At 62.5% G+C, this 68,069-nt stretch overlaps 1 protein-coding gene across 2 annotated transcripts; it reads right to left on the bottom strand.

Annotated features, from left to right (window-relative positions):
- Positions 1-9,298: 9,298 nt before the first annotated feature.
- Positions 9,299-58,858, bottom strand: WNT7B (Wnt family member 7B). 2 transcript variants are annotated; one of them, XM_055329078.1, is made up of 4 exons: positions 58,403-58,858; positions 32,954-33,180; positions 17,611-17,882; positions 9,299-11,731 (listed from the first exon to the last, which is right to left on the bottom strand). In XM_055329078.1, the coding sequence occupies exons 1-4, from the start codon at positions 58,471-58,473 to the stop codon at positions 11,252-11,254; spliced, it is 1,050 nt and encodes a 349-aa protein (XP_055185053.1). In that variant the 5' UTR covers positions 58,474-58,858; the 3' UTR covers positions 9,299-11,251. The 2 variants fall into 2 exon arrangements, with proteins under 2 accessions (XP_055185053.1, XP_055185051.1); XM_055329076.1 differs by lacking the exon at positions 58,403-58,858 and adding an exon at positions 54,159-54,430.
- Positions 58,859-68,069: the final 9,211 nt, after the last annotated feature.

The raw sequence follows: 68,069 nt of genomic DNA, 5'->3' as shown, positions 1-68,069 counted from the left end.
AACCCCGACTGGCAAAACCAGCCACAGCAGAAGCGCTCAGTGGAGGTGGTCAAGGGCCAGAGCCCCTGCCCCTAGCAGCCCCTGGACACCTGCTCGGAGCCCTAGGCTCCCGAAGCACATGAGAACAGCCGCCTGAGGCACACCCCCATGTGCCAACGTCCCCGAAAAGATGGGCGAGCCCCAAAGAGCTGCTGGTGATTCAGGCCTCGGACTCCTCTTCCCTCCAAACACACGTCCTGTGAGGTGAAGAACACTCCTCGGAGGCCCACCTGGCTGTGTGCCCAAGGATGGCGACACCCCTGCTTCAGTTGTCCTGCCTGGCCTGGTGCAGAGGTCCCTGAGCCCGACAGCACGCCCAGCTCCAGGAGAGGACCTCGGGAAGATGTCCAGCCTCCCGTTCTTCTCCAGAACGACCTCCTGGACCCGGAGGGTGGGCTTAGGGCCTGGTGCAGCCCCCAACCCAGGAGCGTCCCTGGATCTGGCACTTGGTACACACGGTTCACTGGACAGTCTTGGCATACAGTGGGTGCTTAATAAATGCACTCATTGGACCAAGGCTCTACCCAATCTCCTGATCTTGTAACCTGAGTCCAGCCAGGGCCTCAGGCCCAACCCACCCTCCCAGCCCTGCCCCCCAGCACGGAGGGATTGGTGGGGGTGCCTCACTGGGCCCGCCAGGCAGTCTGGTGGCTCCTGCATTCATTCTGCCAGGCTCCACGGTTTCATCTTTACATTGTTTTGTGTACTGGTGGCATTTTCTTGTCGTCGAACCAATGTTGGGGACGTTTCCATCCATTGGGTCAACAAAACATGGCTGTGCTTCTGCTGCACCCCAGGCCCTGTCACTGGGACACGATGGTGAAAAGCCAGCAGCAGTCCCATCCAAGGGCACATGTGCTGATGGAACGTACCGGAAGCCCGGGCCATGAGCTCTGTGAGAGGCCTGGGGGACAGACCGCTTCTAGGTTTGGAGACTAGAGAGGTCTCTGAGTCGGTGACCACCAAGCTGAGGCCTGAGGAGCAGGAAGGTGGCCACACAGGGGCCTTTAAAAAGAGCACCCCAGCCGGAGGACACCCCACCTACCCCACAGACAGGTCGGGAGACAGGAGGAATTCCAAGGGTCCTGGGCAGGCCCTAACCATGTAGGAGGTGAACCAGACAGTCCCGGGCGGGAGGGATGGGTGGGGACTTACCATGGGGATGGTAAGAGCCACTGCTCCCTGAATATTTACCAGGACAACATCTGGAGAGGGGGTCCTCGGAGCCACGGACCGTGGTGCCCCCACCGGCTTCTTGCGGGACTGTGAGCGGCGCTAACCCAGGATGCGCCACCCCGGAGGGACCTCATGTGCCGGGCAGTCTGGGATGCAGCCAGGAGCTTGCGTTTCTCCCCAAACCCAAATTCTGGATGCAGCAGCTTCTGGTCTGCCATCTGCCTTGGTGGATCCTGCCCTGCTCTGCCCTTTTCTCCTCTGGGAGAGTCTGTCCTCACGGACACTTCACGGGGCCTATCGGCCTCAGGGACATCCAGGTCCCAATCCCACAGTCTGTAAACATTTCTCTCTATGGTCCACGCAATTTTTTTTAAATATTTTATTTATTTATTCATGAGAGACACAGAGAGAGGTAGAGACATAGGCAGAGGGAGAGGCAGGCTCCCTGGGGGGAACGTGATGCAGGACTCGATCCCAGGACCCTAGGATCACGCCCTGGGCTGAAGGCAGATGCTCAACTGCTGAGCCACCCAGGCGTCCCTGGTCCATGTGATTAAGGAAGGGTCTTGAGAGGGAGGATTACCCTGATTGTCCTAGCCCCCAAGTGTGATCCCAGGGGGGACCTTCTGAAAAGGGAGCTCTGATGTCCGCGGAGGAGCAGGCCACCAAAGAGGAGCACAGAGACATGGGCAGATGCTGGCCTTGGAGGGCTCCCGAGTGACACGGCCACAAGCCAAGGAAGCTGGCAGCCACCAAGAGCTGCACCAGTCCTCCCCTCTAGTCTCAGAGGGAGGCGCACCTGACTTTGGACTCTGGTTTCAGAACCACGAAGAAGTAAGTGTCTGAGGTTCAAAGCTGCCTGGGTTGCTGTCATTCGTCGAGGCGGCACTGGGAAGGCCCCCAGCACCCAGGGGAGCAAGTTGCCATCCTCATAGGGCATCTCAAATATCCCCATGCCTCTCCCTGAGGCGGGGAGCACCTTGGGGATGGCTGCCTATGGCTGCTCTCCTGGGATCCGGCTCGGAAGGTGACATGGAGCAGTGACAATGGTGCCCCTGCATAGGACCATCTGTCCCCCCACTCCCACCCCGCTCCGAGGTGGCTAACGAAGGGCCAATCGGAGACTACGGGGAGTCCAGAGCAGGGGAAGGCTTCCACAGAGCAGGACTTTCTAGAAGGCCGGACTTCCATGCTGGCCGCCCCATACGGAGGGGCAGGCTGTCAGGGCAGGAGGGACACCAGGCTGAGTAAGGTGGGAAGCGGGAAGTTGCCTGGCTAGTTCGGTGAAGGACAGCCAGGGTGGGTGGGGCCCCGGGGAGGCTCCTGGAGCCTCTGGGTGGGGTCTCGGGGAGGGAGCGCAGGGTGGGGCGCGTGGGGCAGGCCAGGCTTCCTCCCAGCCAGCGTGGCTCAACCAAGCGTGTGCTGCAGGCCCCAAACCCGCCACCCGAGCCCTGTTAAGAATAAAAACAAATATTTGTGTTGCACGTTGTGTGTGTTGGGGTTTAGTTTTCTTCTGGAGGCTAAAAATAGGTTCATCTCTGCGTCCCTGCGGGGATTCCACCCGCTGCCCCCACCGGCGCCCCACCCCGTGCCGTGCAAGGCCTGGCCTGGCGCTCTGGGGCTCGTGCCAAGTTTTGACTTAACTGCCGGTGACGGGGTATACAGGTATCAGAAGATGATTATGGGATGAAGGTGCCCATTACGGCTGCGCAGGAGGCACGTCCTCGCTGGCCGGCCGCACCCAGGTGGGCAGGCAGCGGGGCCGGGGGCACCCAGTCGTCACCCGACAGTAAGAGTAATAACCCACTCGCATTTCAGAGTAAAGGAAACAACAGCACAGGCTGAGGAGGGTAGCACGGAGCACCTGGTGCACCCCAGGGCACCCCAGGAGAAGTGATGTCAGGGTGTCCAGGAGGGAGGCTGCAGGGTCCCCGGGAGGGATCCGTGGAAAATCTGCAGGCCCGTGGGGGCTAGGGGGGAATGCAGAGCGCGATCGGCCCGTTCAAGGGCTCTGAGCGGGTTGGGGGCGCGCCTCAGGCCTCGGGGACCCAGCTACATGAGGCAGCGTTCCAGGGCTGCAGTTGGGACCTGGGATCCTCGCGTTGGGGGTTGTGGGGTCTGCCAAGGAGGAGTCCAGGGCAACCCAGGGAGCCCCAGAGGGACAGACGCAGCTAGGAGATGTGCCGGGTGCCGACGGGGACAGGAGGGGGGGCCTGGGGTCCCTGAGGCCCAGCCTCAGGGAGGGGCAGCCGCTGGACGGAAACCTTATAGACCAGGGACAGGCTGGGGCCTGGGGCTCCCAGGCTCTGAGCCAGGAGATAGTCCTAGGGAAATCTGTAAACTGTAAAGGGCAGTGAACACAGGAGGGCAGGGGGCTGCCCCGGATCTCTCAGCAGCCCCAAGGCTGACTCCAGTGCCTGCCCCTGCAAGGCGTCTGTCCACAGGCCGACCTCCCCAGTCGGACAGCCCGGCTTTCCGGTCAGGGAAGGACAGGAGGGGCTGCGGGTCCCTACACCCCCCTCCACTTGTGAGCCTGAGCAAGGGAGGGGACATGGAGCAGGGGCTGGTAGAGGGCTTCCCGGCACTAATGCTGGCCTGCCGGCTCGGGGGGCACGTGTGCCCTCGGCTCCTCAGTTTGGCCTGGATGGTGAGGAGAGGGTGCTGGGTGAGGGGACGGCTGTCGACTTCTGCTCCTCATCACTGGTCATTCCCCGGACCCTCCTCACAGTCCCTAGGCAAGCACTCCCATCCTATCTTACAGAGGGGAAACTGAGGCAGAGTGGGGCCCAAGGTCACCTGGGCAGGAAGTAGGGGACCCCGAGCCCCAGCAGGCTCCCGGGCCCAGCTGTCCTGGCCACTCCTTTTATCCACAGGCTACACAGGCGAAGAAGGGGCTGGTGCTCCTCCAACCTCCCCGTGAGCAGCAGGCTGGCCTGAGTCCTGGTTCCTCCGGGTGCCCTGTGTGTCCCGGGGTAAGTGATCCCACCACTGTTCTCGAGGGACAGCTGGGATGTCCAGCCCGGGCTCAGCATGCCACTGGCCTTCCCTGGCCTTCCCCTTTCTGGGGATTCCCGCCAAGGCCTGAGCTCCCCTCAGGCCATGCCGCTGCTCTGCCTGCAAAATGCCCCCAGAATCCCCTGCTTCTCCCTTGGCATATGCCACCTGGGCTGCCTCAGCTGCCCCCTCACCCTGTCTTCTGGCTTCTGGCTGCAGGGAGGAGCCCCTCAGACTTTCCCAGCAGAGGATCCCCTTGGAGCTACAGGTAGACCACAGCCCCGCCTGCTGAAAACCTTCGGGGAGGAAAAGCTCAAGACCTCACGTGCGCCATGGCCCGGTGCTGCTACTTCTGTGCTCTCCCCTCCCTTACTCTGTTCCAGCCACTGGCGCCCCCAGATCCCACGCCCCGTGCCTCGTTGTCTCTCCTCCACACCTCTGGCCTGGCTGCCCCCTCCACCTGGGCCTCCCTTCACGTCCTCCCTCCTCCCGCCTGGCCCATCCACGTGGACCACTCTGACCCCACGCATCCTGCCTAACCTGCCCTGGCTTTTTCCTCCTGCCGTGCTGAATACTTCATGGCTCATGATGCTTCTCCCATTCTTCATAGACGCTTATTGTTGCGTGCCCCCTCCAGACTGTTGGCTCTCCTTGGCGGCTTCCCCAGCACCTGGCATAGGAGGGGCGTACAGTATTTGGGGAATGAATGCACAAAGGTGAGGCAAAGAGATGCTCACCTCCAGAGGGAACTCCAGTGTCAGGACAGGAGGGGAGGGCAGCCTTCCCTGAACCTGCCACAGGCCGCCCTCCGCCCCCCGCCCAGGACTGTGACACCTCCCAACCACAGAACCCAGAGTCCACAAACCCCAGCTATCATGGCACAGACTCTCCGCATCTAAGAATCATGTAATCAGAACAGCATAGAGCAGCACACCCCGCTCCCTCTTCCATGGGGATCAAACCATGCTTGCATTCCTCTAGTCACTGCCATGAACTCCTTATAGCTCTGGCCACGAGAAAGTTCTCATCTGGCCTGAGGCCCGCCCTCTGCTGGGCCTCCTAGGGCTGCCCCAAAGTCTCCTCAATGAGGCTCTGGAAGCCCCCAATGCCGCACCAAGCTCTGGGCACCGAGGAGCTCAGCCAGGATGGACGAGTGGACAAAAGAATGTGTGAGTGAATGGATGCCACATCCTGTCATGTTTGGTGGAAGAGCCAGGAGTTCAGGAACCAGAAGTGAGGGTTTGAGCCGGAAACCAGGGGACCCACCTGGGGCAAAGCCTCTCCCCAATGTGAGCCCATATAGGAGCACGGGGTGGGGTGCACAGGCCAAGCCAGCAGAATGGCCCCAGCTGTGGCCCAGCCCCAGCAGCTCAGGCAAAGGACTTCTGGAGCTGCAGACCCCTGGAAAGGTGTCCCCAGGTGTCCTGCTCACAAGTGCCAGCCCTGGCCCCCCACTGGCTCAGTCCTGGAAGGACTACTCTCAGGCCTTGAGGTGGATGGGCTGGCCACCCACAGGACACCAGAAGCCCCAGGAAGGCCACCTGTGTCCAGCATCTGGAGGGTCCCAGTCCTGCCCCGCCAGCCACTGGCCTCTGCCTGCAGGCAAGTAAGCAGACCCCTGATGCTGGACCTCCTCAGCCAGCATCTGGGCTGCTTCCCTGCAAGGCCGTGAGGGCTTTCTTTTCTACATCGTCCCAGATGGCTGTAGCATTCCAGCTACGTCCAGAAAGGCGCAAGGCCCAGATCATAAGGCGAAGGGCCAGGCGGGGGAGCTGGCCAGGCAGCTTGGGCCGGGGTGCGGCTCATCCCTGGGATCCTGGGAGCAGTGCTTGCCTGGGGCAGGCCATCCATGAGCCCTGGGCCCCGGTGACTTCGCCAACCACCTGCCCACCCCCCAGGCCTCTGCTGGGCACTGTGATGACTGCCAAGCCTGCAGCCCTCTCGGGCGTCCTGGACCCACAAGGGCCTGGGACTCACAGGCCAGACTGCTGAGTCCCTGGGCCCTGCAAGGCCAAGGACATGATGGGTGGGCAGGTGGCATCCCGAGAAGGAAGGTGGGCGCTGCTCAGACCCAGAGGAGGGAAAGGGGCCAGGCCAGCAGTAGGCGAGCTCCAGGCTGCCATCCAGCTGAACTTCCTGGCTCCTGGCAGCCCTGTTCCAGGCTGCTGCTCCACTCCAGGGAACTCACACTTGTCCGGTTTGCCCAAGCGCAAGGAGCTCCAGCCTCCACTCGCTTCCCTTCCCCAGCCCCCCCCCCCGCCTCCCTGCTGTGGGATTTGTGAAGTTCACCCAGATGTCTAACCCAGACCTGCCTGCTGCCTTCAACCTGCCCTTTCCTGTTCCCTCCTCGGTGAAGAGAGCATTGCTATTGCCTCCTCCCCAGGACTTGCCTCAACCATTCCCTTCCCGTTTGCCTCTATACACCCTCGGGCGAGATCTCAGGGCCTCAGTTTCCCCTCGTGGGAGGAGGTATGTGAGTAGGGTAGAAGGAAGACCCTAGAGGACAGGAGTTCAAATCCTGATTCTGACTCTGGGCTGTGTGACCTTGGGCAGACCACTTTGTTCTCTATGCCTGGGTTTTCCCATCTGCAAAGTAGAGCCAGCGCTGACCCATGTAGGGAAGGGGTGTTATGAATACTTGTGAACCAGACCCTGTGTCTACAATGACAGGTGGTGGTGGGGTGTTCTGTGTTCCATGGAACCTCTCACCTTTCAGGCCCCTGGGCCGGCCAGGGTGCAAGGACAATCAGCAGTGACACCCATCTCTGTCAAGGTAAAAGCTGGTGTGTGTGTGTGTGGTGGGGGGCAGGGGAAGGGGGTGAAGGAGAGAGCAGGACCCCAGCAAGCTTGCTGGGAAGGTGAGTACTATGGGCAGGAGGGGTGTGGGCAAGGGAGATGGTAGCAGAAAGGCCTTCCTGCCTGAGGGCACTGCTGGAGCAGACGCTGGGCGGGGCAGGGGCCGGGTGAGCAGGGTGGGGGCTCAGGGCAGGGTCCAGGTGAGCAGGGTGCAGATGGGCTGCAGGAAATGAAGAGGATGAGGAGGGACTCTGAAGGCCACACCAAGGAATGAACTTCTAGCTTCCGGGGCCACAGGACCCCGTGAGCTCTGACCACAGACAGCAGCACTGGGTTTACAACCAGGGCAGCCTTGGGGAGGGGGCGGCAGGTTGGGGGAGATGGTCCTGGTGCTAAAGCTCAGCTCGTGAGCAAAGTGTGGGCAGGCCACGCAGAAAGAGGGAGGCAGGCCTGGCGGGCGCCGCTTGCTCCCCTAGACCCGCTCCAGAGAGGAAGCACCTGCCCAAAGCCACCTCTGGGCTGTCAGGCTGTCTCAGGGCAGGAGAGCCAAGTGCAGAGCCAGGGCCCTGGAGGTCAAGGCCAGGCGTGAGCCACCAGGGCCCAGCTCAGAGGAGGCCTAGCCTCCAGCGCCGCGGAACAAGCAGGCGAGCGAGAAGCGGACGGATGGGTGGTCGTCTCCCACAGGCGGCCCCTGCCCGCTGCCTGCCTCCTGGAGCACCGCGGGCAGGCGAGTCTGGAGAAGGAGCATCCCTGGCAAAGGTGGAAAGGCAGGGCGGCGCCTGGCATGCCGGGGGCGGGGGAGCAGCTCGGGGCAGGGCGGCCAGAGCCGAGGGGGGTGGGTGCCCGGGTGGGAATGAGCCACTTGGGGGGTGGAGGCTCCCGGGGATGCTCCTGAAATCTTAGCCTCAGAGGCGGAGCCCAGGGCGGGGGGTCAGGTGGGCCCCCAGGCAGGCTGGGCGGTGTGGGCTCCACGCCTCGGGCAGGGCCCCTCGGAGGATGTGCCGGGCGGCCCTGGGAGGCCGGGGCCGGGGTTGAACCATGGCCAAGAGGTAAGTACAGTCTGGGCACCGGGGCCATGGCATTCTTGGAGCTCCTTCCTCATTCCTGGCCCGTGGGAGTAGCTGGACCCCGGCGTCCCGCTGCAGCCACCACCGCGGATTTGCTTACCGTCTCGCAGGGAACCGGGGCCTCCTGCCAAATGGCCCAACCCAGGCCTGGGCCCCACAGGCCCCACTAACCACCAAGTGCTGGCCCAGGCCACCTCCTGCTCTCAGAGAGGGAAACTGAGGCCAGATATTTGGTAGGGCCACCCCAGATTTTGTCCAGGCCTGAGTGTAAGACGGGATGGGCCTGGACTCCAACGTCAGGACTTTTTGCATCCGTCTCCCCATCTCCACACCCTACAGGGACACATCCTCCTCCAAAAGCCCACCTGGTGGCCCCTCCAGCAGGATCTGGGTCCGGGGCCAGGCTCCGTGGGTGCCCCGGCGGGCACAGTGTGGACAGGGGCTTGTTTGATCAGCACCCGATGCCAGGCTGCCGGGACAGCGGGCAGTGGCCAAACCGGCCCCGCCACATGCCTTCCGGCCCTCAGCAGGAATGCCATTCATCCTCCTGTGCTCACACGGTTACCACAAGTGCGGAGGGCTGGTGGCACCCGGGCCTCTAGGGAGAAGCAGCAAGGCCTGATGGACAGCCGGAGGCTGCCCGGCTCCCAGGGGCCTCGGGCTGCCTTCCCACGCCTGGAGAGGGCCAGGGGCACCCCAAGGGGGGCACCTGGGCAAAAGCCCACCAGACCCACAGGGATCTGGAGACCAGCTGGGGTCAGAAGCAGAAGAGAGACACAGAAGGTGACGGATGGGACCAGAGCCTCCTGGCTGCGGGTCCTCCCCGCCAAGGCCCTGTTCTCCTAAGAACAGGCCCCACCCAGCCCCATGAGCTGGCTCTGGCACCACAGCCATGGCCTCCTGTCCCCATGCCCTGAGCCCAGCCTGTCCAGAGAGCCCTCAGGGTGTGCGTCCAGCCACCACCAGTGGCCCTTGCTGGGTGTGGTGGCCCTAAAGGTGCCTGGACACTTGTATGACTCAAGGCATCACTTGGGACCTGGGCGAGGTGTGAGGACGGAGGTCCATGCGCATGGTGCCTGCATAGCCTGCAGGAGGTAGGGAAGGCAGGGGGCTGGGGGGCCAAGGGGGCTTGGGGCTCAGGGCTCGTCCTCACTGCACAGCACCAACATCCCCACCCCCAGAGGGAAGAACCGCAGGGGCGTCGCGCAGGCTCCACACACACTCGCTTCTGATTCCAGCTTTATTGGAGCCGGGCACTCCCCTCCAGGGAAGGCGGGACACAGCGCATCGGAAACCCCCCAGCTCTCCCGGGGTGGGAGCGCTCCAGGGACACGCAGTGTCCCGACCGCCGCCGGCCCACCCGGGCAGCGCTGACCCCCCCTTCGCCCAAGGGAAGAAGGAGGAGGGTCTCGGCGGAGGCGCCTGGACAGTGCGCTTGATTCGATGGCATCAGGGGCCCCAAGAGTCCGTTTCAAGCAGAAGGAGGAGCCTGGCTCGGGGGACCGCACGGGGCTGTCCCCTCCCTCCAGTACCCAGTGTAGGTCACAATAATTTAAAAGACACGATAGACACTTCAACGCTATATAACAATATAAGTTAACCAGGTTCCTTAGCAGAGGGTACCGGGCCTGTGGACTCGGGAGTGTCCGGGGACCCGGGGACGCGGGGCCGGGGGCGGGACCTTCACGGTGGCCTGGAAGTGCCTGGAACAGCAGCTGGTGGAGCATCCTGGCATCATCGGGGGCACGCGGGGTAGATGCCAGGGCCAGGGCCCAGATGGTATCACTCACCCCAGGCTAAAGTCTAGCCCACCTGGCTTGTCAGCTGCCTGAGGACACATTTCCACAGGTTTCTGCAAGAAAATACCCGAAATGCAGGGCGGGGTGGGAGGGGCCCACAAGCAGTGGAAGGCACACCAGAAGCCGGTGGCACATCATCCTTGCTGGCAAGTCACCTCCTTATGCCTCAGACTCCCCAAGGGAGGGTGGGGATGTTCTCAGGGGGGTGGTGTTCACCTGGGGGAGGTGCCTGGGGGGCAGACACCTGCTGGGACAGCAGGCGGGGCCCTGGCCGAGTGACACCCTGGATCCAGCCTTCTCAGCACTAGAGTCAGGGCCAAAGGAACAGGCCTGGACAGGGAGGCCACTAGAGAAACCCCGGCAGGCGCCTCTGGGGGTGCAGGCTCCCCGTGCAGCTGGCAGCAGGGGAGGAGGGGCACAGCCAGATTCTTCAAAACATGGGCACAGTCTCACACCACCATGGGTGTCCCCAGAGCATGTCTTCCAGGGTCAGGAGCCCTGGCCAGGAGGTCAGGATGTCTGAGCCAAGGCAGGAGCCTCTGCTCATAACTTCGGGGTCTCTGGCTGAATCTCGAGCCATCCCAGGCCTTGGTGCGGGTGGACACCCACCCCTGAGCCGCCCCCACTGACAGCCCACTGTCAGCACAGAGCTGTCCTAGGGCTCTGGCTGGCTCCGGGCTGGGAGTGGGCTCTGTAAACTGAGGGCACCAGGCTGGCGGGGGTGCGGGGAGGGTGACAGCCTTAGGAGACAGGGCACTCCTGGAACCTGACGTGGGTGACATTTGGATTTGATAGGGTTTTCAGAAAGAAGAGTCCCTGTCCATGGCTCTCCTCGGAGGCCCTCTCAGGGGCAGGGCCAGAGGGTGCTGTGCACAGGGCTGCTCCCTCGGGTCAGACGCAGGGACAGGAAGCAGAGGACCACGGGGTGCACTAACACGGAGTACAGTCAGGACTGGCTATGCCTTAGTGCTAAGAATTATTTTCCGATACTAAGAGAACATAAATAAACCTTGTCAACATCCTCCCAGACCACCCGAGTCCCGGCGGCTGCCACGGCCGGAGAAACAGTCCCGCGTGGGGTCGGCTGGCTTGGCATTTCCAGGTCCCTCGGGCCGTTGGTGCCACCAGGTGGGGGATGGGGATGCTCGGAGTCTCGCCACTTGGCTTTCCAGGAGGGTTCACTTCCCCGGAGAAAAGAACAGAACTCACTGGGCCCCAAAGGACAGCAGTGCCATCGGCGTCGCCCTCTCGGCTGGCCGGGTCTCGGGGACAGCTCTGCCTGGGGAAGCGACGATGAGAAAGAAGGGTGGGAGGGAGCCCCGGGGGGCGGGGGGCCAGCGAGGGGGCACCCTGAGCGGTGTGCCGAGCCGAGCAGGGCGCTCACTTGCAGGTGAAGACCTCGGTGCGCTCGCTGCAGGTGTTACACTTGACGAAGCAGCACCAGTGGAACTTGCAGTTGCACTGCCACACCTTGGTGTACTGGTGCGTGTTGTAGCCTCGGCCGCAGCACATGGTGTCACAGCCATCCGCGCCCGGCGACGTGCGGTTGCACAGGCGGCCCTGCGTGCCCACGCTGCCCGTGGCCGCGTCCTCCTCGCAGTAGTTGGGCGACTTCTCGATGTACACCAGGTCCGTCTCCATGGGCTTCTGGTAGCTGCGCAGCTGCTTGATGCGCAGGAAGGTGGGCTGCCGCAGGCGGCTGGCCCGCACCACCTCCACCTGCACCGCCGCGTTGTACTTCTCCTTGAGCATGTGGCCCACCTCGCGGAACTTGGGCAGCGTGGTCCAGCACGTCTTGGTGGTGCACGAGCCTGACACGCCATGGCACTTGCACTCCAGCTTCATGCGCTCCTCCAGGACCTGCGGGCGGCAGGGTTCAGGGTGTGCAGACCCCCATCTCCCACCTGGATGCCCCACTCCCATCCCTCCAGGACCTGCGGGCAGCAGGGTTCAGGGTGTGCAGACCCCCCATCTGGGTGCCCCACCCCTACCTCTCCAGGACCTGCAGGGACAGGGCAGGAGCTCAGGGTGCCTGGGCGGCCCCCACCTGCCCTAGCCTCCACCTGGCCCGGAGCTGGCTCCCCGACTTCCAGCTGCCAGGCCACACTGAGTGCCTCCCCTTCCTGAGCCTCCGTCTCCTCCGTGTAACAAGGCTGCTGACCACAGGTCCCTACTGCAGAGGACCCTGTGAGGGTCCGGTGAGAATGTCCAGAACTTGGCAGATCACAGCACATGTTTACCAAACCTGGTTCACTAAATTCTCAGAACCCTTCCCGTCGATGCACTGAAGGGGAGGCTGAGGCTGGGGAGCCCCGGCGTGCTGCAGCTCACAGGGCAGCACATGGCGAAGCTGGTGCTGCACCAGCCAGGTGGGGAGGAGGGGCCGGACGGTGATCCAGGCCTGGCAACAGTGGGTGCTTACTAATTGCAGATCTCCTCCTCTCCATATCTGTACCCCCTGCCCTCGTGCCTGGGGTGGGGCCTGGCATGTAGCTGGTGCTTAATAAATGGCTCTTCAGTGAAACCCTGGGGTTTGCACGGAGCTCTGTGCGTGTCTGCAGAAGGACAGAGGGGGTGGACGAGCAGGGGCTGAGGGCACGGGTCAGCGAGGCCCAGGTGTGCCACCTGCTGGGAAGCCGGCCCCCGACACTGTTGTTCTTTCTCCCCAGCTCCCCGAGGGCCCGCCATGGGTGCAGCCGAGTGTTTTCCTTGGGCCTCCCTCCATGCTCCCGGAAGGCCGATTCCCAGAGCCAGCCCTGACCCCAGGTACTCATTTACCTGGATCGAAAGAGCCCTGCCAGCCAGTCTGATTAAAGATGGGGAATCATTAGCTGCCGCCCCACGGCTGCGGAAGGGCCATTTGTCAGCTGTCCGGGCTCCGCTGGCCTCACTTGGGGTGTCCAGCCCTGGGGGATCTCGGCCACCCCCTGCCCCCTGGGCCAGAACCCCAGCTCAGCCCGGACTAGCAGCCCCACAATGAATGAATGGATGAAGAGTGAATGAATGAAAGGAACCTCCCCCTGGCCGCGTGGGGCTCTGGTCCTCAGCAAGGACCTCGGGGACCCACAGCCTAGCACGGGGAACAGAAGGGGAAGCCCATGCACACCAGCAAGTGTGGGGGCCCTGGGGGTCGCCCCTGCCATGGGATGGGGGCTTCCTGGAAGAGGGGTGCCTGCATGGGGTGTGGATGGAGAAGGTGGAGTTCATGAGGCAGAGAGGAGGGTGTTCCCGGAGGGTCCAGGGCAAGCAAGGTCTGCAGAGGACAGGTGCAGCCCACCTGAGCATCATGTGGGTGCTGGTGGGCTCAGTCGGGTGTCCTGGATGTGGGGGCTGGCTGGGATTCTCTGCTCCAGCGTCCTGTAGGTGATGTCCTGGGGCAGGTGGGGAGACCCGGGAGGCTGGGATGGGGATGGGGAGGAGGAGGGGGAGGCTGGTGGCCCACCAGGGGAGGGCCGAGCTGGGGAGGGCCCCAGCACCCCTAGGAAGGAACATTCCGAGCTGGAATTACAGGGGTGTCTGGGTGGGGAGCATGGACCAGAAGCCCACTCTGGGGTGGGGGGGTCTAGGTGAAGGGTGGGGCCTCCCTCCAAGGGAAAGCCTCCTGCCGCTCTCCCCGCAGTCCTGTCCATCAGGGTCAGACCTCTCTTGCTCCTCCCTCCCCCGTACCCCACGTTCATTTTGCTTCACCCTCCCCCATCGCCAGCAAGACCCTCCCCCACCAACAGCCCCTTCAGGAAGCTTCTCTCGCCCCGGCCACACTGCCTGCCTTGCCCACCCCTCAGGCCGAGAGCTAACCAGAGGGATGCCCCTCTCAGAGTCCCCACGTGGGGACAGAGCACCCTACCCCAGGCTGCTGGCTCAGACGGGCCATGATGGCCTGAGACCCGCCTGGGCTGTCCAGGCCGGGTGGTCCCCGCGCCCCCACCACCTGCCTCCTGCCCACCCACCCAGGCACAACCAGACCCCGCACAGCCAGGCCCGGGACAGCCGGCAGGTGAAGCCGATTGGGCAGCTGTCTGCAGAGCAAGGAGCCGCATCCTCGCTTGGCTGGGTCCCCCTGGGCCTGAGCCTCTCCTGGGAAGTGATCACAGGATTCAAGAATGTGCCGTTTCCGTCTCCAGCGCCCTCGAGATAAGAGTGACAGCAATGGTGGCGCCAGCCCTGCTGCCCCAGGAGACCACCTGGGAGGGTGCAGAGTGACCCGGCCTCGCCCAGAGGAGTGGGGCCTTCGTTTCCCCCCGACCCAGGTCGTGTGGGGGTGGGATGGGGCCTCCAGGGAAAGGCCAACCTGGCGTTCTTTCTGGAATAAGAACGTGGTCCGTGCCCTGAGAACAGTGCTCAGTTGCCGGCCAGGCTGGGGGGTCACGGCATCCTGGCACCCACAGAGGGCACTTCACACCCCACTCGGGCAGCAGCCTCGGGCCACGGAGGGTGGTGGTGCACACCCTGTGCCATGGCCCGCCTCACACCCTTATTTCTGGGTGGTAGCCTGGCCCTCCATGGGTGTGTGGGGCCCTGGGGGGTGAGGCCCACGCTGGCTCAACCCTCTCACCCCGGCCGCAGTGTGAGATGGGAGTGGGCATCAGGTGAAGCACCCGGGCCGTGGGGGCCCAGGGGGCCAGCGGCTTCTTAGCTGAGGACTTTGCACAAGTGACCCCTCCTCGGACCCTGGGTGCTCACTGGGACAATGGGGATGATGTGCTCCCTAGGGCAGGACCAGGCTGGAGACTAGATATCAGGTGGGGCCTGTGCCCACCTGACGGGGGTCCTGCCCTAGCTCCCGATGCTCGGGGCCCACATCAGCGACGGTTTGAGACCTCCATCCCCCGCAAGAGGAGCCCAGAGCCATGTCAACCACAGCCCAGGCCTTCCCAGCTGGGCAGGCTCCTGCCTTACGGGGTTGGTCCATAGGAAGATCTGCTCAGACGTCGTCTCCTTCCGTGCCTGCTGCTCTCGCCCCTCCACTCAGGCCCACACAGCAGGACAGCAGCTCCGTAAAGGCCACGCTGCCCACAGCAGGGCTGGCCAGCAAGGCCAAGGCCTCGATCTCTCAGAAGCCGGTGTGAGCGGGTCTCCTGCTCAGCCCATCTGACCCTGGCCCACCGGGCATGTGGTGGGCTGAACAGTGTCTCCCCATTCGGAACCTCAGGATGTGACCTCATCTGAAAATAGGTCTTTGCAGGAGTATCTGAGGCTCGAGATGAGGTCATCCTGGGCCCCAGGGTGTCCTAACCCCAAGGACACATGTCCTTGTGAGGAACAGAGGAGAAATCACTCAGAAGTGGAGACCTTGTACAGGTGGAGGCAGACAGGATGCTGAGGCCACACACAAGCCGGGGAGCCCCTGGAGCCCCCATGAGGCCGGCAGGGTGCTTCCCTGGAGCATCAGAGGGAGCCCGGCCCTGCTGACACCTGGATCTAGGGCTTCTGGCCCCAGAGCTATGAGAATAAATCTCTGGGGCTTTGAGCCATCCAGGCTGTGAGACTTCCTGTGGCACCAGGGGGCTGGCTTCCCACTCAACTTACTGAACTCTGGGATCCTGGAGGGGCAGGGGGGCCTGGACCAACTATGATAGGGACCAGGGCTCCCAGCACCCAGGTGCCTGGTGAGGATCTGGACTCAGTTCTTCCAGAAACCTCAAAAGCCGGGCCCTCCAGCCCACACCAACCACCATGATCAGTGCCTTTGGGGGCAGAAGGACCCCTGCCCCCCAGGGTCACTGCTGCCACCACCAGTGGTCCCTGCCAAGGCCTCAGGCCACATGTGTGCCCCAGGACTCTGGGGGGACAGCGGGGGGCTGTTGGAGGACAGGGGGTGGGGGGGTGCAAGGTACATCACTATGCACATGAGCGAGGAGGCTCGGAATGGGCCTCGCAGACAGGGGCAGTGCCAGCACCAGAATCCCATCCTCAGACCCGGGTACAGCCCTTCCCTACAGCCCCCTGCCCTGATGGGCCCTGACCCCCTCCCCGGCTGCTCCCCTACTCGCTATCTCACTTTACAGCGTCTCGGTTCAAAACTTGACGTGCTACACTGTATGTTGGCAAATCGAACTTAAATAAAAACAAATGTAAAAAATAAATTAATTTTTAAAAAAAGAAACGCCCACGTGCTGATCCTGCTACACTCAGGCCCCCCAGCCCTCAAGCCGCTAGCGAGCGTCACTGCCTCGGGGACCTGCCATGACACCTGTCGCCCAGAGGCCCATCCAGCGCGCCAGCCTCCCCGCCTGCCCACCCACCCTGAGCTGGGCCAGAGGCCTCCCTGCACGACACATGTGACCTGAGGCCCTGCCCACAGCCCTGCCCCTGCTGCGCTGGTCCCCCCGCCGCTCACAGGGTCCCTCCCCACATCTCTGTTGCCCACGGGACGCTCCCCCACCAATGCCTCCAGGAGCTCAGGCCTCTGGGGGCCTCTCCTGTGAAAGGGAGACCGTGAGCCCCACCCCCCCGGGACCTCAGCCGCCACAGAGGCTCAAAGGCAGTGGTTCCGTCCAGGGCCTCGGCGCACCTCCTCCTCCAGGGAGCCTTCCCCACACCTCTGGGGAAATGAGCCTCGCCTACACGCGGTGTGTGAGCCCCTTGGAGGCTGCGTCAGGCCTTCCTTTACTCGTCCGCCATCCACTCCTTCCTTCGGCAAGAGTTTAATAACCACTGACTGCTCTGCATCCAGAGGATGAAGTCGATGCCCTGGCCTGGCGTTCAAGGCCCGCTCAGGGCCAGCCTGTGCGGACCCCTTAAGCAGCCCGCCCCGGCTCCAAGGGCCGACTCCCTCGGCCTGTGCTCCTGTCGGCGCCCGCTCATCCTTCGAGGCTCTGCGCCGACAGCAGCACCCCAGAACCCCTGCTCCCTCCCTGGGGTCTCCAGCCCCCGCCCATCATGGGTGCGGCCCAGCAGGTGCTCCCACCGGGGCTCCCAGCCCAGCCAACACCTGGTACAACCCGGGCCCCAGGAGCATTTGTCGAGTGACCGAGTGAGCATCTGGTGGCCTCGGCTTGGGTCCCCGGGGCAGAGGGCAGGCAGGAGTGTCCCCCGCCTGCAGAGACCCACAGGCCCTGGGGTCGTGGGCGCGGCCCCCGGGCTGGGGAGCCAGGCCCGGAGAGGCGTTCCGCTCGGCTGGCGCCCTATCTCGGGCCATCTTGCCGCCACGGCGGCCGCGCCTCCCCGCCCAGTATCTGGGGCCCTCATCTCCCCGAGGCGGGGCTGGGCTCGCCCCGACATCTGCCCCAGTGCGGCGCTGCCCCACCCCCCAGGGGACGCTGGCTGCTCCTTGGGAACCCCCCGGCCGGCACTTCCCACCCCACTGAGAATACCCCTTCCTCCAGTCCATCAGCGCACTCGGAGCCAGAGGCCGCCTCCTCCAGGAAGCTTTCCGGGCCTGCTGGTACAACCCGTCTGCTCCCAGGGCGGGGACACGTGGCCCCGGGGGCCTTCCCCACACCCCACACCCGCTCTTGGTCTCAGCCCTGCGGCCCAGCTTCTGGGGGCCGCGTGCGTGTCACCTCCCTGCTCCCAGCCTCTGGAGTGGGAAGGGTCAGGCCAGGTCCTAGGGCTGCCGGGAGCGTCAGAGGGACACCGTGCCCAGCGCCCCCACACATCTCTGGGGTCCAGGCCCCCAGGGAGCCCTGGGAGAGGCTCCAGGCGGGGAGAGAGCCCAGGCCAGGCCACCCCCCCACCACGCCCTGCGCCCCGCGTCCTGCGGCCCGCATCCCGCGCCCCGCGCCCCGCGCCCACCCTACCTTCCTGCCGGCCTCGTTGTTGTGCAGGTTCATGAGGCGCCGCGCGTTCTTCTTGATCTCACGGGCGTCCACGAAGCGCCGGGAGAAGTCGATGCCGTAGCGCACGTCGGCGGAGCAGCCACCCCACTTCCAGCCCTCGGCCTGGTTGTAGTAGCCTTGCTTCTCGCGGTCACAGCCGCAGTTGCTCAGGTTACCCTGGCTGCAAGCGGCCGTCACGGCGTGGGCCACCCCGGCCGCGGTGATGGCATAGGTGAAGGCCGCCTCGCGGCTCCCTGCGGGGCAGAGGGGGCGCCGTCAGGCCCTGTGGTGGGACCCCGGCCTCGCCGCTGGCCCTCCCTGAGCCGCTGGCGCCCCAACGCGGGGCCCACGGATGCGGATGCTGGCCGATGGGCAGCGGTGAGGACGCTGCCTGCTGTGTACAGAGGGCGCTCACCGCACACGGCTGGAGAGGCGCAGTGCCCCCAACCCTGGGAGGGGGCAGGTGGGTGTGTGCCCTGTTCCTCCCACCCCTTGCCCCTCTGCCCTCTGCTCCCCTGCCCCTTACTTTACTCCCCCCGCCCTCTGCCCCCAGCCCCCAGCCCCCTGCTCCTCTGCCCCCTGCCCCCCTGTCCTCTGCCCCCCTGACTCCTGCTCCCTTGCCCCTGCCAGCCTCCGGGCACTGCCCCGCGGGAACAGCCTCTTGTGCTCATCTCCGCAGGGCACTCACCCACCTGCCCTGAATCAGCAGAACCAGCAGAACCCACGCCGCTCAGAACACCCCAACTCCAGGCTCTTTGCTGCGGCCTCCCAGTGTCTGACCACCACCCACTGTCACCCTGTCATCACCAGGCCCCAGCTGTCACGGAAGGTGACATTAGGCCTTAGGAGAGGGGGTTTCACGGTCCCTGCACTCTGCACACACACCTCATGTCCTCCTCTCCTCCAGCACCCCTGCCCAGTGCAGAGGCCCCCCCGCCAGCTGCCTAGAGACTTGGGCACTAGTCCTCCCCGGCTCCCTCATGCTCCATCCCCAGCCAGGGGGTGCAGAGCACAGGTGGGCACCTGAGCTGGGGAGGGAAGGCCCTCAGTCCCCCGCCCAGCTGCCTTTCCCTCCCTCTCTTCCCATCCTCTGCTCCCAACAGCCACCCTTCCCTTCTGGTGCTGCTCCTGCGCTCCTGGGGGGTCTCGTGGTCTTCATAATGGAACTTCCTTCCCTTCCCAAATCCTACGAGCTTCCAAGTCTGGTTCAATGCCTCCTCTTCCAGGCAGGCTTTGCAGACTGCCAACCCTGGCTGGCCCCCTCCCTCAGTCACAGATCTGACTCTTGCTGCGAGTGATGCTGCCCACCCCAATACCCCGCTGCTCAGCCCTCCTGGCTCCATGGGGGCCCCTGGCCTCCTAGGTGGATGGGTCCAGGGCTGATTCTCCTGGGCACCCCCTCACCCCAGCCTGGCCTCTCTTGCCCACAATCCCCGAGGTTCCTGGCAGGCCACAGTCAGGTCTGAGTGGTCCTCAGCAGGTGGCACTGTGGGCATGGAGCTCAGTGATGTCCCTGTGATGGGACAGACCCCACACCTGTGACCTGGAGGCCCCAACACGCCGCCCAGTGTGGCTGGCTGCTGTCCCTGTTACTGGGGCTAGAGTGATCGCCCCAGACTGAGAGAGGGCTGAAGGTCAAACCATATCCCTTCCATGAGCATCCATGAGGCACCACCTGCATGCCTGCTGGGAGTGGCCTTAGTGTATGCTCTGGGGTCCACTTGCTCACCTGCCAGTCTGCTGGGGGAACTCACCCACAACCTCCCGTTCCACTGGGGGGCTCTCCCTCTGTCCCTGGGGGGCTCTCCCTCCTGGACTGAGGACCAGGGTAGGACTTGCTGGTCTCGGAGGCCAGTGTAGAGGAGGCTTTGGTTGACCTCCGCCGCCAGGAAAGGCCCCAGCCTCCTGGAAACGTCCCTCCTCTGACAAGAGCTCAGGGAGTCTGGTGTCAGGCGTTCCTTCTGCCCCAGCAAGACCGGGCTCTGCAAAGGACACAGGCCGCCATGGCCTCCTGCCCAGCCTCGCCTCCTCTCTGGGCCCTGCCCGCACCTGCCCCCTGCCCCGCCTGGGGTCAGTGCACAGCCACCCGGCACCTGCCAGCCGATGGCCTGGGGCTCAGCTCTGGGAGAAACCTCTCAGGTACAGTTGCCCCTTGGGGAGGGGGCACCAACCTCTGCACGGTCGGGCCGGTTGGGGGCTTCCAGGCAGACATAGGGTTAAAGACAGGGACAATCTGGGGCTCGTCCTCCCCAGCTCTAGATTAGGCCAAGGCGATCTGAAGGGAAGGGCTTCGGGCTATAGAGCTCCCTGCTGTTGGTGTTGCTCAAGCCCAGCGGGGCCTGCCAACACGGGCGCATGAGGCATACAGGCCAGGAGGGCATGCGGTCAACTATGTCGGGGGATCCAGGAAAGGAGGTGACCACAGGGCTCTGCGAGAAGGGGCGCAGGGGCCATGGAACCTCAAAGGATGTCCCCAGCTGCCTCTAGGAGGGGGCTAGTCAGGGAAGGCTTTCTGGAAGGGATGACACCTTAAGTAAAGTGAGTCTTCACAGGAAGTTAGAGTTAACTCCCTGGGAGTGTGTATGAGTGCGTGTGTGGTGTATGTGAGCATGTGTGCATGTGGCATGTGTATGGGGACTGTCCACATGGCGTGTGGCTGTGGGCAGTGGGTGCGTGCCCTCCTGGCGGTGGGCATGGCAGGAGCAAAGGTGCAGGTGTGAAACAGTTTGCTGATCTGGTTCCAGAGCGATGAGCTCGAGAGTAATAAGGAAAGAGGCCGCCGAGATCTGGGGGTCAGGGTCAGTGTCGTGGGCGGCCAGAGACATCCCCTGAAGGAGATGGTACTTTCTGTCCAGCGTGGCCTCTCTGCAGCGAAGCGACTTTGGGCAGAAGAGACAGGAGAAGAGAGGCGAACAGGCGCCCCTGGGGAGGAGATGCGCATTTGGACAACCTGTGGACCTTGGGGCTCAGCGACCCGCTGGCAGGTGGATGCGGGCCTCACAGAGGGCAGGTCACAAGCTTGGGGCCCAAGAGGTGGGGTGGAAACCTCAAAGGTTGTGCAATCACACCAAGAGGCCTGGCCAATGGAGCCACAAGTCCTAAGACCCACAGCTAGGACGCTGTGGGCGTTCCCTCCGAGGCGCTGGACCTGCCACCCAACCTGCCTCTGCCCCAAACTCCCACGTCCTGCTGTCCCGAAGCCCCCGGGCAGGCAGGCAGGGAGGCACAGTGCCCCCGCCCGTGCGCTAGGAGGATGTTTCTCGAAAGCCGCCCTTGCACCCTCTGTGCGAGTTCCTGGCGTCCCCCGGCTTGTACGCATGCCCGGCACAGACTCCGGGTTACTCATCAGTTACTCACAGGGCTGCCACTCCTACTAATTCCTTTTTTATTTGGTTTTAATGAGCCAAACCCTCTCTCTCGCCGTGAAGACAAAGGCGGAGGTGATCGGGGAGCCAGGGGTAGTTTGCCGAGAATCACGGAAGGTGACGTTAGGCCTTAGGACAGGGGGTTTCACGGTCCCTGCACTCTCCACACACACCTCATGTCCTTCACACGACAGCCCCCTGGGGTGGGGGCCACTGAGCCCTTCTGCAGACCTGGATGCAGGCTCGCAGCCTGTGCCGGTTTGGGGGCCTGGGGACCGTCCCCTCCCACAGTCCTGCCTGGGGCCTCCTGGCCAGCCCCAGGGGCGCCGCCTGGCATCCTCCTCCAGAGGAGAACAAGTGGGCGCTGGGTTTAGGAAAAGCCCCTCCAACCTGTGGTCCTTGCTCAGCGACCGCTGGTGGTTCCAAGCCTCTGAGGTGACCTCAAGCCCCCTGAAGCCTGGCCCCACCCATCCCCACTTACCCCACCCCCTGCAGCCTAGCTGGGCCAGGCCCCCCCAGGGGGCAGATACAGCTGCCCACAGCACACGCCACTGTGCCTGAGTGCAGGAGGCCCCCCTGAGGTGGACGCTGGCCCGCCGCTACCCGGAACACCTGCCCAGGTCCACGTGTCTACACCACCCCGCGCTCTGGACGCAGCAGGGACGCACCTGCTCCCGGGAGCCCCGTCAGCGTGAGGCACCCTCCTCTGGCCGCTTGCCAGGCCCTTGCCCTCAGGCTGTAGGTGTGGTGGGCAGGACCCATGTCTGATTACTTTGCGTGCCCCCCACATTGTCCGCAAGTCCCGCACTCAGACAGGTCAGGGGCTGGGCGCTTTACACGCTTTGCCTCCTTTATCTCCACAGCCATCCTCTGAAATCAGTCCAGTCGCTCAGACCATCTCAAGGAGGGGAACACGGAGCCAGCCTCAAGGCGGGAAGTGCTTTGCTCCAGGTGACAGGGGCAGCGGCCATCAGAGCTCAGCAGCTGCTTCAGGTGTGTCTGGTGATGGGGAGCCGGGTAGAGGCTGCACGGGTGGTCTCTGGGTCCAGCAGGTGTCCTGGAGGGGTGCCCCTTAGTCCCGGGAGGCCCAGAGGCCCCTCCTGAGATCCAGAGCCCACGTCTGCATGGATCTGCACCCTCGGACACTGGAGCCAGCAGCAGTATCCAGCAGGATCCCTGGAAAATTCTAGGAGCAAGCAGGCCTCACATTGGCTACCCCCCACCCCTTGCCTCGTAGCCTCATGAGTCCCGGGCGGGGGGGCGGGGGAGGCGGGTCTCTGCACACGCCGGCCCTGAGACAGGCTGCTTTTCTTTCCATTTCCTTGCTCGGCAGGTCAAGGCGAGAACCAGAAGCCCTGCGAGGCCCAAAGTTCCAACAAAGCAGAGAGAATAGCGGGACACCCAGGGTGAGACAGGCAGGAGAGCCGTACCTGCTGTGTGGCTCCGGGCAAGTCACACACCCTCTCTGAGCCTGTGTCCCCCTCTGTAAAGCCCAGGGCTTCCAGGACAGGCCTGGACATCACTCCACTCCGTCCCAGAGCCTGTCAGCCCTGCCCAGCTTCCCCCTCCATGCATATTCTAGAAAAATCCAAAATATCTAGAGCAGTAGAACCTTCAGAAACCACTGCCTTGTGGGTAAACTGAGGCACCGGGCCACCACCACCCCCTCGGGGACCACCCAGCACTATTCTTTCTTTTGTATGGGTTGTTCAAAGTCAGGCCCCCATGGACCCTGCTGGGGACCAGGCTCAGAGAGGGGGGAGATGCAGCTCCCCACCCGCTTCATGCCCTCACAATGCCAGCCATGCCTTGACGCCCAGGGTGAGGGGCCTGCCCAGGACAGCAGGACTTAGACCACCCTGTCAGCCCCTCGCCTGACCCACGGGAGGACACTCGGGGCCAGGCGGATCTCTAGGAGCAGCTCCTGGAGGGGACAGACGTGCCTCCTGAGCAGAGCGGGGCAGACCTGAGCTCCGGCGCCCTCCCGAGGCAGAGCTGAGGGCCGAGCCACCCCCGCCCCCAGGCCGCAGATGTTCCCCTCTGTCCACTCAAAGCTGCTGCCACTTCGGGGTGTGGCGTTCCATGTTTAGAAGGCCGTAACTGAGCTCAGGGTGACCTGATTAACTGCAGGTCTGGGAGGGAGGGTGTGGACGGCACTGGGATCACTCTTGGAACGCGAGCCGAGACTCTGGGCCCCCCCCCAAGCTGAGGACCATCCAGCGCCGTCCTCTCTGTCCCCACCTGGGAGCAGCTCACACTCCCAGAGAAGAGGTCAGAGCCTGACACCTCAAGTTCACGTCTAGACCCCCAAACAGGCCAGTTGGGAGACCTCGGATCAGTCAAGGGGCCCTTCGTGCCTCGGTCTCCCGACCTGCCAAATGAAGATAATGCTCAGATACAGCCAAGTGGCCGTGCCAGAGGGCTCCGGGGACAGGCCTGCCCCCCACAAGTGATACGCCACACCAGGATCTCCATGGGTGTACCTCTGCCCACCTGCACACATGTGTGGCCCCGGGCGTACACCTGGGCTTGCACACCACCATAGCTCCCGTGAGTGTGAGCGAGTGCGTGCCTCCGCGCATGTCCCGTGCTTGTGGCCAACACCGCTCAGTTCCCTCCCCTTGCCCCTCTGCCAACCTGTACCGGCCCCCCCTTAAATACGGCATTCTCTATAACTCAATAATAAAAAGGCAAATAACCGATGAAAAATGGGCCGAGGATGCAAAAAGACGTTCCTCCGGACGGTAAACAAACACCAGTAAGCTCACGGAAGATGCTCAACATCACGAGCCATCAAGGACCCACAGTGAGATGTCACTCCACCCCCAACTGGGGTGGGGATGAAATAAGACAGACGACAATAGTGTCAGCGCGGACACAGGGACACCTGAACCCTCATGCGCTGCCGGGGTCGGGGCCCCGGGGGGTGACAGATGACAAATGCCATAGCCCCTGTGGAAACACATAGGCAGCTCCTCAAAGGGTTAATCATAGAATCACTACAGGACTCAGAAACCCCCCACAGGGTGCAGCCCTGAGGGAAATGAACAGGTGTGTCCACGCAGAAACTTCTACGTAACTACGCTCCAGCGTCCATCAGCAACGAACAGATAACCAAGAGGTGGGCTGACCCCCAAACGGAGGAACCCCCAGCCATGGAAGGGACTCAAACACGGACACACGCTGTAGCACGGAGTGAAAGACGCCAGTCGCCAAAGGCCATCTGGTGTAGGATCCCACTGGCGTGAAGTTTCCAGAACAGGTCCATCCCTCGGGGACAGGAAGCAGATTAGTGTTGCCAAAGGCTGGGGGCTTGGAAGATGATAGCCGAGGGGCGCAGGGTTTCTTTTTGGGGTGATGAAAACGTTCTAAAACTGAAGGCGACGATGGGTATGCAATTCCATCAAGAGACTAGAAACCACGGAATCGGACACTGACACTGATGAATTGTGGGGTACATGGATTGTGGTCCCACAAGCTGTCAGGAAGACACACAGCCCTTAGTGGTTTTTAGGGGTTGCACATGACCTGTCCTCTATTTAGACACTCACAGTTAGGATGCTGGGCTCAGAGGAGGCAGGTGACTGGCCCAAGGTCACACTGCAGGCCAGCCATGGAGCTGGGATCTGAGCCAGGACCCCAGAGTCACACTCAGACTGTTCCCCACCAGCCAGACGGGGAAGGCGCACTGTCCTGCCTCCCATCCCGGCTGGCCGGCGTCAGCCCCTGCCCTCCTCTGTGTTACCGTCTGGCCCCAACACCGAGCACAGCCTGCCCTCCTGGCCAAACCCCCAGAGCCCCAGGGGTGAGGCCCCAGCTCAGGGCTGAGCACCCAGCCGGGGCACCAGCGGCTGGGAGGGGGTCCCCCCGAGAGCATAGGCAGCAGGCCGCAGTCAAAACCAGGGAGGGTCAGCAGGACAGGTGACTGAAGCGGGCCAGGGAGGGGGAGACCCCTCATGATGAGAGACACGAGCCATGCACAGGTGCAGGGAACGGTGTGTGGGCAGAGGGCACTGCCATGCTAAGGCCTCCAGGAGGGAACGGGATGGGCATGAGCGGTCGGACCCCCCAGACAGGGTCAAACATGAAGTGGGCCCCACTGCATTGACTTGGGGAGCCCATGGGAGGGGGCTGGACTTTAAGAAGAGGAGGACAGGGGACATTGAAAAGTCCCCTCCTCTGACTGTGGGTGGCACAGTGAGCACAGGGCACCAGGATCTGGGTAAGAAACACAGGTGGCCTGCCAGGTGGAGGTGAGGACGGCTGGGCTTGGGACGCAGTCTTGAGGCTGGAAGCAACGAGATCAACAGTTGGGCTGGGTTAGGGGTTCAGGGAAAGACGTGTCCGGAAGTCTCCCGACGTGGGGCCTGGGCAGCTGGCGGGTCGTCACTGGGAGAGTGGGGCAGAGGACCAGGTTTGGGGGAACTCGGGAGCTGCCTCAGAACCACAGGCTGGGGGGCCCCAGGGTACAGGAGAAGGGAGGCCGGGGAAGCTGGGCGCCCAAGGGGGATGTTCATCACCATCACAGGGGCCAACCCAGATGGAACCAGGGCTCCTGGGTGACCCTCCCTGGCCCCTCACTCCCCTGAGCCTCAGTGTCCCCCATAACATGTGAGGCCAGTGCAGTGGGTTCCAAACATCTTTAGCAGGGAGCTTTGGATCTCCCTGAGAAGCAGGTCAGAACAGGGGCGCCGGGCTGAGGTCCAGCAGGGACATGGGATGAAGGCCTGAGGCCTGGCCAGTGGGACGCTGCCGGCTGGTGAGTGCATCTGAGCCCCCACTCCTGCCCCATGCAGCCCCCAGCCCCTCCCAAGCTCAGAAGTAGGTGCGAGAGTACCACCCCCCACACTCAGCACTGAGTGGAGAGACTGAGGTGAGGGAGGCCAGGAGACACCCCAGGCCACGCAGGTGTCACCCAGGCAAGCAGGTGCAGTGCCCACATCTGGGTTTTAGGGGGCACGGGAGCTGGGGGCAGAGGCTCAGGGACCCAGGGTGGGGCCAGCAAGCCGCCAGGGGCATGTAACTCCCCGCCTGAGCTGTACCCCAGCACACACGCGGCTCAGGCTTGGGGGCTCCAGCGCCAGGAGGGACGACAGGGGCCAGGCAGCCTCAGAGACGCTGCTAAGCCGGGCAAGGTCCCAAATCCCTATTTGTGGTGATGAGGAGTCAGAAGCCCAGAGTCCCGGCCCGCCAGCCCCCTCCCCCTGCTCCAGCCTGGCCTGTGGTTCCCCTGGGGGCCTGGCCTGGACCACTGGGGTCCGATGCAGGTTCTGCCCTGTGACAGGTGGGCAGGCTGCCCCCCAACACACCTGTGTCTGCACCTGTCTGGGGTGGGGGGTAGTGAAGTGCCCTCCTCGCAGGGGCCCATGCACATGAGTGAGTTAGCACAGGGGGGCAGCTCGCAGCAGGGGCTCCAAGCACGTGGGCGGCTCTCACCCCCCATCTCAGAACCGGCTGAGACCCTGGGCTTGGCACAGGTGCACGTGGGTGCGCCAAGGCTGACTGGGTGCTCTGGGCGTGCCTGTGTGTGTGTGTGTGTGTGTGTGTTGTCCTCTGTCCCTCTGTCTGTCCCTCTTTCTTGAGTTCTCTGCCTCCCTTTCCCGCTGTCCCCATCTGTCTCTCTGCCTCTCCTCCGCCCGCCCTGCCCCAGCCCCCACCCCAGCTCACCTGTGGCTGAGTCAGTGTCTCCACACTAAGCTCTTTCCTGCTCTTGTCATAAACACAGCACTAGAAAAAGCCACGCCAGGTCCGAACACGCCGGCACCCCCGAACGCCTGAGGCCTTTGTTCTGACCCAGTGAGGCCCTCACAGGCCACGCAGCGGGGCTCCCGGTGGGCCGTGCTCCCCTGGGGCACAGGGTCACCAGGCCCAGAGTGCGCAGAGCCTGGCTTAGGGCCACACGGTGAGGGGCAGCATGAGCCTGAGCCTCAGGCTCTGTGTCCCCAGCTGGGATGGACTTCCAGGAGCTTTCCCCCGTCCCCGGAACTCTGGGGAGCCTGGAAAAGCCTCTCCTGCAGCCCTGGCTTCTGGCAGCCCCTCTTGTTGGGGAGGTCAGTCTCCCACAGCCCGCCCTCGTGAATGTGCCCTTGTCCTGGCTCGTGGCAAATCAGCAACTGCTTGTGTGGGAACCTGGTGGCATCAGAACCCTTCATCCCCCAGATGATCCTATGGCCTCCAGGCACCGGAGTCCTGCCGGGACACAGTGCTGGACTGCTGGGTTCAAATCCCTAGGCCCTAGCAGTCTGTGACCTTGGGGGGGTCATCAGCCCCCCACACCCACCCCCGAGCCTCTGTCTCCCACCTATGGTGCACGGACAGCAGAACCTGGATGAGCTCTATGGAAGGGTGCGCCCGCAGCTGGCCTTCCGGGGGGCTGCAGCCACAGCAGAAAGGAACGATCCAGGGATCCCTGGGTGGCTCAGTGGTTTGGCGCCTGCCTTTGGCTCAGGCCGTGATCCTGGAGACCGGGGATAGAGTCCCACATTGGGCTCCCTGCATGGAGCCTGCTTCTCACTCTGCCTCTCTCTCTGTGTCTTTCATATGAATAAATAAATAAAATCTTTAAAATAAAAAAAAGAAAGAAAGAAAGGAACAATCCTCTCAGCAGGGAAGCAGGAGGAGTGGGGCTTGGAGACCAGCTGAGGTCGGCCAGGCATTGGCTCTCAGAGGCCAAGGGTGAAGGCCCACCCACACTCAGAGGCCCAGAGCCCAGAGCCCTGGAACCCTTGGGCAGAATCCCAGTGTGGGCGCTGAGGAAGTGGAGGATTTTCCTGCCCCCCATCCCCAGGAGAGACCCCACGTCCCGGCAGAGCCCTGGCCCCAGCCTCAGCCCCCGGTGCGGGAGGGCACGAGCCGGTGTCCAGGTCCCGTGTGCGACCAGGACACCCTGCGCACGAGGTTCCAAGAGCAGGGCTGGTGGCCTTCACTCCACCCGCCGGCGCCCGGCCCTCAGGACCCACATACAGCGGGCACTCAGTGCATGCAGGCCGAACACCAGGGAGCGCCAGGGCAGTCGCCCGTACACTCCAGCAGCTGCCCCAGGAAGCAGCCAGCGAAGGACCCTCTGCCCTCACCCTGCGCCGTCCCGCCAGAGCCAGAGTCAGATCTGGGTTCAAGGGTCCGCGCCCGGCCTGCCCAGGCTGACTCAAGAAGTCTCACGGGCGCCACGTGTGTCACTGAAGGGAACCAAGAATAACCAGGTGGACTTCATCTTCACGACATGGTTTATTTGCCCAATATGTCCAAACGGGACCCCTGCAGCATGTGCTCGTTGCGAAGATGATTTAAGAGAGATTTTGCTTGGACAAAAGACTTTGCCTTTGGACGGCTCCAGAGCCTGTTGCGTGTCTTACACTCACGGCGCATGTCAGCTTGCCCTCCTTCCCCCCGGGCACCAATGTCACATGTCACCTGAGCCTGGCTGGCAAAACCCCGGGCAAGGCGCCTCGGCACACGGCCGTCACGGAAGACCCCGGAGTCAGGCCTCCCCTCTGAGGTTCCTGCCTGAAGCCCCAAGACCTTCCCTCCTGTCTCAGACACTCGGAGGTAAGTCACTCTGCGCCCTCGGATTGTCCCAGAGCCCAGGGCCTTGGCCGAGCCCCTACCGCAAAGCAAGCCGCCAGCCCCAGGCAGCCACATGAGCCGGGATTAGGGGCGGCCCCTATGCCTGGTCATGTCTGAGGCTGCACATGATGGGCGGGACTCGGTGTTCCATGGCAGCTTAGGGAGGGTGGGGGGTGCTGGCGTGCACAGAGCTGTACCCCCTGTGCCCGTGCCAGTGGGTCCCACAGGGCTCAGGGCCCGGGCAGGGGGTGGGGCAGCAGCTGGAGGGTGCCAGCGTTCTAGGGAAGTCCCTCTCCTGCTCAGAACCTTCCCCATCTTCCGCGGGGCCCTCGGGGTCGCTGCACCCCAGCTCCGCCCCTGCTCTGGGCCCAGATCTCCCGGCCCTCTGGTGCAGCCTCCTGCAGTTCCTGGAAAGTACCATCCGCTTTCTGGCCTCTGGGACTTGGCCTTGCTGTTCCCTCTGTCTGGAACCCCCTTCCCTGTGCTCACCCCAGGCTGGTCTGGGTCACTCTGATTCTCTCTCGGGTCTCAGCTTACATATATCACCCTGTCAGGGGAGCCCTTCCCACAGTCCCGACTCGAATACGGTGCCTGTAAGAAACGCTCTGCTTTGCTTGGGGTCATGGGGGAACCAGGCTTTTAACAAGTATCCCTGGAATACAACTGCACCACCCAACTCTCATGTCGTGCCCCTGCCCGCCCCAGGGCAGAAGACAGCTGAGCTGGGGACACATTCACCCTCCCTCCCCAAGCTCACTGCCAGCTAACAGGAGAGACGGGCCAGGAGGAACCTGGCTCCAAGCAGCCCTCGCTAAATGAGGAAATAGGCTCCAGGGTGGGCTCCAGAGGATGGAGGCCACCAGACATGAGGTGACACTGTGTGGGGGGTCCTGACTCCCCGAAGGGAGCTGGACAACTAGCACCTGGAGGGGGTGGCGCCTCAGAGCAAAGCCAGTGCAGCAGCATCATAAGAAAGATCTAGCTCATCTGGAGTAGTGAGCTCCTCGTCCCTGGAGGTATGCAAGCAACAGCACCAGGTGCTGGAAAAGGGGATGGAACTTTGCACGGGGGTTCGTTTGCCCATTGAAAGGTTTTCCCGTCAGTTCTCAAGATTTAGGCATGGCCCAAGGTCACAGGCAAGGCCTAAAGGGGGCCGTCCCCACCTACCCAGGCCATCCCCCCACTTGGGGCCAATCATTAATTGGCACCGCTTGAGTGGCCGCTCCCACGAGTGCCCCCGGCTGCTTGCCAGCTCATGGCCCATCTCCCGTCTCGTGCCCGGGGCAGCCGCATGCCTCTGCCACGGCCTGGCTTTGCCACTTGGCCCCACTTCCTGCTCACGATTCCCAGCGCCGAGTTCTAGGAGGAGCAGGTGCCCGCTGAGACCACCCTCCTGGCTCAAATGGGGGCCAGGCCGGGGCCAGGGAGGGCAGGAGGCCTCAGCCAGGTGGCAGGAAGCCCCCCGGGGGCAAAGCAGAGGCAGGTGCCCAGCTGGCCTGGGGCTGAGAGACCCTGAGGACGGAGCACCAGGACGAGCCCGGCCGCGGTGGGCAGGAGGAGCCAGCGAGGGCGCAGGGGCTCAGGGGGTCTTCTCCAGGGAAATCAGACGCGAATAAGCAGAGCCGAGGGGAGGGCCTCCCAGGGCTACAGGCGGCGGGGACAAAGTCCCGGAGGAGAAAAGGGGCAGCTTGCTCTGGGAAGAGGGTGTCAGCCAGGCAGAAGCCCTGGTTCCCAGAAGGGATGAAGAGGGGCCGGGGTGATGTACGGCAGGGATTACTCAGGCTCCAGGCTGAGGAGCTCCCTTTATCCTGGAGCAATAGGGGAGCTGCTGCAGGTCCTGGAGGGAGGGAGGGAGTGACACGGCCTGGCCAAGGCTGGAGGGGAGGCAGCTGCCAGGGAAGGGCCAGAGAGGCAGGTCCTGCGTGGCCGTGGGGCAGGGTGGAGGGAGGGACGGGAACATCGACACCAGGCTTCTGCTGAGATGACAGGTGCTCAGGTCTGGGGGGGAAGGTCAGGGATGGCAGATTCCAGCAACAAGATGCTGAGCATGTTGAGTCAGAGGTTCCCACGGGCCAACCTCACTGAGCGTCCCCGGGGAGCGGCCACACTGGGTGTGGCCCCATGGAGAGCAGACTGGGGCTAGGGCTCAGGGCTCAGAGGAGCAGCTAGGCAGATAAGAGGAAGAGGGGATGGGTCGGCCATATGAGGGTCACTGACGGCCGGGTCAGGGGCTGTGGGAGCAGGAAGGTGAGGGGTGGGGATGTTGGGTGCCGACGGTTCCGCTAGAAGGTTTGCCTCTGAAATGTTCGTGGAGGTGAGAGGAGGCGCCTTGGGTGGGCTCCCAGGAAGCGGAGCCTGAAAGCAGTGCAGAGCACCCCCCAGCCTCACCCCTGCATCAGTGCCTCCTTGGTCGTGGCTGACCCTCCCCGTGGGCCAAGTTGCAGACTCCCCAGGCCCCTCCCTGCTGGGCTAATGTCCAGAAGGAACAGCGGTGAGCTGTTATCTGGGACCCAGGGGCTCCCCAACGGTCAGTGCAGGTAATCTGGGTGGGCCCTGATAGGGTCCACTACAGGGGGGGCAGGTCATCGGCGGGACCAATGCCACTCCTCTCAGGCTCTTTATTGGCATTTATTGTGCACCACTGGTGACCCCCTGCCTGGGACCTGACCCTGAGAAGAGGCTCAGAGTGGCCATGTCTCCCTCACTGCCTGTGTCTTGTGGTCCCGAAGCCATGGGACCCTCTGTCAAGCCACGGGACCATCTCCACTGCCCGTCTCTCTACACAGGGAGGAAGCAAGGACTAACAGACATGATGGCAGATGGGGATCTGGATCTGAACCCAAGCTCCACCGTGTGCAAACCCTGTGGCCGCAGGTGACCTTGCAATGCAGCTGCACCGTGGGGGTGCTCACTGCTGCCCCCAGAGCCCAGAGTCTCGGGGGTGAGAGGCCAGGCAGGCAAGCGGACACCTGGCACGAAGCAGGCCCCGGTGCCGACGCCCTCCCGACTGCGGAGGACGGAGGACGGGGCGGGCAGCCCCACCCTCTCCAGCTGGCACCTGCAGGGAGGGAGCTGCACTTGGGTGGTGGGGCCCCAGGGAGGGGGCGGTGCCACCCTCCCGCCTGTGCCAGGTGCCACCCACAGCCTGCTCACCGCAAAGGGGCCCTGGGGGCTTTCCCCTGCGCCACCCCCAGCCTTATGCCAGACGTTCCAAACCTCTCAGAGCTTGGCTCTGGCCTGGGTCCCGGCAGCTGTGGCTCCTCAGCCCACTGGAATCGGAAGGACGTGTTGTGCCTACAGGCTGGGGTCTGAAGTAACAGGGCACCCCCTGCACACCTGGCGCTGTGCCCTCAAGTTATCGCTCCCCCATCTGACCCTCCTGGAAGGGCAGGTTGCATCACCTCCCCACCGTCACCGGTTCAGCGGCAGTTTAGTGAGTACCTACTGCGTGCAGGCCCAAGAGAGGCTCAAGGAACCCAGATGAGGGCCCCCGATGCTCAGAGCTCTTCAGGACCGAGGACAGAAAGGCCTGGGCAGCCCCAAGTGCCGTGCCCCAGGGACACGCAGCCAGATTCCAAGATCCCAACCTAGATGGGGCTCTGGAAGCCCCACTTCTCCCTTCAAGCTCCCCACCCCTGTAAAATGGGCACCACGGGGCCTCCCTCGGGGCTGGGAAGACGCAGAGATGGAGGATGTGGCCTGGGGACTGTGCACGGCCATGCAGGGGGGCTTGGCCAGCAGACACCTGGCCACCTCTGCTTGCCAGACCTCGGGAGCTTCCACTGCTCACAGAATTGGAGCCCCAGCCCCTTCCCCGGCCAGAGTCCACCTGCACACCCGTCCCCCACCACCCTGCCCTCCAGCCCGTCAGGCTCCTCGGTGCTCCCACACACGTGTGCACAGCATCCCATTCGTCTCTGCTTGCACCTGCCCTCGGCCTGGAATTCCTTCCACATCAACGGCACCATCCGCCTCGAGCCCCGCCCCAGAACCCCATGCAGGAGCTCCTGCTCTCATCCCATTTCCAGCTAGAGAACTAAGGCAGGAGAGACGAAGTGGCGCACCAAGGTCCATGCAGCCGCCGAGCAGGGCGTGCCTCTAGCCACTGCACCTTGCTGCCCACCACCTGCTCGGGCCTCACAACCTCGCCCGAGCGACGTCCTCCAGCCCCATGGCCCGGCGAGATGCCCCTCATCCACTCACACGGTTGGGTCTCCCTGGGGTGCCGGGCCCCCAGCAGGCCAGGCCCGGAGTTGGGCGCAGGGCAAGCCGCTCTGGCGGAGGCACTGGGGACGGTGCGGCCCTGGAGCGGGGGGGGTGGTGGGGGGGTGGGCGGGGGGTGGCCTGGCCCCTGAAGCCACGGTGGTGGGTCCCTGCGAGCCCGGAGGCGCCCTTACCTACTCGGAGCTCTTGCCCGAAGACAGTCTTCTCGCCAAGGGCGGAGCAGTTCCAGCGTCCGAAGCGGAACTGGTACTGGCACTCGTTGATGCCCATCTGCGCCCCCTCCCCGATCACGATGATGGCATCGGGCCGGCTCTGGCAGATGGCACGCTGCCGCGGGGCCAAGCCAGGAATCTTGTTGCAGATGATGTTGGCTCCCAGGGCCACGACGGATGACAGCGCTCTGTGGAGAGGCGAGGGGACACGGGGAGGTGAGTGGCTGCGCCCGAGACCCCTGCCCTCCGCCTGCCACCCTGCCCAGGCCCCCAGTCCACCAGGGGCTTCCGAGCGCCCCCGACCTGCCGAGCTCTGCTGCCGCTGGACCACCAAACAGCTTCCGCCTTCGAGAATCCATTTCCCGTTGGCCAAGAGGCACGATCCTAGCTTGAAAAGGCACAGGCGCCCGTGCCTCCTCGGCCCGGGGAGGCAAGAACCATGGGTCATGCATCCCGGGAATCAACCGCCGTCCCATGGGATGCGAGAACCACAGCCCCCCATGCCTCTGAGTCAGACACACAGACCCGTCGGGTCACCCAACCTCACTCCTGGGATTCAACCATCAGCTCCAAACTGTCCACAGCCAGCCCCCAAATCCTGACCACTGGGCTTCCCCATCTCTTGTAGCTCCCGGGCTCCGCTGGGGGTTCCTGAGCCCGGCAGGCTGCTGAGCTGGCTGGGAGCTGAGCCCACAGGGTCCTGACTCCATTTGCAGCCCATCTTGTAATCTTGGGGAAGGCGCTCTGCCTCTCTGAGCCTCAGTATTCACATCCGTGAAATGGGAGGGTAAAATATCTGACCTCCACCCCTACCACCACCACCACCACCACTACGTAAGCTCAGACCAGACAATCTCAGGGAGAAAGGCTGCACCCATGGAGACAGCTGCTGCTGTCAGTCACTCGCTTCTGGTCGGACTCGCTTCTGTCAGTCCACCTGGTCGGACTCGGGGAGGAAGCAGCCGCTGGCGTGCACGGAGCACCCACCCTGCGTTGGGCTGGGCAGGGTCCTCCCTGCAACATTGTATCCTCAGAATGGTCCCCAGGGGGGGTGCCGTATAATTAATCTGGCACCCTCTGCCCTCCGGGCCCTGGCCAGAGACAGGAAGGCACCCGCCAGACTCACTCTCCATGCACAGAGGTGGCGTCAGCGTGTTCATGTCACAAGGTGACATTCACAGATCATGCAGCTAGGGGATTCCTAGGTGGCTCAGGGGTTTAGCGCCTGCCTTCGGCTCAGGGTGTGATCCTGGAGTCCAGGGATCAAGTCCCATACCGGGCTCCCCGCAGGGAGCCTGCTTCTCCCTCTGCCTGTGTCTCTGCCTCTCTGTATCTCTCATGAATAAATAAATAAAATCTTAAAAAAAAAAAAAGATCATGCAGCTAACCATTTTTAAAGCATTCAGTTCTGTGGCTCTTAGACATGCAACCACCGCCTCTACCACATTCCAGGATGTTGTCACCACCCCCAAAATGAAAACCCCATGCCTCTCAGCAGGTACTCCCTATCCCCTTCTCTGCCCTCCTGCCCCCTGTACCAGGCCCTGCAACCACAAATCTACTTTCTGTCCCTGTGGATTCACCTGTCCTAGACATTCCACAGAGATGCAATCACATAGTAGGTGACCTTTCCTGCCTGGATCCTTTCGCTCAGCATCATGCTTCCCAGGCTCAGCCACATTGTAGCAGGTGTCGGTGCTTCCATCCTTTTTATGGCTGAATAATATTCCATTTTATGGAGGGACCACCTCCTGTGTATCTACTCCCCCGGTGGCGGGGCACTGGCTTGCTTCCGCCTCTCGGCAATTGTGAACGGTGCTGCTACGAACACAGGTGTGTGAGTTTTTGTTTGAGTCCCTGTTTTCAATTTGGGGGGGGTGCATATTTCCAGGAGTGGAATTGCTGGGTCATAAGATCATTTGTTCAGCTTTTTGAGGAATCACCAAACTGTGTCCCTCAGAAGCTGTACCAGTTATTTGGTTTTGAGCACCCAGAAAAGGGCAGACCCTGTGCTGGAAGGGGTGGGGGGGCTGGCTTGGGCACACCCGTGGGCAACAAGTTTCAGAGTGGCATCTGGCTCCCAAACAAGAGGCCAGGCTGGCTGGGTGAGGGACAGAGTGTGGGAATGAGGGAGACCACGAGGAGCTCCCCAAAGCTGATGCCCACGGCCCTGGCCTCCTGGCGCACCGAGTTCCCTGCTCCTGCCCGCTGGCTGCCAGCCCCTTTCTGGAGAGAAACAAGTCAGTGTTTTTCCAGGGCAGCCAAGCACCCACAGCCAGCTGGGAAAGTCCCCGTGTGGCGTGAGCCCCGGCGACACTCAATCCCCACGGCCTGCCCGCCCCACTTGCTAATCTGGCCAAGACCCCCCTGGGTCTCCCACGGGCACAATGGCAGAAATGCCCGAGGCTGGCATGGAGGAAGAGCATCTGGGCGGGTTGGGCTGGGAGCGGGCTGGAATCTGGGGAATTCAGCCCAAAGTAATTGTAGATGCTCAGAAAACCGACCCGGGGAACTGAGATGGATGGGAACCAGCCTCCACGCCTCGGGAAGAGCCCGCTTGGGATCCTGGACGCTGAAAGCAAGCTCCCCAGACCCAAATTCTTGCAGCAGTCTCCAGGCTGCAGAGCCCCCGCTGCCTGGGGTAAGAACCCTGCTGGGGGAGGAGTTGGGCAAAGGGACTCCATTGGACTGAGGATGGACCCCAGGGGCCGAAACAGATCACTGCAGCCCTGGTCTCTCACCTCCAGGCAGTCCCCTGCCAGCACCCAGGTCTGACCATGTCACTCCCCTGCTCAAAGCCCATCCATAGCTCCCCAGGCTCCTTGGCGTAGAATCAGAGGCTTCCCGGGATCTGGCCTCCCACCACCCAGCCACCTTCGCTTATGCGGGTCCCCCTGCCTGGGAGGCCACTCCTTCTCCCTTTTTCTGTCTGGCAAACTCTACATGTCACGTGCCCAAGTGCAAGTCCCCCGAGCTCAAACCTCTTGGCCCCCAGGCACCGAGGAAGCACACGGTGGGTGGGCACCTGTCCCGCGAGTCCCAACCTCACCCGTGGGCTCTCACCGTGGCTCTTTCCACATCCAGCCTTCCCAGCAGACCACAAGCACCTGAGCGCAGGGCCAGGTCCGGGCTAAATGCGGGGTTCCCGGGGCTGCCCACCCCCTGTAGCTGTGAATGGCCGGACAAATGAGTAAATACTCAAAGATCACATCCGAAAGAGCTCCTACATCTTCACAACAAGAGGACAATCCAATTTAAAAAAGTCAGAGGACTTGAACAGGCATTTCTCCAGAGAAGAGCAGGAAACAGCCCACAAGAGAGTGAAAAGACTCTGAATATTGCTCATGAGGGAAATGCAAATCAAAACCAGTGCGGTGCCACCTCACACCCGCTAAGATGCCTACAGGTCAAAACAACAGAAAACACCAGGTGTTGGCAGGCCGTGGGGAAACCGGAACCCTCGCGCATCGCCAGCGGGAGGGGACAATGGGGCAGCCGCTGTGGATACCGGTCGGGAAGTTCCTCAGAAAACGGAACATAGAATTCTAGAACCCAGCAATTCCACTCTTTGGTCTGTGCCCTGAAGGACTGAAGACAGGTGTTCAAGCAAGAGCTTGTGCACGCGTGCATGTTCACAGCAGCACTATGCGCAGAGCCCGGGGTCAGAAAGAACCCACGTCCCCACCAGTGGCTGAATGGGCAGACAGGTGTGCTCCATCTGCGCCATGGAATGCTATTTGGTAAGAAACCGGGATGAAGCGTGGCTCCCGGGGAGTATTTTACATGAAAGAAGTCAGACACAAACACTGCACATCGTGTGGTCGCATTCACATGAAGTGTCCAGCAAAGGCACCACCGGAGAGGCAGAAAGTGGACCCGTGGTCGCCTGGGGCCACAGAGAGGAGGCATGGGGAGCACCAGCCTCATGGGGTGACGACGGTGACTATTAAGGAGCCCCCAGCAGGGGGAGTGCACTGATGCGCCTCTGAAGGACACACTTCAAAACGGTTAAAAGGGCAAACTGTATGTGATGCATCTTTTAAGCACAATTTTTTATTTTTTTATTTATTATTAATTTTTTATTGGAGTTCAATTTGCCAACATATATCACCAGTGCTCATCCCGTCAAGTAAGCACAATTTTTTAAAATTCTGTCGAGCCTGGGTGGCTCAGCAGTTGAGTGTCTGCCTTTGGCCCAGGTTGTGATCCTGGAGACCTGGGATCTAGTCCCGCATCAGGCTCCCGGCATGGGACCTGCTACTCCCTCTGCCTGTGTCTCTCCTCTCTCTCCTCTCTCTATGACTATCATGAATAAATAAAATTTTAAAAATCTTTAAAAAGGGATCCCTGGGTGGCTCAGTGGTTTGGCACCTGCCTTTGACCCAGGGGGCGATCCTGGAGTCCTGGGATCGAGTCCCACGTCCGGCTCCTGGCATGGGGCCTGCTTCTCCCTCTGCCTGTGTCTCTGCCTCTCTCTCTCTCTCTATGTCTATCATGAGTAAATAAGTAAATAAATCTTTTTAAAAATCTTAAAAAATAAAATAAAATTCTGTCAATACACGGGACTTCTGTACACTTGGACATCACGGGGACAGGTAGAAAGGGACTGATCCTGGCTTGTAGGCGTCCCAGGACGTGTGGGGCTGATGGAGTGGGACCCCCAAGAGCCCCCCGCCAGCCCCCTGCAGCCAGTGTGTGGGTCAAAGGTGAAGTAAAGGCATCAGGAAATACAGTCACACGGTATTTTGCACCAGGAGCATAAATAACCGGATATGGCCGCTAATTCAGAAATCATTTCAGAATCGTCTGCCTTACAATGGGGGGGTCTCTCCACTCACAATATTAAATGCGCCCATTCTGAGCACTGGGCGCAGACAACACGGGCCGCTGCTGGGTCTCAATCCTCTCTCCTTACAGCCCCAGGTTACAGCCGTGCAGACTGCAGCCCAGAGAGGCCAGGGCACGGGCCTGAGGCTGCACAGCCAGGCTCAGAGCCCGGTCTCCACTTCCAGAACTCAGGCGGAGGCAGCACTGTGGTCCGGTGCACCGCACACAGCAGGTGCATAACAAGTACCAGAGGACGGCCTAGAGCAGACGCTATGCCCACTTTCGAGTCTCAAAACACAGCTTTAAATGCCTCTCTTGCTTAAAATCCTCCAAGGTCACTCATTAATTCATTCCAGCTTTATGGACAGCTTCCACTGCTGGAGGGTGAGGTCTCAGCCACCGGCCCCTTCCCTCACCCGCAGCCTGCGTTCACAGCGAGTCTGACCACTGCCCTCTGAGAGGCCTCTGCCGGCCACTCCCCAGGCCTTGGCCACCCTGCTTCTCCCACCGGGAGGGCGGAGACAGCAGCTGTGGGCCACCGGCCCCGTTAGGGAATCTGCCAGAGTGGAAAGAGGCAAATATACCTGAGAACTAGAAATTGGTTACCTCAGGAGAGGAGAAGAGGGTGGGAGGAAGAGGGCAAGGAGAGGAGAGAGGAGGAGGGAGAAGGGGGGAGGAGGGGGAGCGCAGGCCGCATCCTGGAATAAGTGGCAGTCTTATTCCTCCGCAAGCCGCCCACAGGGTGGGCCTGGCTCTCATCCCCAAGCAGCAAGGGCCCCCTGGGTGGCTTCTGGGCCCCCAGCTGCCCACCCAGGTGCCCCAGGAGAGCCAGCAAGGAGGTTCTGAGTGGCCCTGAGCACAGAGAAGCCGACTTTGTCCACGGAAGATTCTGCTCCAGGCTCATCTCCTCGTGCTATTCAGGGCCTGGCAACAAAGGCAAGATGCCAGGAAGCGTGGGCAAAGCCAAAAATCTGGAAATGTTCCTCACCCCTGGCCTGGACCAGCGTCACAAAGGGAGCTTGCAGGAGAGGGGGGAGCAGGAAGCCTGGGACTGCTGACCAGATGGGTGTCCAATGTGAGAGCAGAGGTGTTGAAGGCAGCAGGGGATGGGGATGCGCTTTCCTGCTGCGTCCTGGCACCGGGCACTGGGTGCCATCAGGGGCTACCAGGGACAACAGGAAGCTCTTCCCACCTGCCAGAGGTCCCAAGGGGTCAGGGCTGCCTCTCAGACTAGGGGATGCCAGAGAGTGAGGGGCCAGGTGACCACCGCCAGGTGAGAGATGGCACAGAAGTGGCCACGAGGGTGGGACACTTGCTATGGCATTAGCCGGGTTCCCCGTCACCCACGTGGCAGCCCCGTGGGGCAGAGGGTCAGCATTTGAGCACTGGAGCCAGCCAGCTTGGTTGGAACCCTGGCCCTGCCTCCTCCTGGCTGTGAGACCTTAGGTAAGCTCCTTAACCTTTCTGTGCCTCGGCTTCCACATCTGCCAAGTGGGAGTAGTGATAGCCCCCCGGTCTGTCGGGCTGCAGGGAGAGCACACGATGCTGGGCCTATGAGGAGCGGGCATCACGATTGTCACGGTTGGCCACTATTAACCCTCACGGGGGACTCATTACTGACCTGCACTCATTGAGCCCACTGGAGACTTCTGCACTTTACGTAAGTTGTATCTCAACAAAAAGCAAAATATAGCAATCCAGAACTTTGTAAGGCTGGCAAAATCAGAAGGAAAAGTTTTCTTACAATAAATTAAGGAAAGCACATTTAAGAAATACAATAGGAATGTTAACAGTCATCCCCTTGTGCCTTGTCAGTGTGCGCCCGACTTTGAGGGGTGCTGGCCCCTCCTGCAGCAGCAGGTCCTTGGGGAGGCCTCTGCGGAGTTGGGCCAGCCCCCCACCACCACCTCCCCCCGCCCCAGCTCCAGGCAGAGCCAGATAGGCCAGGGTGCAGCCCAAATGCAGGCTCACAGAGGCCCCAGGATCAAAGGTCATTCAGGGGGCACCTGGGTGGCTCAGTGGGTTAAGCGTCTGGCTCTTGATCTCAGCTCAGGTCATGATCTCGGGGTCATGAGTTTGAGCCCCACATTGGGCTCTGCGCTCAGCACAGAGTCTGCTTGTCCCTCTCCCTCTGCTCCTCCCCATCCTCTTTGCTTTCTTTCTCTCACTCAAATAAGTAAAAACAAATAAATAAATAAAATCTAAAAAACAAACAAACAAAAAACCAAAGGGCATTCACAGCCTAGATCCTCTGCGGGCTGCCCACCTGCCCGGTTCCCCACCCCCATCCCGGCCAGGCTCCACCCAGAGATGCAGCCAGCCTGTCCCCACTGGGCCCTCAGCCTCTGTGAACCCCCCTCCCCAAAGGAGACATGCTGGAGCACCGGGGTGGCTCCATGGGTTAAGCATCCGAATCTTGGTTTCCATGCAGGTCATGATCTCAAGGGCCCTGGGATGGAGCACAGTCATGGTCATCGTCATCATCAGTCATCATCATCCCACTCCGTGCTCAGCAGGGAGTCTGCTTGAGATTCTCTCCCTCTGCCCCTCCCCCCACTCTCTCTCAAATAAATAAAATAATTAATTTTTTTAAAAAAAGAGGAGGGAGACAGGCTGCTTCAGCGGTTCCTGGGGCAATGAGGAGGGTGGACAGGACCCCCTGGGGGCTGGCGTGGGGGTGGCAGGCTTCATATTGGGCCTGTGCCAGACTGTGCCCTCCCGCTCTCAGCCTGCACCCTCCCAGCCCTGGAGGCCCATGTGCAGAGCTGCGCACCTGCCGCCGTCCCTGTGCCCAGAGGAGCCGGGCCACCAGCGGAGCCAGGCCCTGCCAGGCAGCCTCCCAGGGCTGCCCGAGGCTGGGAGAAGACAGAGTGTGGGGCCGCGGCCACTCTGGCTAAGACCCCGTATAGGTCAAGCCCCCCCTCCTGCCGAGGCCCAGCCCAGGGGCTCCTTGGGGCAGCCTCCTTCCATCAACTTCCTTGAAGAATAGCATCCAGGTCACCTCATGGTCAGGGACCCCGAGACCCAGAGAGGAGTCCAACGGGGGAGCCAGCGTCTCACTTACGCCTAGGACTAGAGCCATCCTGCCCTCCTTCATCCCACATAGGACACCCCTGCGTCACTCAGGAGGTAACGAGCCCCCAAATCCCGTCCCAGCAGCCAAGAGTCTAACCTAGACCCCCAAGCTGTTCAGAATTAGCGCCTCAGGGCAGAGTGAGCACCTGGCAAGTGCTGGATTCTTCCCCTCAGTGGGAAGGTGTTTTATTACTATTATCATTATTATTATTCTCTCGGAATAGGAACCAGAGATCCAGAAACGTCCAGCCACCTGCTGAGTCGCTCAGGGAAGGAAAGTAGGGGACAGGGGCTGGGACCCAGACTTCTGCCCCCAGACTGGCCTGTGACTCATCATCCCTGTCCCTGCCCCTCAGAGACAGCTGGGGGTGGTCACTCGTCTACCTGGAGGGCCATCCTCCCCTGCTGGTCCCCAGGGGGCAGAAGGCTGCATTTGGAGGACCCCAACTCATGCCAGGGGCTGAGTCACAAACTCTCTCCAGCAGGCCAACCCCCAGTCCCTGCTGCTGGCACCAGGGTGGCAGGGGCCTTGTCTTATTCCCCAGCGCACGCAGCACCAGACCAGGCACGGCCAACCCTCCGCGGTCAGCATGGAACACGGGAATGAATGAAGGACAGAGTGAATGAGTGCAATGTAGGAATGGAATCGTTCACACCCACTGAGGGGGCCCTTCCAGGGACAGAAACCCCGGCTCGCACGGGGAGCACAACGCCGCGGGGACGTCCTCAGTGAGGCAGGCGGCCGCGGACACTCGTGGCAGGCCCCCACCTTCACTTAGACTTCTACAGGTTGATTAAAAATTAGTTTTGGGGGGCATGCTGGGTGGCTCAGCGGTTTAATGTCTGCATTTGGCCCAGGGCGTGACCCCCGGGTCCCGGGATCGAGTCCCACATAGGGCTCCCCGCAGGGAGCCTGCTTCTCCCTCTGCCTGTGTCTCTGCCTCTCTCTCTGTGTCTCTCATGAATAAATTAATAAAATCTTTAGTAAATAAATAAATAAATGAAAATTAGCTTTTATTCCTACTTTACATACGATCGTGGAAATGTCAGCCGTCCCCGTGAAGGCCCAGCACATCAAGCTGTGGGAGGTGGGCAGAGCGGGGCTGGGGCCCGTGGGGTAAGGCCACCCCGAAGTGGACCTCCAAAGGGCTTTGCTCCACTGGCATCACCAGTGATGGCACAAGCTGTGCCTTTTTAATTTAAGAGCCAGAGAGAAAGGGCGTCATCGCAGGCCCAGGCCCACGTGGCACATATGCCTCTCAGCCCCCAAGGAAGCCTCGAGCCATCTGATCTGTGCACAGGGCCCTAAAACCATGGGCACTGATCTGGCCGTGTGTCCTAGGAGCCACCTCCACCTCAGGATCCCGTTTCTCTTACCAACTCCCCAGCAACTGACCCCACAAACCACAGCCCAGGATTGACACGTCCCAGCAGGGGGGAAATGGCCCCATGGCAGCGGGCCCCCGACCCAGCCCGGCCCGAAATCTTCTTCTGCACCCACCCTCTGGGCCGAGCACCAGCCGTGATGCAGACGCCCCCACTCCCAGGCTTCTGGGCAGGAGCAGCCCCTGCCCCGAACCAACCACAGAATCCTGGGAATGTTCCCTAGGCTAGGACCAGGGCAGCACTCCATGGGGCAGACGCAGCATCCAAGTACTTCCCAGAACTCAGACCTCATGACTGAGCCTACTGGACCTCAGCATCCCAGACCCCCTCCCCCACAAGCCACAGGAACCAGAGGGGGCCACGGATGGGGGGGAGGGACATGTGCCCCTCCCTGCCTCCCCCACCCCTGCTGCTCAGGTGGCACATACCACTTTTAGGGAGGTCGGCGGTGATGACAGAGGCTTTCCCCCTGGGCAGCCCTCTGTGCCCCCTCTGCCCCCTGGAGCACCCACGTCCCTGCCCGACACAGCAGGATGGCAGACTCAAACCTGAGCCAGGCCTCCAGCCATGAGGTTGGCCCCAGGCCCCCCTTATCGCTCACCATCCTCCCACAGCACCCCACCCCTGCACCTTTGTGCTCCTCCCAGCCCTGCTGACCTCCCCATGGCAGAGCCCATCCTCCAAGGCCTTTTCACCCACCCACCCCCCAGGGGGGCCAGGACTCTGTGCTTGACCCCCTTGGGCCTTTCCTACTGCCGTCTGGGGTAAGCTTTATCCACCCTCACGAGCTGTGAGCTCCCCAGGGCAGGGATCCCCAACAGGGCCCAGCACCCACCCGGCCCCAGCTCCCTGGGAGGTGGGGACAGGCTGGTGGGGCTCGGGCCAGATCCCCGGTCTCTCTCTGGGGCCCCATCCCTGGCCCTGGCCCCGGCTGCCCAGCTGCCCACAGCTCCTGCAGCCCACGCTCCTGGCCCCGGGCGCTTTATAATTCTTCCTTCTCGGGCATCCTCCGGCAAAATATTTGAAGAATGTTCTAATTATCTGTGATCAGCCAGGGAGGCGGGCCTGGGTCCACTCGTCCAGGAAGTAACTGGGCAAATACCTGGGAAGATGGCAGCTGGCCCCCACGCCCCACGTCCCACCAGCTTCTCCGTCAGCTGGGCGGGGGGCCAGAGCTTCCCAGCCACAGGTGGGCCGGAAGGGGCTGTCCCCCGGCCTCTGCGGGGCTGCAGCTGGTGGTGGCCTCACTGCTCCTGCCTGTCAAATGGGCATAAGGATGTCTTCCAGGTCTGGGGTCACTCTGCAGACCACCCCCCACCAAACCACCAGCACGGTGCCGGAGCTTGGCACCGGCGGGGTCCCCGCAGGCCTCCTCTGTGGGGTGGGACAGGGTAACAGGTGGGACAGAGCCAGACATAGCTACATAAAGCCCTGGCGGGCATTGGGCCCACCTGCTCTCCTGGTGGTTCCTTCAGTCTGCCCGTCTCCTGCCTCTGCTGGGGCCCTCGGCCCTGCTCAGCATGCCACATGAGGCCCGGGGACACCCCCAGACCTCGGGAAGGCCACCCTCAGGGTCTGTTCTGAGCCTCAATCTTCCCATCTGGAAACAGGGACCATGAGCCCTGTTTGGGCAAATGGCATTTCCCCCTCCTGGCCTGGGCCGGAAGAAGTTGGAAGGAGGAGGATGACCACCCTTTCCGAGTGGCACCCCCTGCCCCGTCCCACCCCGTCCCCGCTGCGGCTCCTTGGGGCGGGCTTGACCAACCTAACTGACAGACAGGGAGCCGCGGGGGTGGCAAAAGGCCGTCCCCAGCGCAGGTACAGGTGCAGAGAGAGGATGGGGGCGGGAAGGGGCCCTGCTGGGAAATGAAGCCATCCCTCTGCCCCCCATCCAGGCCCGCCCCCCACCTGCAGGTAGTGAGGGACCGAAGCATTACCTGTGTCTGTTTCCTAAACAGTGTTCCCAGGGCTTGGGGTCCTGTGCTCGAGGTCTGCGCGGCTGCGGAGTCTCGTGGGCCTCTGTTTGCCCATCTGTCCAGTGGGGAGAGCAGCCCCTGCCCGCGGGGGGGCTCCTGCGGCCCACTCCCTCCACCGTGGGGCCCGCCTGCTGCAATCTTTCCAGCCCACTGCCCCGCTCAGCTCACTGCCCGCAGCGTTCCCGGGGAAGAGAGCGCAGCGTCCGCTTGCTCCCTCGCGCCCCCGGAGGGTGCTCGCCGCCCGCCCTCCCCACATAGCTGGCATTCCTGGCCTGGCATTCTGGGACCCCACCCTGGAGGGAAACCAGGCAGTTCTGGGAGCAAGCAGGCCGTGCACAGGGGGCTGGGGGCACGGCTGGGGCTGCTGGAGAGGGGCGAGCACGGCCGGGGCGCTCTCCCCCGTGGATGAGGGGTGCCCGGGGCCGGGAGGGCCCATCGGCCCCCACATCTGGTGGGTCAGTGAAATCGGCACCTCATCCAGTCACTGTGACTGCAGAGCCCCGGGTCATGGACCTCCGACCGCAGCCACTTCCAGACTTTGGTTGGGCATCCAGGGCCCGTCGGGACACTCCTAGGTTCGAGCTGCACTGACCAGCAAAGACAGAGGCCCCAGACCCGTCTGGCAGCCAGGCGAGATCCCAGGCCCAGCTTGGTGCCTCTTCCTCCGAGAAGCCTTCCCCGGTCTCCCCTCTGTCCCCACTCCCAGCATGGTCACAGCTAAGCCAGCCTCCTGAGGAGGCCACAATCCTGTCTGGCCAGGCCGTGGACATACTCCTGCCCCTTCCGCTATACTCAGGACCTTCCCAGCCCTTATCCCTGAGCCTTCCCACCACTGCCCATGGGACAGGTAGAGACACTGACACCTCAAGGTGCGTGGCAGCTGAGGCCACATGCTGAGCTGAGGCCCAAGCAGGGATGAGACCCCCTAGCCCTGGCCTGGGCCTAGGCCCTCATGCCCCAGATCTGCCAGCCAGTGGGCCACCTTGCAGGCCTGGGTGACCAGGACGTCAGCCTGAAACCTCAGGGCAGATGGACAGACAGACAGGCAAGGGGAACAGGTGGGAGGAAGCTGGCAGGGAGTCTGGCCCGCGGCCAGGCTGGGAGTCTGGGCGCCTGATGTGCCGGGCAGGACCTCAGCCTTCCGGGCTACTCCGGACACGGTGTAAGCAGTGGGTTCGGGGGCCGCGTCCCCGTAGGCAGGGGACACTGAGTCATCACCTCTGAGCAGAGCGCTCTGGGTCCTGAGACCATGCCCCAGGCTGGCGTCCTGGGGGGGGGGGGGCTTCCAGGAAAGGATGACAGATGGCGGGGGGCCTGCCTGGGCCACAGGGCCTCTCAGAGCAGAGTTCGAGTCCAGCCCCACCCAGGCTCTCCCCAGCTCTGCAGCCCTGTCATGTGCCCTAACTAAAGCTGGGTGAGAACAGCCCTGGCACAGCTCCTTCACCGCGCACCGCACTGTTCCCCCTGAGTATTCCTGGGCCACCAGGGTGCCCCAGCCAGCTGCCTCAGCTTGGATGCTTTATGGGACAGGGTGCTCACTGCCCCCCAGGAGCAGCCCACTCCAGCCCTCACCAGGCTGGCTGCGGTGACCCACAGGACCCAGCAACCCCCCTCCCACCCCAAGCCTTGCCTCAGCAGCCTGGAGTCCTGAGCGCCACCCTTGCCTTCCATAGCCGGGCCTCCACCTCTCGTCCAAGGCCACACAGACACGAGGCAGAGACTGGGAATCAGGGCCAAGAGCAGGACCAGCCCCACGGCCTTTCTTCCCCACTCCTCGGCTCCCTGCCCCAGGCCCTAAGGACCTGTCTCCTCAGCCTCCCCTTTTCCTCGCCCCCCTGCAGGAATTTCTACCTCTGAAGGGAGGCAGGGAGGGGGAGCCAGGGTCGCTCTGGGCTCACACTCAGACTCGCCTGGAAGCATCCACTCTGCCCACCTCTCTAGAAGGGACTGGAAATAACGTGTGGCTGAGGTCCCCTGGGGCAGCAGGAGCCTCCCCTTGCCCCCCCTGCTCCTGGGGCAGACTCTGGACAGCAAAGATGATGTTCCAGCAAGTGCAATCGCCACACCTCCCTCCTGGCCTCGTGGCTCTTGGAGCTGCTGGAAAGGATATCACGGGAGAGGGGTGAGGGAGGGGTTCCGTCCCACACACCTCCGGGCACCAAGGCCTGGAGTGAAGCCCGGCTGGGTCACACAGCCGGCCAGGGTCTGAGACAGAAGACCCACAGGCGCCTGGGGCCGCTCTCAGCCCTCAGCCAACAGCAGCCCCGACCTGGCACTTCCAGGGCGTGTGCCCTTGGGGTCTCCCACACCCCGTGTTCTGAGCTCCTGGAGACAGAGTGAGCAACCAGGGCCAGGCTGCTAACTCCCTGTCTTGTGCTCCCTGCTGGCCCTGGTGCCCCCCACAGGGTGCTGGCACCCTAGCCTATGTCGTGGGCCGCGGCATCGTGCTCCACCCTGCGGCAGTGCCACCAAGGCGGGAGGGGGACGACCCTACCGGGGTGGGATGGGGGCCAGGTCTATCCATGTGCCACCTGAGCCCCCCAGGGCCCTGACATGGGAGGACGGTCCACAGGATGGGCCCCCAGGGAAGAAGGGATGGGGAAGGGGGGCGGGCTTGTCAGCCGCACCTGGAAATTCCCGGTGCTCCCCGCCAGCCGTGAAGTCACCCCAGGAAGACCGGAGTCCAGGGGCCAGGAAGCCATCCAGCCCCCAGCCCAGCCCTGCGCCCACCCCCCGCCCTGGCGGCCTCTGGCATCCATGGGGCAGGCGGGCCCCCACCAGGTCAACGGGCCTCGCTGGGGCCCAGATGCAGGGGCAGCCAACTGCCCACTCAAGAGGTGTTTACTGGGCACCAAGTTAGCACCAAGTGCTGTGCTGGGCGCCAGACTGGGGGCAGGGAGCTGGGCCATCCCACGACCTGGCTACCACAGCCTGGCCCCCAAGGGCTTTGTGCTGATAGCACCCCTCACCCACGCTCTGCCCCCTGTGCACCCTGTGGGTCCTGCCTCAGGGAAACCCCCCCGATGTTGGTGGGGGGCCAGGACCCGACCTTTCCCCGTCTCCCCTGCGAGGCCCCGTCCCATCCAGCATCCTTCCTCAGGTGGCAATGAAGCCACTCAACCCTGCTCCACCTGAGACCTTCCCTCCCGGGGCTCCCTGCCACCCCTCTGACCTCCCCTCCCACGGGCCCACCCCACCCTGATGGCTGCTGCCCACTCCCCAAGCCCCCTGTCCACCCCATAACTGTCCCCCGGCCAAGAACACCACCCTCCCGGGGCTCCCAGGCCGGAGGCCACCTTCCGTGAGAGGCCTCCCCAATCGATCCACCCTCACTGCCGATGCGTGAGGGGCCCCTGCCCCGGAGGACACCACAGGGCTTTGCGGATGTGACGGGGAAGGAGGGGGTCTCCCAGGTACCCTCGCACACGTGGCCAGCCCCTGTCACCAGCATGGAGGCTGCAGGAGCTGCTGGGAAGAGCAAGCTCAGGGTAGTGACGAGGCCGGGCAGGAATGGGGGAGGAGGAGCCAGAAGCATCCAGACCCATCACCCACAGAGAGAGCCCATGGCAGGACAGGGGGCCCTGAGGTCTACGGCACAGGCAGCCCCACACACCCAGACCCAACCTAGAGGGTCACGAACTGGCCTGCTGGGACCACCTCCTCGCTCTCCACTTGAGCCAGTGTCAGCAGGTTAGGGCCCTTGGGTTAGGGCCCAAGTTAGGGGGCACCCAGGAGCAGAAACCTGAGGGGTGCCTGGTCCCCTCACACGCCTGGAGGGAAAGCTGCCTGTCTGGTTCCAAGTCTAAATTTGGGGGCGGGGGGCAGAGACAGAGAGAGACAGAGGGAGAGAGGGAGAGAGAGAGAGAGAGAGAGAGAGAGAGAGAGAGCCCTCACTCAGAGCCTCACGACTCCTGGGCACCAGACAATTCTAACCGGCGGGAGAAGTTGGTTTCATCCCCCCGTGAGCTTATAGCCAATGAGAAGGTGGCAGCAGCAGGGCCCCGGGAGCCAGACAGACCCGGGTTTGAGTCCAAGCTCAGCCACCTAGAGCGTGACCCAGGGAGTTACTCGGCGCTCTGCCCCCTGTACTCCTCACTTCACCCCCTACCCAAGAGGGTGGCCCTTCTTCGGGGAGCTTTCCCAGCAGCCAGGGAGGAAACAAACCCGGAGCAGACCCCAGCTGGCGCGCACCCATCCATCCTGCGACAGAAGGGCTCTCCAAGGCCACCGGAGTCTTCCAGAAGTGGAACGCAGAGCCCTGTGCCCCCAGGCAGGGGTCTGGTGAGCGGCCAGTTTCTTCTGGAGGCACTCCTATTCAAAGGGGCTTGTAGTCTGTTTGCCACTTGGGAAGCGAGGGCCTAGGTCTCAGCTCCAGACCCCCGGGCATGCTGGCCCCTGGCACCCTGGCGGCACCAACGCCTGCCTCGGGGAGGGCAGCCGAGACACCACCCACGCTTGTCCCAAGGCTCCTTCCTGCACAGCTCCCGCTGGGCCCAGCACAGGAAGCACCTCCCATCTGGGAGGCCATGGAGGAGGGTCGGAACGGGGGTGGCCTTAGGGGGATGAGATCTGAAAAGCTCTGGAGGGCCACCGCGTTACCAGGACGGGACTGCCAGGGGACACTGGCTCGGAGGCTGCGGCTGATGCCCCCGGAGCCGCTTGTGGCCAGGGTGGTGTCCTCTCCGACCTGCTCTGGGCACCTGGTGGGCTTCAGGGTCCGCAGAGGATGGCCACTTGGGCTGCACAATTCTAGTGTGTTCCACTCACATCCTCAGACCAAATGCTTCGTGGCATCTTCAGAGCTCAGGATCCACCTGCTGTGGCGTGAGGCTGAGGCTGGGAGAGGCTTGCACCAAGCTTAAGCTCACCGCTGCAGCTGCGGGATGGCCTGCGCGGGGCCTGCGTGCCCTCAGTCACAGAGGGCCGACCACACCGCATAGCCATGCTGCACGGAGGCCCCGGGAGTGGTGGCTCCCTTCCAGCCAGGGCCCTGGCCTGGCATCCCTGGCCCTCGCTCCTGCACCTGCTTGTATGCTTCCAGGGCTAGAGAGCTCACCGCTTCCCTACCAACCACTGGGCTGGCCTTGGAGGGAGGGAGGAGGGCGAGGACACCCTGCGTTGAGGGCAGGACCAGGAGGGGCCCCAGGCAGGCTGAGCAGCTCTGTGATGGAGACGGGAAGATGGAGAAAGGGAGGAGGGAGCGCACCTGTGCCCACCCCCACCCTGCTAGCCAGCCCAAGGGGAGGCCCCAGCCCCACGCCAGGGAAGGAGGACAAACGGAGGTTTTGTCCTTGGCCAGCGGGCGGCCCACACCACACAATGACCCTTTCATCAGGCTGAGGGAGCCCTGGGTCGAGGTTTCATCTGACAAGAGAGAGCTCCCGGCCTCTTGTCCCTTGCTGGGGGAGTGGGGGGGGGGGACTGAGCCCCATCTGAGCCCGACCCCCGGCCATGCAGAATGAAGGCTCCAGGGCAACTAGCTGAGCCCCTCCATCTGTCCTGGGGGGAGAAAGGCCCCCAGAGGTTAGGTGACTGGCCATGGGCCGCACAAAAAGGGGCCCTATTCTGGGTGCCCCCCAAACCTCAGTGGAGGGAGGGTCTGGGTCTCCAATCAAGACTTCCATCCCATCCCATTCCCTCCCCTGCCACCACCCTCAGGTCTGACCATAGAGCCATGGCCCAGACCCCCAGGAGGAGTTCTGGGTGCCCCACAGGCGATGCAGCCCTGGCCCCCTGACCCCCGAGGCTGGCATGAGGGGCGGGGAATGCAATTTGCTAGGTCTGTGTCCATGGCATCCCCAAAGGAGCCCAGTGTGGAAACAATGAGTGGTCAGGGTCTCAAACACCATCTCTCTTGGTGGTGGTCTCCTTCCCGCAGAGCATCTCATACCTGCCTAGTACCCCGAGTCCTGTGTGACCTCGAGAGAGCCTCTCTGCTTATCTAGGGGCCACTTCCTCCCGGAAGCCCTCTGAGACACCCCCGGGGAATTCAACACTCGCCCCTGAACAAATACAGCCGCCAGCCCTCCCTCTGCATCACAGGTGGCCAGCCTCCCCGCTCCCAATGGCTGAGAGTGACCCCATCGCTCGAGCACCTACTGTACAACAAGCACCCAGCTGGGCACGTCTCCACATTTGCTCGCCGAATCCCCACGGCCACTCCAGAAGTTTGAGTCCCACTGGCCCTGGTGGCACCCAGGCAGCAGGAGAAGGGGCAGGGATGGGAACCCTTGATCAGCGAGGACTCCAGGGAAACTCGGTCCGAAAACGAGCCATTCTGCTGCAGGCCTCAACGCGGCTGCGGAGCACCCCAGGGCCAGGAGGAAGCACTTGAGGACCCGCCTTCCCCTCCTGGCCCTTCCTCCCCTACACACGGGTGGGAAGAAGTCATCCCCAGAGCGCACCATCCCTGCTTTGATTAGTCGGACCCACCACGTGGCAAAGGCTCTGGGAGCACTTTGTGATTTGAATAAGGATTCGTGCAGCCCAGGCCAGGGGTCCCTGGGCAGCTCTGGCGCTAACCCCCTATGTGCACACCACACTGCCCCCGTGTGCACACTGCTGCACCAAGCCACGCACGCCCTGGAATCCCAGTGTCTTGCGGGTCCAACCTGCGCCTGCAGAAAGGAAGAATCTCCATCCCCCAGTGATGGACGAGGGGACTGTGACCCAGAGAAGCCTCCAGGCCACACAGCAGAGCTCCCGCACCTGGAGGGCCGCAGCCGGCAGGCTGGGAGCTGCCGCTCCCAAGGGGAAACCAATCCACGCTAAGCTGGGTGGTCCCGTTCTGCTGCCACTCAGGCCTCGGTGCCAGGGGAGGGGGCCTGATTCAGCAACGCCCACCCTCCGGGGTCATGCCCACAAGGTTTCTGGGACTGCGGTTGGCACCACCAATAAAGCCACAGCGGTGGAGCCGGGAAGAGGCCCAGCCTCGGCAGGGCAGTGGTGAGCGCCCCCCACCCCCACCCCCCCACCCCACCCCCCGCAGCCAGGTGGTCGGTGAGTAACCACCCCGTCACCCATGACTCACTCAGCAACCCAGAGCGGGCGGTCACCATGAGTGCTCGTACCGGAAGACCTGGGGGGATCATTGCAGCCAACCTCCACATCTGGGAGAAGGAAACAAGACCGGAAGGGACCTACCCTGGACAGTAGGCCAGCCCGGTCCTGGCACAAGGCCCCCGTGCCAGCTGACCAGCGCCGCAGCACTGCGGGCCCCCACCTGCTCTCCCTTGGGCCTTCACTGACCCCCCCACTGGCCCTGGAAGCTTCTGCTCTGACAACAGTGGCGCAGACAAGGGCAAGGCTGGCCAGAGCTGCCTCACCCAGCCAGCCAAGCTCAGCATCAGGCGGGGGCTCGAGGCCCTTCCAGGCCAGCACACCCGTCCGACCCAATCAGTGGCAGGGGCCCAGGCATGCATCTGGGATTCGCTATGCACGGACCACAGCCCAAGACAAGGAGCTGGGAGAGCAGCCCAGATGGAAAGGGCAGGATCAATTGTCCACCAGTGTCTGTGATCCCAGCAGTGGGATGCCTTCTGGAAAGTTCTCTGGAGCAGAAAGAAGCCTCCGCCCAGGGCCCCTCCTGCCCCTGGCATCCTCAGATCCCACAGGGCCAACCTTCCTAAGTATTCCTGCGGACGTGAGGTGGGCTTACTGTTGATTCCCAACTGCTCACAAAGCACTTTTGCACAGGCCGCCTCACCTGCATCCCGAGCATGGGCACATAGCCACCCACGAGGGTCTTCCCACCATTCTCACTGTCGTCTGCATCACCAGGGCCCTGCTTCCACCCGTGGCATCCTCCACGCCCCGCCAGCCCTGTACCCACCAGACAGGGCCAGGGAAACCCCAGAGCCTCCCTCTCTTGCTCTGGGGAACAGCTAATATAGTCTGCTCAGGACAGCCTGGCATCAGCACTTTCTCCCCCGACCCCAGGGGCAGGAATAGGTGGGGGGCTGAAGGTCAGGCTGGGCTGGTGCTGGGGCAGGGGGCACAATGCGCTTTGCTGCCCCCCACTGCCACCCTGGGACTCCGCGCTGGCCCAGGAACGTTTGGAAAACTATCGCCCTCGGAGAATTTTTCCCAACAAAGCTGGCAGTGAACATGCAAGGAGCGAGCCTGTGTGGGCGCAGATGGTAGTTACTGCAGGCCAGCTCTGTAGGTCTGCGCACGCATCCTGGCCACCACCTGCCCCAGAGCCCCTCACTGCTGCCTTGGGCCCCTCTGTCCTCTCCAGCCCTCGAGCACCTTGCCCACCTCCTGCTCTCAGATTCTTACTCCAGGCAACCCCAGGAGGGCTCCTGGTTTCCTACCCTTGGACTCCTCCCCATTGATGCCAAACCTCAGCCACCTAGCTCCAAGAAGGATTTCGTAAGCCATAGTAGCGGTGGATTCTCTAGCTTAACATTGAAATGCGCAGTTTTCAGGGGAGGGGGAGGCTTCCTGACCTCTGACCTCTGAGAACTGGAGGCTGGGATTCCAAGGCCCCCCTAGCTGCATCCATTTCCCAGGAGGGATGCCAGAAGCAGGACTCTGGCCCAGCACTTCCCTAGCCTGATTCCCCAACTGATGGGGCCGGCCCAATCTGGCCCCTGCCCTGCCTGGGGCGGCCTTTCCCCCCTCCCCTTCCCCAGGCGATGCCTCTGCTGCCGGGCCTGCCCGCCGGGCCTGGAGCACTCTCTGCGCCTGGACCTTGTAATTATGTCCCACAGCCCGGGAAACCACGGGCCTCGCAGCATCTGGCTGCGGTTGCGAACTTTTGTTTCAAGATGCGCGACTATTTATAGAAGGAAAACTGGTAGGATAGTAATTTCCTAGGAGCTGGAGGAGAAATTGGCTGCGCCCCTATTAAAAGGGGGGCGGCGGCGATTTATTAGGACTGCGGCCGCGCGGGAGGTGGGGGTGGCGCGGGGAGCGGGAGGCAGCGCCTGCCCCCTCTGGCCGCGTGAGGCGACCCCGGACGTGGCCCGCGTGTAAAGGAGGGGGAGGAGGAGGGGAGGCGAGAGGGGAGGGAGAGCGAGCTCTGAGGTTTAATCAGTAGCATCCAGCTTAAATTCCCCCAAACGGCGGTTCCATAAATCAAACTTCTTTTTAAATCGGAGGCCAGAGCATATGCGTCCCATTAGGAATCAGGCGAAGCCACTGCAGCGCCGACGCGCCCCTCGGCTCCCTGGGCCCTGCCGGCCCTGCCGGGAGCTGCCCGAGCCCCGGGGGCGCTGCCCGACCCTGCGCACTCGCGCGCCCACGCTCCCTCCGCGCTGCCTCGGCCTGGATCCCGGCGCACCCCGGCCAGCCGCCCCTGCGCTGCGCGGTCCCCTCGCCCCCAGGTGAGGAGTGGGCAGCAGCGGGGCCGGGCGGCTCAGCGCAGCGGGAAGGCGCGACAGGCAGCGGCCACCCCGGGGCCCGCTTGGGCACTGTCCGGTGGGGCGCAGTGTGCACGTGTGCGCCGGTGTGTGCGCGGGGAGCGGGTGTGCACGGGCGGCTCTCTCGAGGGCTGCACGGCCGGCCGGCCCCAAGGACGTCTACAGGGCAGGGGATCCCGCTTGTCCGAGACGCGGGTGGGATGCGCAGGGAATCCCCGCGCCGCCGCGCGCCCTCCCCTCGTGGCGCTCGCTCGGTGCGCGCAGTCCGGCCCACCCGGGCAGCAGGGCCTCTCGCGGGCCACGCGCTCTCGGACCCCAAAGCCTTCGCGTCTCACTAACGCAGCCGCCCCCCAAGTCCTCCACCTCGGTGCCTTGGGCAGATGAGGACACGCAACGTCCCCAGCCCACCGAGCGCGTCGGGCGCCCGGTGCCCCGCCCAGGGACTCCGCTGAGTCTCCTGCCCGCGCGGCTCCCGCGCTGGAGGCCGAGGAGCGCCCCCCCCCCGCCCCCCGGCCCGCGAGCGGCCGCCGCACTCACAGGTAGCTGCCGCTGGACAGGATGAGAAAGATCTGCGGGCAGTACACGGAGAGGAGCGCGCCGCGCGGCGACAGCAGGAGCATGGTGGGCCGGCGGGCAGGGCGCCTGGGCCAGCTGCGGCCGGGGTCTCCGCGGCCCTCCCCGCGGCGGGGCGGCGACACCAGGCGCTAGGGACCCGGGCGCGCGGGCCCCGGCGCGGTTCTCGTCGGTGCCCCGCCGCCAGGGCCGAGCATCGCGATGGGGCTGGGGCCGGGGCCGCGGCGGGCGCTGGGGCCGGGGTGCGGGGCGAGGGCACGGCCGGGGGCAGCGGGTGCGCCTCGGCGGCCGTCTAGCCCTCCGTCCGTCGATCGGTCGGAACCGGCTCTGTCGCTCGCTCTGGCTCGAGTCTCCAAGTCTCTCGAGGCGCGCAGCTGCCATTGGACGGGCCGCCCCTACATCCGCCTCCTCTGCGGGCGGGTTTTTTAAAGGGGAGGCTGACCGGAGCGTGCGACAGGAGCCGCCCCCAGGGCTTGCCCGAACCGCCTCGGCCCGCACCCCTCCACACACACACACACCCGCCCAACTTCGGGGAACCACACAGCTCTGGCCTGCTCTGGAGGGTGCACCTGGGGGGAGGCACCGGGGCGCAAGCGCGCGGGGGCGTGCGCTCCTCTTGGGGGGCTGTGCTCGGGAGTCTGTTCTGTTCGCCTGCATGTGCCTGCATGTGCCTGTGTGTGCCCGCAGGAGCGTGGGCGCGTCTGCGAGGGCGCAGGTGTGTGCGCACAGATGCACTGTGTGTGCTGCACCTTTGCCTGCGTGCGCCCCTGGGTTTGGTTAGGTTGGCTGTGAGTCGCAGGCTCTCACCTTAGCCAACCAGGCCCCGCCAGGCAGGGCTCACCTGTGCACATGCGCACTGGTGTCTCTGTAGGGTCCTGCCTCAGGGCCTCTTTGGAGGAGGCAGCGAGAAGGCACCCCTAATTGGTTCACAGAGGTCCCTAGCTTTAGCTTCCCCATCGTACTTCTTTTGCTCTCCTTTGAGGGGTTGGTTGGGATAGGTGTAGGGAGGAGCAGATCCGCAAGGACACACTTCTAAACAATCCTTCCTCTTCCAGTGATTTTTTTTTTAAGGCCAGAAACCCACCTCCTATTGTCTGCCAAGCCTGTCTACCTATGAATGATCTTCCAGATGCAGTGTAGACCCTCTCAGCTGGGGGGAAAGCACAAGGCAGGGATGATGACAAGAGAGGTCCATATGATATGGCCAGTGGCCCAGGGGTGGGGTGTTTCCCAGCTTCTAGACCTGGCATGGAGACTCATGCCTGGCATCCAGAAGGAAGGAGCTGCCTGCTTCACCTTCATCCCGCTGGGCCCTCTGCCTCTCCCAGGGCAGGAATGGAGCAGGGCTGATCCTGGGACTTCTTGACCCCACTTCCTGTGGGCAGAGGGTGCCCAGATCCCAATGGCTTGTTCCTGCCCTGGCTTAGCCTCTTCCCAAGGGCCACAGCCTGTAGGCTGCTCAGTCCAAAAGTGAGGAACTGTGACTCCCCAAAGTCATTTGTTTTGAAATTGCTCAAAATTCAAGGCAAGCCTACTCTTGGGGGCCCTGATTCCCCAAAAGGATTGTGAGGTCTGAGTTCACCATCCCTGCTGGTCTGGGAGCTCCCCCCAGGGGCTGCACATCTGTGTGGTGGCTGCATGTGCACCAGTGAGGGAGGTTCCTGGTGTACATTCACAAAAGTGCACACACAGGTGTTGGCTGTGGGGGGCATGACCCCAGAATATCTCCCCAATACATGCAGTCCCTGACATTGGTTGGAACTGCTATGGCCCTAAAATCCACTATCTGGAGGAGTCCCTGGAGTGGTGATGCTAGAATCATTAGCAGTGAGAAAAGCTTGGCTGGTGCATGCAGGTGTTTATGGGAGCCCCACCTCTCCCCCCAGGGCACAGTCACCCAGAACAAATCTTTTTTTCTTTTTTCTTTTTCTTTTTTTTTTTTTTTACCCAGAACAAATCTTCACAGTACCCGATGAAGGATGAGCTACTGTGACCCCACTTTTCGCATGAGAGAGGCAGAATCGGAGCACCCACCCAAAGCCACCAATAAGGAGTGAGGGGGAGGAATGAGTCCCAAACCTCATCCTTAACGCACTGGGCCCCTAAGTCACTAACCCCTCAGGTCACATCTGGGCTCCGCTCCTGATCCTCCCTGCCCTGTGCAGCCAAGATGGCTTGCAAAGAAGGCAAGCCCCTTGCTCCAGGGTGGGCAGGTGAGCAGGCAGGCAGGCAGGCAGGGGCCGTGGTGGTGGCAGAGGCTGAGACCCGTCGCCTGAGCACATCCCAGGATGGCTCCCTGGCTTTTCCCAGATGTGGTTCTGCAGGGGTGTTTGGAGACTAGGTTTTCTCCTCTCCCCCCAGGAGTGTGTGTTTTAGGGGGCACAGCAGGGGAAGGATCGCCCACACCAGGGTTCCTGAATGGAAGCAGAAGGCAGAGCCTGGCTCTCTTGCACACTCCCAGAGAGGCAAGTACAAGTGCCTGGGCACACAGGCTGGGTCGCACTCACTGATCTCTACGCAGACACCAGCCACCACCGTGTTCACGATGGCCAGAGCTGCACTCCCATTTACAGAAGGGACAGGGAAGCTGCCTTGTGTCTGTAGGTCGGGGGGGGGGGTCCCCTAGGCCTCTGAGCCCCTCAACCAGCCACAGGAGACCAGGTTGGGCACCAGCGGGAGCTCCTTTTGCTGCCTGGGTGGGGAGGGAAAGGTCATAGCGCTTCCCACAAGTTGTGGGGGGGAGGGGGGAGTTCTTTTCAGTGACTCCTGTTGAGAAATGGGTGCTAGGGTGCTAGGCTGAGTGGTTGGCTCTGCCTTTTACTCTGGGGACAAGTGACTTGGCCTCCCTCACTCAGTTTCCTGATCCTTAAAACGGGAACTGAACTCTAGGACTGCCAGGAGCGGACAAGTGCTGAAAACCAAAGAGAGCCTCAGGAGGGGCTGCCCAGTACTTGGGGGAACAGGGAGAGGAGCTGCAGGGACTGCTGGAGATCCCAAGCCCTGTCTCCCTCCCAGCCCCCACCCCCTAGCACCCTCACCTCCCTGAACAAACACCGAGGGACTCAGCCTATAGGGACCCACAATAAACCAGGCACCCAGGCCTGCAGAGTGAGGCTAGGACGGGGTCTTCCAGCCCTGCCTCTGCAGCCCCCACCCTGCCTCAGTTTCTCCATCTGTAAAATGGCGGAGGGGGCGACAGAAGGGCGGGTGAGAGGCGAGGTGAGTCTCAGGTGGGGCTTCTACCTGGCAGCCGGGGAAGCGGCGTCTCCGCCTCCGGCGGGGCTGTTCACCGGCTGTGCTCGGCCCGACTGCTCCGTAGGGGCGCGGGGTGCGGGCGCCCGGGGGCGAGGTGCACCGCACCCCCGTCGCGGTCACATCGCCCCCCCCACCCCCACTTCGAGCGAGGCCGAGACAGATTCTGTCTAAAGGAGATCGCGGCTCAACAGGTAAGGACTCGGCTGGGTTCAGGAATGTGGAAATACGACTCGGAGCAGCTACTGCAGCGAGCAGCGAGCGCGGCCCGCCGGGCGCCCGCCCGCCCGCCCGCCCGCCCGCCGGGCCGCACAAGGGGGAGCGCGGCGAGAGGGGGCCGGCCGAGGGCCCAGGGCGGGCGGGGGCGCGGGCCCAGGACCGAGCCCCAGGCGGCCGGGCCCTCCGCGCGGCCCATCGCGAGCCAGCCGGACAAGTTGTCAAGGCAATTTCAACACGTCCGGGTGATGGATAGGGTCGAAGGGCCCAGGCAGGTGCCCGGCCTGCAGGCTCGGGGCCGGGGCGCTCGCCCCCCCGCCCGCCCGGGCCTTCCCGGCCGCCCGACGCCCCCGGCTGCCGCCCCGGCGCGCCCTCCAGACGGCGAGCGCTCGGCCCGGGCTCGGCGCCCAGCGCAGCCCGGGGGAGGGAAGGCGCGTCCCACCCCCGGGGCCTGGAGCCCAAACAGGTGAAAGTACGCGCCGGGCACGCTCGCCGCTACCCGCGAGCCCGGCCGCGCCGCCTGCGCGCTCTGCCCTCCTTGGAGCGGCCCGGACTCGGCGCGCTTCGCGAGGACCCGGCGCTGCGGGGTCGGGGCCGACGGTCCCACGCACAGGCCAGCCTCGGTCCCGGGAGCCGCCTGCGCCCCCTCAGGCCCTACGTGTCCGCGGAGAGCCCCTGGAGCCCGGTCCTCGCCGCTGCCCCCACGCGGGGCTGTGGCCCCTGCCCACGGGGATACTCACCCGAGCTTCACGTAGAGGACGCCAAAGCAGAGAAACACGTAGAAAATCCACTTGCGAAAGTTTCTGTGCATGATCCAGGGAGGGGGGCTGCGCCATAGACAGCGGCGGCCGGAGGGGACGCGCGGGCCGGCGGGGGGCTGGCAAGGGCGGGGGCTCCGGCGGACCGCTCTCAGCCTGCGCTGCGGCTCGGGCGGCCGGCGACGCGCGGGCGCTGGGCGCGCGCTGCCACCATGGTGAGCTGGGCGCCGCCGCCGCCGCGTGCGCCTGGGCAGTGACCTGGGCCGGGAAGCGCGACCTCGGAGCCGGGCTGAGAGGTCGCTGGGCGCGCTGAGCGCCGGCGGGGCCGCGGCCCGAGCGCTGCGGGCGGGCGGGCGCTGCCTCCGCTGGGCGCAGCCGCCTGGGGCCGTGCGCGCCTCGCCGAGCGCCGCGGCGGCCAATGTGTCCGCACTTGTCCGCCTCCCCAGGTGACTCGCGGCCCCTGCAAGCGAGCTGCGAGCGAACGAGCGCGGCCCAGGTAGGAGGATCCGCCTCCCGCCCGCCCTCCTCGCTCGCCGCGCGCTCTCTCTCCCTCGCTCGCGGGCTCTCCCCTCCCTTTTCTCCTCCCTCCCCCGTGACACGCAAACACATCCACCCCCCCCATCCACACCCCCCTGCCCAGGCCCGCTCCCTTCCTATTGCCCTCCTGGGACTGGGCAGGGGGAGGAGGATTGGGTGCGCGGAGTTGGGGGGGGGGGCGCCGGGGAGGGTGCGGCTCGGAAGAGACACCTGCAGTGGGGCTGGCCGCTCCTCTGCCCCGGCAAGGGGGGGTGGGGCACAGGGGAACGTCCTGTACAGGTCGTGGTGGCCACTCGGCTTCCAATTTCTAGTGGGGAGGGTGGAGTGGAGACCACCCACCCCCACAGCCGTTCTTGGCGTGCTTCCCCTCCCGGCAGCAACTATGCACTTGGGGTCCCCCTAGGCCACACCCTTAGCCCAAGTATCGCTGCCTCCCTTGCAGACCTCCATCGGAGCCCTCCTCCAGCACCCAGGGTCACCCCTACCTGTCAGCACTGCTGCCAGAGAGACTAACTCAGAGGGGACAGGGAAGGGACAGACGGCCTGGCTCAGTGCAGGCAGATGGCTGGAGGACCTCCTGCAGAAGCCATTGGGATAATCACCAGGATGGGGACGGATGGCAGGATGTTAAGGGGCGTCCTTGGCTCTGGGAGCGGCCCCCCTGCCCCCAGGGTTCTCTGCTTCCCTCCACTGCCTCTGGTCCCCCCAGCCTGCTCAGTCTCCTCTGCAGCGAGGGGCCCAGTGTTCACCTTCAGAGCCCAGAACAGGAGCTCTCTGGGCTGCGGTGCCTTGCATACCCAGAGCGGTCCAGTTTGGCACAGCCCCTGCAAGTCGGTGGCCGGGCGGCAGACCCTGCTGGGCCCTGCTCTGTCTGTCCTGGGGCGCGCCAGTGACCCGCCTCCTAACGGCTGTCCTGCCCAGGCTCCTCTCCTGTTCCGCGGGGTCACAGCCCTGGACGCCCTCAAGCTGGCCCCTCTTGGGCGAGTGGATGGAACCGGAAAGCACTTAATTTCTGAGGACCAGGGGCCACTGGAGACTCGCTGGGGTGGGTGTAGGGCGCCCCGGGGGGCAGCTGCTTCCAGCCACCCTGAGTCCCAGAGAGCCAAGCTCAGGGCCGGGAACAGTAGCTCAGAACCCACCTACCCTCGTCCTTCTGTCCCCGCTCGACTCACTGCCCCTTAATCCTTCTCAGTTCCCTAAAGCTTGGCCAGGACAAGGGTGGGGCAGGCCATTCCTTGGCTCCCCATCGGAGGCCCATGGTGCAGCCTTGGGAGCCCGCCAATGGGAAGGGTCCCCAGATGAAAAGGACGTTGGAGATTAATCACAGGCGGGGAAATTGAGGCACAGAGAGCAGTGAAGGGTGGCAGCCTGCCTCACAGTGTCCCCTGCGCCCCAGCGCCCCGGTCGCCCGGGTCAGTGCGGCCCAGGGCCGGGAGCCGCCCCGCGGGGGGTGGGGAGCCCCGAGGAGCCGGGCGCGCGGGCGAATGCTGCCACCCGGCGGCCACAGCGCGGGAGCCCGGCGGGGCTGCGAGGTGAGCGTCGTCCCCGACCTGTCGCGGAGTCCGGGGCGCACCCCGCCCCCCCCCACCGCCGCCAGCCCGAGTCTCAGGGGCGAGGACCGCGCTTCCCGGCTCGGGTCTGCGCGGACCCCCAGCCGCCCTCCCCGGTGGCGTCCCGAGCCCCACACCGGGTTGTGTGTGCTTCCGAAGCTGCCCGAGGGGGCGAGGGTCCCGGCGGGCGAGCGGCGGGGCGCCTGGGTTCGTTCTGGATCTCAACCTGTCGCTCTGTGCCTCAGTTTCCCCCGAAGGACGGGGACGTAGCGCTGCGCTTCTCCAGAGGCAGAGGGACCGCGGCGCGGCGTCGTGCTGCCCCCTGCCGGCCGTGGCGGGGAGGCGACGCGGGAGACAAAGGGGCGCAGCAGGCATCGCTGGGCCTGGTTCAAGACCTTAAGTCGCTCCCTCCAGAGTGTGGTCTCCCCGCCACCACTCCAGGGGAGTCCCTGAATGGCTTCCAGGCTGGGGGACACCTGGGGTGGGAAGAGCTCTGTGAGTCCCCTCCCTGTGTGTGCGGGCTTGCCCACGGTCAAACACATTCCAAAACCCCCAACTAGTACCTACCCCCAGGCCTTTCCACTCGCCACCCATCTTCTTGCTCTGCCCCTGGTTCTGTTTGACCCCAGCGTAAATATCTCACGTTGGAGGAGCCCACACAGTCCCCCTCCCAAACATATTCACTGGTATTCTCTATGCTAACAATCTAGCGTGCCCTTTGTGACACTAAGGATAATATGCCATGACTTGCTTCCTATCTCCCGCCAGCCTGTGGGCTCCATGGGGACCATAGTCACATCTGCTTTGGTTCTCACTCAGTTAAGTGCTCAATAAGCAATTGTCAAATGGGGATCCCTGGGTGGCGCAGCGGTTTGGCGCCTGCCTTTGGCCCAGGGCGCGATCCTGGAGACCCGGGATCGAATCCCATATCGGGCTCCCGGTGCATGGAGCCTGCTTCTCCCTCTGCCTGTGTCTCTGCCCCTCTCTCTCTCTCTCTCTCTCTCTGTGTGACTATCATAAATAAATAAACATTTAAAAAAAAGCAATTGTCAAATGAACAAATGATTTTCCAGGAGGCAGCCAGCGTCCACGACCCGTAAGGTTACAAGGCAAAGACTTTGACTCCCTCAAAACCTTGAGATTGAGCTCAAGCACATCTCCAGCATCGGCCACACCCCGTTCTTGCCGCCTTGCTCCTGCCTTGCTTCTGTGTCTTGCCACTGGCTTCACTGACAAGTGTCTCCTGAACCCCGGCAACTCCGACCCAGATTACACTGAGTGTGCGCTGGGCACAGTCTGGACAAGGAGCAGGTGCCCGACTACGGGACCTCACACAGCCTTATGCAACGATGCCATCAGACTCATTGCACAAAATGAGGAACTGAAGTAGAGAAGGAAGTGCTTGGCCAAGGTCACATAGTTGGTAAAACTGGAACTCAGACCCAGGCCGGTCAGGCCCAGAGCTTGGGCTCCTTCCGCTGCACATCTCAGCCTCTAGGGAGACGGGGCCTGTGCTTGGCGAAGTGGAAGATAGAGGGCAACCATCCATATCCTGATGCTGGGAGTCCCCAGTTCAAGGGGGAACCTGGTGTGGTGAGAGGCCAGAGGACCAGAGGCCTTGAGGAAGATGCCAGCGGCACTGGGAAAACCCCTCGGGTAGTGGGGTACATGAGAAGGGCCTGGAAAGGAGTGGATTTGTGGTAGCAGAATTCTGAATGGCCCCCAAAAATGTCCTGCCCTAATCCCAAGGACCATGAATAAGACAAGATATCGTGCCCATTACGGTTCAGGGCAAAGGTGTAATGAGGTTATTCATCAGTTGACTTTGTTTTGTTTTAAAGATTTTATTTATTCATTTATTCATAGAGACAGAGAGAGGCAGAGACACAGGCAGAGGGAGAAGCAGGCTCCACGCAGGGAGCCCGATGTGGGACTCGATCCTGGGTCTCCAGGATCACAGCCCTGGCTGCAGGCAGCGCCAAACCGCTGTGCCACCGGGGCTGCCCTCATCAGTTGACTTTGAATTTATCAAAAGGGGTCATCCCAGTGCACCTGTCCTAATCACACCAGCCCTTTACAAACAGGGAAGGAATATTCTCTGGCTTGAGGCACAAGGAGCAGCCCAGGAGATTTGAAGCATGGGGAAAAGTTGATGTGCCCTTGCTAGCTTTGAAGACGAAGGGGGCCTGGTGGCTCCTAGGCTCTCAGAGCAGCCCTCAGCTGACAGCTGCGAGGGACTGGGGACCTCAGTCCTGAATTTTGCCACTAGGTCCCCGGAGCCACCAGGGGACCCCCTGCCTTGCCCACATGTGGGTTTCTTTATTTTTTTTACAAGATTTTATTTATTTATTTATTTATTTATTTATTTATTTATTCATTTATTTATTTATTCATTTATTTATTTGAGACACAGAGAGAGGCAGAGACATAGACAGAGGGAGAAGCCTCCTCTGGAGCTTCTGTCCATGGTTGGGCCTCTCAGAGCCCTCTGGGCGCTCTCTGAAGTTTCCTGCACTCACATCTTCAGCCCTGCCCCAACCCCAAGCCCCACTCAGTGTTTCTGCCAGGCCGAGAGGAGGAGGGGCTGGGGCATGTGGAGAAGATTGAGTGGGCCGCCGTGAGACCCGGACCGTGGGACCCCTGGCGCCCTGAGACGCTGCTGCGTAGGCAGGTGGCTCTGTCTCTACCGTACAGAATTCATTGCAGAGCCGTGGACAGTAATCACCTACCTGCCTTACAGTTACCTTTGCTCAATCTACTCTGAAGGAGCTGGTCCTCATAAACTTTTATAAGTACTTTTTGTAATACATACTACTACATACGACTATTATAGTATTTTTTATAGTATTTTTATAATTATAAAAAACTGCCAGGCAACCCAGGTGGCTCAGCGGTTTAGCTCCAACTTCGGCCCAGGGCCTGATCCTAGAGTCCCGGGATTGAGTCCCACGTTGGGCTCCCTGCATGGAGCCTGTTTCTCCCTCTGCCTGTGTCTCTGCCTCTCTCTCCCTCTCTGTGTGTGTCTCATGAATAAATAAATAAAATCTTTTTTAAAAATTAATTAATTAAAAAATAAAAAAACTGCTAGCATAGTGAGTTTGCGATTTTTTTTAAAAGATTTTATTTATTTATTCATGAGACCACACAGAGAGAGAGAGAGAGAGAGAGAGAGAGAAAGGCAGAGACACAGGCAGAGGGAGAACAGGCTCCTCACAGGGAGCCCAATGTGGGACTCGATCCCGGGACTCCAGGATCCTGCCCTGAGCCAAAGGCAGACGCTCAACTGCTGAGCCTCCCAGGTGCCCCCACAGGTGTGTTTCCACGTTGTGAGACCCCAAGCAGAGACCCAGCCACACCTTGCTGGACTTCTGACCACAGACCAGTAAGGTAACAAATGCATGGTACTTTAAGCCACTCCTCAGGGCACAATCTACAGCATAGCAATACAGTACGATTTGGTCATGCAGAGATAGGGAAGCAGAAATCCAAATGATTGAACCCTATGAACAAGGGCGGCCGGGCCCTGGGAGGTCGTAGAGCGAAGCAAAAGATGAAACCGGAAGGAGACGGGGGTTCAGGCAGAGAGAGGCCCGAATGCCAGGCTCAGGACATGGACTCGATTTCATGCGCACTGAAGAGCTATTGAAGACTCGTGAGGGAGCAAGGCCCATCCAAGGTGGGCCCTGGATGGAGTGTCCCGAGCTGGCCTGACCAGCCACCCCTAGGGTTACTCCAGACCTACTTCTCCCAATGTCCTGGGGAAGGGACCTGGGAATGCCGCACATTTAGTAAACACTGAGGTGGCTCTGGAGACGTCTACATTTGGGAAATGCTCCTATTGGACAAGCGTATAAACAGTTGAATGTTCTGAGTCCACTTCCCAGATCCTCTCTGTGCACAAGGTTTTCCGGGGCTCCTGTGGGCAGAGGAGCCCCCCATTTGTGGGAGGGGCGGAGCCGCCTCTGGTGAGTGGACACCAGAGCCAACCTGGGAGAAGAGGCTGTGGCGGACGGATGGGTTCCGGCAGAAGGCCAAGCGAGCCTTGCAGGGCGTCCTCCTCACCACCTTCTGTGCGCTGCGCAGGGCTCCCCCGGAGAGGGGCAGGAGGAGCTTCTCCTTTCCTAGGGGGGAGAACGAGGACACCCTCCACCCCACACAGGGCAAGTCCCAGAGGTTGCATGGGGTGCCCAGAGGCCCGGGCAACCAGAAGGAGTGAGCATCCTGGGCCAGTGTCTGTTCACCAAGAATAAAACGTGCAGGCTATCCTCTGACCTCTGACCTCTGGGGGGGCTTTGGAGGCAGGAGCTGAGGCATTCCCGGGTGGGCTCAGTGCCACCTTGCTCTTTGGCTCAGAGGTGGCAGCAGCAGCCAGGTTGGGCCCTGCAGAGGGAAGATCACCAACTGTGAGCCTGGTGACCTGGTCTCCTCCACCTGTCTCAACAATCGGATCAGTGTCATCAGCTCCACTTACAGCTGCTGTGCAGACTGAAGAGCAGAGAGAGAAGCCCCACCAGCCCCGGCTGAACTGTGACTGGAGAGTGAGACCCACCTTTACCATAGCCCATACCCCTCCCTGGTGACCCGGAGGTCATGTGCTATAGCCACTAGCATGCTGTACCCTGAGCAGTGCAGCACTCACCTGCCTGGACAGGTGGGCTGACTCCCCTAACCCCCAGATGGGGGAGCCCTTGGCCCAGAACCAACGGCTCAGCCTCAGGGTGAGTAGACGTGGCCTAGCAGCCCTTGCTCAGATGTCCAGCTTCCGCTGACCTGCAACGAGCCTCTCAGAGCAAAGCCCCATTGTGAGGTGCTCACCGGTGACTTGCTTTCCCTTGGCTGGTCAGTAGCCAGGAGCCTGCACCTGCCCCAGCGGGAAGTGGGATTGTTACAGAAAAGAGAGGAAACCTCTCCTCATTTGGAGGCTTCCCAACCAGGCTTCTGCAACCCAAAGGGAGGGTCTTAGAAAAAGCAGGGCAGGAGTTTCTTTTTTTATTTTTAAACAAGTGGGTTTTTAATTTTTTTGTTGTTGTTGTTTATTTAAATTCCATTTGCCAACATAGTGTAACGATGGTAACAATACAATAGGGGGAGGACAGGCGCCACCTAATGGAGGACGGTCGCTTGGGCTCGGTGAGCAGGAGAGGAAAGGACCTGGGACCCTCGGGATTTGGAGACAGAAAGGCAGAAGGGGGCAAATGTCTCCCCAAGCCAGCACTGGGGGGACATTTGGGGACAGCGGGGACCAGTCTTTGAAGAGCTGCGTGGACATGATCCATCACACGGAGGCTCAGCCAGTGCCTGAGGATAAGCCACCATCAGAAGGTCACATGTGCGACCATGTGGACAACCTACAGTTCTGAGCAGGGACCAACGGCACCAGGACAGATGGGGTCCCCAGGATGAGGGACTTTCAATTCTTTTTTTTTTTTATGATAGTCACAGAGAGAGAGAGAGAGAGGCAGAGACACAGGCAGATGGAGAAGCAGGCTCCATGCACCGGGAGCCCGACGTGAGATTCGATCCCGGGTCTCCAGGTTCGCGCCCTGGGCCAAAGGCAGGCGCTAAACCGCTGCGCCACCCAGGGATCCCAGGACTTTCAATTCTAAAACCAGACAGTCCCCGGAAAGCCGGGCCACCTGGGTCACCCCAGCAACAGCACCTCTTCAACCTTCAACCTTCCAGCAGGTTCTCGGCAGCTGGCATCATCCATGAATTTTCCATTGGAAAGACGTCTGGGAACCAGGGATTTCCACGCTCTACCAGATGTCCCTGTGCAAACACCATCCCCTCCCTCTTTCCAAAGACCCGACACACTCAGAAGCCCCTCGGGACAGAGGGCGGAAGCAGGGACGGCCAGTGAGTGTGGAAGGAAAAGTCCCCACACTGGTGCTTGAGCAGGCGCAGACCGCCGCGAGGGTCCCCCTGCTGCACCTGCCACCTTTGCAGAAGGTGGGCCAAAAGGAAAGATGAACAAGTACCGGGAGTAAGAACTGTGTTAATCCAGGATTCAGCAGACTTCTAGGAAGGGCCACGCAGCAAGTGGTTCTGGCTCTGCACGGCTACCGCAGTCTTCTGCACTTTGTTCATTTTCTCTACAGCCTGTTATAATAATATCAAATCCACTCTTGGCTTGGCCGTTTGGCCCCGGCCGGAGCTTGCTGAGCCCTCGATGAGCTGGGACTTTTCCTACGGCAGGTAACAGAGGCCAAGCTGTACCGAATGGGAAAGGAGAACCTTTGATTCCCGTAACTAGCGCCCAAGGCCAGGGTGGCTTCAGGCAGCTGAATCCAGGGCTCAGATGAAATCACCAATGATTTCTGTTTCTTCTGCGGTCAGTTCTGCTCACCTAGAAGTCAGCCTCAGTGTCAGGCCGGCCCTCTCCACCGCATGCAGCGGCCCCTCCTGGCCCAGGCGTCTGTCTTGCAGCTCCACAAGCTGCCCCTTCCGCCTTCCCACAAAGCTGCAAGATTGGCAGCTGCTGCCTGCAAGTGCTCAGCTTGGGTCACAGGCCTGTCCCTGAGCCGAGTACCCCGGGCCAGGGCGGGGAGCACGGGCCTGGGTCTCCTGCGGCTCTGGAGCTCAGGTTGGGGTCATTCTCACCCGGATGGCATAGCCTCAGAAAGGACAGGCGGTGGCCCCTGGAGGAAAGTGAGAGCAGGCAAGCGAGTGCCGGGCAGGAAGAGAACCAGTGTCTGTGACACACGACAGATGTTGCATTTAATGGACGTGCACAGCATAGGCTCCAGTCATGTGTTCCTTCAACCTCAGCATGGCCCTGGGTGCCAGCCCCCCCATCCAGGGGAGGGAACTGAGGCACAGAGGGGACGGGCTGGGGCTCAGGGCTGGGGGGCGGTGCAGGAAACTTGCCACAGCATGTGTCCCATCAGTAGGGCCACAGAAGAAAGGCCACAGGAGCATCTCCAGAGACGCCAGCAAGGCCCTGAGAAAAATTCAAGGCCTTTTCCTGGTTTGAGAAAACAAGCAAGGGGATGGGTGGCTCAGTGGTTGAGCATCTGCCTTTAGCTCAGTACGTGATTCCAGGGTCCTGGGATCGAGTTCCTCATTGGGCTCCCCACAGGGAGCCTGCTTCTCCCTCTGCCTGTGTCTCGGCCTCATTCTCTCTCTCTCTGTCTCTCATTCTCTCTCTCTCCATCTCTCATGAATAAATAAATAAAATCTTTTAAAAAAAAGAAAAAGAAAAAGAAAAAACAAGCAGGCCACCGATAAACGTAGAAACCTGGGACCAGAGACTCACCCACAGGATGGGAAATACCTAAACTTCACTAGTGCTGCCTCCCCCTCCCCAAGGCCAGACAGTTGTACCCCGCTTGTTCTGGGCTCTTGATGTGCCCCCCTGATGCCATTCAGCCTGGAATCTGGGGCAGTCGTCTGTGGGCCTCGGTGCGGTCCTCCTCTGGGCCTTTCCCCAGCTGTTCCATGCTGTTGCATGCTATTCCCCATCTGGAATTCCTTTCCTTCTTCTTTCCACTACATTTTACAACCCTAACCCCTGACCTCTCGGGCTGTTAGGCCCGTCCGGCCATGAAGGGCACTGAGAGCCG

Source organism: Nyctereutes procyonoides, unplaced genomic scaffold (genome assembly GCF_905146905.1).
Source record: "Nyctereutes procyonoides isolate TBG_1078 unplaced genomic scaffold, NYPRO_anot_genome, whole genome shotgun sequence".
NCBI lineage: Eukaryota > Metazoa > Chordata > Mammalia > Carnivora > Canidae > Nyctereutes > Nyctereutes procyonoides.
This window is presented reverse-complemented; position numbering and strand designations above follow the sequence as displayed.

Bases quoted from the DNA above. Each gene is read 5' to 3' on its own strand.
- WNT7B (XM_055329076.1), bottom strand. From the start codon at position 54,241: ATGCTCCTGCTGTCGCCGCGCGGCGCGCTCCTCTCCGTGTACTGCCCG. The intron at 33,181-54,158 runs GTGAGTGCGGCG...GCCTCTCCACAG, and splicing joins CTGTCCAGCGGCAGCTACCT to AGCGCTGTCATCCGTCGTGG. The intron at 17,883-32,953 runs GTAAGGGCGCCT...TCTGCCCCGCAG, and splicing joins CGGGCAAGAGCTCCGAGTAG to GGAGCCGCGAGGCGGCCTTC.